Below are 71,072 nucleotides of genomic sequence, written 5' to 3'. Positions count from 1 at the left end.
TTTTCGTCAACTTTGAACAGAAAATACTGATGTGTCAGGTTCAGAAATGGACAGGGATCTAATTGTCTCTAAATTAGTTAGGGGTTTATTTGTCCTTATAATTTTTTAAACAATATTTTTTTAGATTATTTTTTATTTATTATATTAATATTTTTTTTCAATAAATTATTAAATATATGGTATAATAAGTACAAACTAATTAATAAATTATTTAAATTTAAAAATATTATTTATTATCAAAATAAATAAATCATTCTCAAATATAATTTTTAAATACATAAATAATAAACACTAAAATTCAATTAATACATTAATAATAATAACCATATGATATACTATTAGTATTATGATCTAAATAATTTTTCACAATAAAGTAAAAACTAATGAACACATTACTTGATATATAGTAAAATAATATTTTTGAGTAATAACAAATTTAATTTTTTATCTCTTTAAACTAAATTAATAATTCTATTTGATATCTGTTACGGCCTGGCCCAAAATCCCTGCGGGTCGGCCCGACCCGGACGCCACCCGATCCGGATACACGCCCCACAACCGACCCGGACACGCGTCCAAGACAGCTCATGTACAGCTACGGGACAACGTCCCTGGAAACATGGGCCTACCCTCATCAGGCCCACCTCTGACAGGTATATAAGGGGAAGACTTGCTCTTCCCCCGAGGTACGTCACATGCCACACTACCCTTTCTGCCTGCACATTTACTGACAAGAGCGTCGGAGTGTCTTTGCAGGTGGCACCCCCCTTTTTTCACACGAAGTACTCGGGACCTCGCGTATCGTTGACCGGCAGTCCACGACTTGACGAGCCCCTACCATCATCCCGGATCACAACCCGAACCGTCCGGTAACCGACCTACCGAACATTGGCGCCGTCTGTGGGGAGACTCGTCCATGAACTTCGTGCTAATCGAAACGGAGACAGGACACGAGGCCGCACCCGGAGGCGATGCCGCCGGGACCGGAGCCCGGATACATCCGAGATCACCCCCGAGGGACGCGACCCAATCGCACGAGAAACGCCCCTTTGGGGGGACCGGGGACAATCACGCTAGAATAATGCAAGAATTACGCCATAGAATGCAAGACTTAGAGCGCCGTCTAGCGGACAGAGAACGCGACCAACGCACCCCAGAGCAGAGTCACTCCCGCTCTCGCTCCAGGAGCCGCTCCAGGCGCACGCCTAGTCCCCAGGCTGAGTCCGAGAGCACCGGGGAAAGAGGGCGTGCGAGAAGACGTCATGGCCCCGTCATCTACGCCAGACGTGAGAGGCGGCGTACCACAAACCGGGGAAACGAAAACGTTCATCGGGAGAACGACGAGGGGAGAACGAGTACTCGCGGATCCGTAATAATAGGAGCCACCCCATTCCACCGCTCCATACTCGAGGTCCGGCTGTCAAAATACTTTGACAAGTCAACGGATATGAGGTACGATGGAACGCAAGACCCCCTGGAACATCTAACGGCCTTCGAGGCCAGGATGAACTTAGAAGGAGTGGGAGACGAGGTAAGGTGTCGCGCCTTCCCGGTCACCCTGGCGGGACCTGCAATACGGTGGTTCAATAACCTCCCGCAGGGCTCAGTGACCCAGTTCTCCGACATCAGCCACGCCTTCCTGGCTCAATTCACAACCAGGATTGCCAAAGCCAAGCACCCGATCAATTTGCTAGGGGTGACGCAAAGAGCCAGGGAGCCGACCAGGAAATACTTGGACCGCTTCAATGACGAATGCTTGGAAATTTACGGTCTGACGGACTCAGTGGCAAGCTTATGTCTGACAAACGGGCTCCTGAACGAGGACTTCAGGAAGCACCTTACCACAAAGCCCGTCTGGACAATGCAGGAGATCCAGTGCGTGGCTAAGGAGTATATCAATGACGAGGAAGTAAGCCGGGTCGTAACTGCCAATAAACGGCAGCCCGCCTACAACCAAACCCAGCACTACGAAAGCAGAGAAAGACCAAAGGAACACGCCAGGGATGGCGGTCCAAGTAAAGTGCCAAAGCCATTCCCTCGAGTCGGGAAATTCACCAATTACACCCCTCTCGCGGCACTGATCACGGAAGTCTACCAACAGATAGCAGAGAAGGGGGATACTGTCGAAACCCCGACCTCTGAAGGACAGGACGGGAGAAAACAAGAGCCTCTCCTGCGAATATCACAAGGGATACGGGCACCAAACCCAAGACTGCTTCGACCTGAAAGACGCCCTGGAGCAGGCAATCAGGGATGGAAAACTTGCCAACTTCTCCCATCTTATAAGGGAGCCGAGGAGACGCAATCGGGATCAAGAAAGCAAAAATAGGTCCCGGACAACAAGACGACGCCAAGAACCAGAGGGGGACGACCACGGTCTCACGGTGGTGAACGTAGTAACAGCGAGGAACTCCGCCCCAAGATCGAAATCGGCACATAAAAAATATGCCAAGGTCCTCGCGGTCTCCTCCTCGTCTGCCAGAAATCCCCGAGGACTCCCATTCATCTCCTTCGGCCCCGAAGACCAATGGTTCGACGAGGTGCCGGAAAGTCCCCCATGGTAATCACGGCCAGGGTCGGAACCGGCCTTGTCAAGCGGATCCTGGTGGATACGGGAGCAGACTCGAACATCATGTTTCGAAATGTTTTTGATGCCCTGGGACTACGAGATGCCGATCTGTCGACCCACCAGCACGGTGTGGTAGGGTTGGGAGACCACTTCATCAAGTCGGATGGAATCATCTCACTCCCGACCTCCGTGGGGCAAGGGCAAAGGCGAAGGACAGTGATGGCCGATTTTGTAATCTTACGAGATTCCACAGCTTACAACATCATCTTGGGGAGAAAAACCATCAACGACCTGGGGCTGCTATTAGTACAAAGCTGCTCGTGATGAAGTTTGTTGCTGATGACGGATCCGCAGGATCCATCAGAGGAGACTTGGAAACGGCGGTCGCCTGCGACCACGCCAGCCTCTCTCTCAGGAAAAAGTCCAAAGAAGCATCGGGGGTCTTCCTCGCCGACCTGGACGCCAGGATAGATGACAAGCCCAGACCTGAGCCGGAAGGGGATTTGGAAAAATTTAGGGTCGGTGATGGGGACGAGAAGTTCACGTTCATAAACAGAAACCTTCCCCATGAATTAAAGGAGCCTTTGATGGAAATGATCAGAGCCAACGCCAACCTCTTCGCTTGGACGCCAACCGATATGCCAGGGATAGATCCCCAGCTCATGTCACACCATCTGGCCGTCAAACCAGAAGCCAAGCTAGTGGCCCAGAGGAAGAGAAAGATGTCACAGGAAAGGGCAGAGGAGGTGGCCAGGCAGGCGGCCAGCCTCCTTGAAGCAGGGTTCATCCGGGAACTGGACTACTCGACCTGGCTGTCGAACGTAATTTTGGTGAAGAAACACAATGGGAGGTAGAGAATATGTGTAGACTACTCTGACCTCAATAAGGCATGTCCTAAGGACTGCTATCCCCTGCCCAACATCGACGCACTCGTCGACGCAGCGGCGGGGTACCGGTATCTGAGCTTCATGGACGCCTACTCTGGGTACAACCAGATACCGATGTACCGACCCGACGAGGAAAAAACGGCGTTCATAACGCCAGGAGGGACCTATTGCTACAAAGTAATGCCATTTGGTCTGAAAAATGCTGGCGCCACGTACCAGAGATTGATGAACAAGATATTTAGTGAGCTTATAGGCAAGACAGTGGAAGTCTATGTGGACGACATCCTCGCAAAAACCACACGACCCGACGATCTCCTGAGCGACCTGGGGGGCGTATTTGCGTCCCTCCGGCAACACGGCATGAGGCTTAACCCGCTCAAGTGCGCCTTTTCCATGGAGGCTGAAAAATTCCTAGGGTTCATGATCACCCAAAGAGGAGTAGAAGCCAACCCCGAGAAGTGCCAAGCGATTCTCCAGATGAAGAGCCCGGGTTGTCTCAAAGATGTCCAACGATTGGCGGGAAGACTGACGGCTTTATCCCGTTTCCTCGGTGCATCGGCAGCAAAAGCCCTACCCTTCTTCAATCTGATGAAAAAGGGAATAGCATTCGAATGGACCCCAGTGTGCGAAGAAGCATTCAACCACTTCAAGGAGATCCTAGTAGCACCTCCAGTGCTCGGGAAGCCCAAGGCCGGAGAATCACTCTACCTCTACCTGGCAGTAACAGAGGAAGCGCTTGCAGCAGTACTTGTAAGAGAAGAAGGGAAAGCTCAGCAGCCGGTCTACTTCGTGAGCAGGGCTCTACAAGGAGCCGAGCTGAGGTACAGCAAACTAGAAAAACTGGCGTTGACACTTCTAACTTCCTCCCGAAGGTTAAGGCAATACTTCCAGGGCCACCGTATAGTCGTGAGGACGGATCAGGCAATTCGCCAAGTACTCCAAAAACCCGATTTGGCTGGTAGGATGATGACTTGGGCCGTCGAGCTTTCCCAATATGACTTGCAGTATGAGCCCCGGCACGCAATCAAGGCCCAAGCAATGGCAGACTTTTTGGTTGAGGTAACAGGTGATCCCCCCGAGGAAACGGGCACACGGTGGAGGCTCCACGTGGACGGGGCCTCCAACCAAACGTCCGGGGGAGCCGGGGTCATCTTGGAAAGCCCGGAAGGAGTCATCTACGAGCAATCGACCAAGTTCGAGTTCCCTGTGTCGAACAATCAAGCGGAATATGAAGCTCTCTTAAGCGGACAAATACTAGCTCGGGAAGTCGGGGCAACGAAGGTCAAAGTATGCAGTGACTCACAGGTCGTCACCTCACAAGTAAACAGAAGCTACCAAGCCTGGGAACCCCTCCTGCAAAAATACTTGGAAAAGGTTAAAGAAACGACAAGTCAGTTCCAAGAGGTCACGATCCAACACGTCCCAAGAGAAAGGAACACATGGGTGGACCTCCTGTCCAAACTAGCGAGCACGAAGCCAGGAGCGGGTAACCGGTCTCTCATCCAAGGCATGGTGAACGAGCCAACGGTTTCCCTCCATTTGACGGAGTCAAGCCCCTCGTGGTTGGACCCCATCACAAACTTCCTGGAACTCGGCAAGTTGCCCGACGAGGAGAAAGCGGCCAAAACATTGAGAAGGGAGGCGGCCAGATATGCAATCATACAAGGGCAACTGTTCAGAAAGGGGCTCAGCCAGCCCCTATTGAAGTGCTTGCACCCAGACCAGACCGACTATGTACTTAGAGAAGTCCACGAGGGATGTTGCGGCCACCACATCGGGGGCAAAGCCCTAGCGAGGATGCTCATCCGAGCTGGATACTACTGGCCATCAATGATGAAGGACTCCAGGGAATTTGTTAGAAAGTGCGTAAAGTGTCAACAAAACGCCAATTTCCACAAAGCGCTGGCCTCCGAGCTGAGCCTTCTGACGACTACACGACCTTTCGCTCAATGAGGAGTCGACCTTCTAGGACCTTTCCCGGTTGGCCCAGGACAGGTCAAATATCTCATAGTGGCCATCGACTACTACACCAAATGGATAGAGGCTGAGCCACTGGCCAGCATATCTTCCTCTAATTGCAGGAAGTTCATGTGGAGACAGGTGATAACCCGGTTCGGCATCTCGGAGGTCGTCATCTCGGATAATGGAACACAATTCACTGACAAGAAGTTCACGGAGTTCCTCACCGGCCTAGGGGTAAAACAAAAGTTTTCCTCAGTTGAACACCCCCAGACAAATGGACAAGTAGAGTCCGCAAACAAGGTCATCTTACTTGGCCTCAAGAAACGCCTAGACAACAAGAAAGGCGCATGGGCCGACGAGCTCGCTTCGGTCCTGTGGTCCTACCGAACAACCGAGCAAAGCGCTACGGAGGAAACCCCTTTTCACCTAACATACGGGGTCGACGCCGTGATACCCGTCGAAATCGGCAAACCAAGCCCGCGGCTACTGCTCGCAGGATTGGACAAAGCGGTAGAAAAGGACCTGGTGGAGGAGACGAGGGAGATGGCCCATTTGTCAGAAACAGTGTTGAAACAAAGAATAGCCCTGCGCTACAACGCTAAAGTCCTCCGGAGGGATTTTGGGGAAAGAGCCTTGTTCTGCGACGCAACGACATCGGTCTGCCGACCCTTGGAGAAGGAAAGCTGGCGGCAAATTAGGAAGGTCCCTACAGAATTAGAGAAGTGCTTGGAAAGGGTGCCTACAAGCTCGAGAGACTCGACGGCAAAGAAATCCCTAGAACATGGAATGCAGGTAACTTGAGAAGGTTCTACTCCTGACTCGGGCAAGCTGACCAGGAGGCCTAACGGACTCATGTATGCTTGCTCGGTTCACATGTTAATTTTTAGTCAATTTTTAGCTATTTACTCTTATCGAATACTTGCCATATTAACAAGCTTGCCCAGCTGACGATTAATTCCCACTTGTCAAAATATTCTCCTACTTATCTGTTGCTTCCCAATACGCGTTTCACACGATTGCGTCCTAAAACGGCAGCCCGGGACTGATCACCTCGGGAGCCAGACGGACCATAGCCATAATTAACACGGCAACAACACGACCAAATCGGTCCAAATCGTTACCAACGTAAAAACGACAAAACGGGCACAAGCAATGAGCCCACCCTGAAAAGGCGGTAACAAAAATAATACGACGAGCAAGGCGAAAGATAGTAACGGCCACTCGGTCAAACGACCAACTTAACATAAATGTCACGAAGTATCAAATTACAAAACATGCAACAAATGTTCAACAAATCTACATCAAAATGTTCAAGTTATAAGAAGTCACTTCCTAGGCATGTCGACAATCTTGCCGTCTTGGATCATTTTGAAGACCCCAATAGCCGATGTGTCGAAGTCGGGAGCCACGATCTTCACTTGGGCTTTCAGATCATCTTCAGTCATAGAAATCGCGCTCTTCCCTTGCTCTTTGGTCGCTTTCAACTTCTTCCGGAGCTCCTCGACCTCGACTTTAGCGGCTTTTGCCGACGACACGGCTTGGTCACGCTCTTTCTCCAAGACCGCTACCCGACCCTGAGCGGCGTTCAGCTGGCTCTCCAAGGTCATCTCCCGCTCAGCTAAACGGGCCACCGTCTCGTCGGAAGCCTTCAATTTTTTCTCGACGGATGTCGTCTTTTCCTCGGATGCCTTGAGCCTCTCCCCCATCTCAGACAACTGGCTTTGGAACAGCTCAACCTGCATTTTGAAGTCATTGTTTGCCTTGGCAGAGGACTCGAGCTTCCTCCGGAGGGTCTGCATTCCCGACAACTCGAACTCAGCCTTTCGAGCTATCACGACCCCCCGGAGCAAAGTCCGGTACATCCATCTCGCCTGCCCGGCCAGGTCGGTTCCATGAAAATGCTCCTCCGTCCCAGGGATCAGTTGCGAGTCGATAAAGGTTGTGGCATCAAAATTTCTCTCCATGATGGTGAGAGTCCCCTCCGGGCTCGCAGACGCCCTCCGCCTCTTAGGGGTATGTATGAGTTCCACATCGTCATCTTTCTGATGGGCAGAGGACGAGTGCCCGCCAACGATGACCTCGGGAGAGGGAGAAGCCTGCGCCCCTTCTGGGTTCTTGCCCGACATGTCGGTATCCTGGGGAGGGGGCACAGTCTGGTCCTCTTTCTCCCTAGAAGGACCACTCGAGTTCTCGGTGTCTTTCTCCTCGGCCTTCTCTTCATCACTTTCCTCGAAGAAGGTCTTCATCAGGTTCTCAAGACCCGTCACTGTAGCAGACATCTCCACTGCAGCAAACAAACAAACACATCAGCCGTTAGATCACGTAAAGCAAACAGTAATAAACAACAAAAAAATACAAAACAAGACGACTCACGGATATAGCTCCTGGCGGCCTCCCGTTCACCCATGAGAAGATGGGGATTCACGGGGTTCTTTTCAAAAAGAGCAAATAGCACATCGGCTATTTTCTTATCTACCGAGGACATCCTCTTATACGTTACCTTAATAAAAGGATTCGACCCCGCCCCCAAAACTCCAATAAGTGGGGATGAGGCGTTTCCCCTCTAAAGACAACCAAAAGGGGTGGCAATCTTTAACGGGGTGGACTTTGAAGAATTTATCTTTAAACCCATGGTAGGAGTCCTCGAACAGACCAAATATTCTCCTACCCTGGGCAGACCGGAAAGAGAGGAACCCTTTCCTCGCTTTCCCTTGTTTGGAAGGGTTGGTAAGGTTGAAGAAGAAAAGGAAGACATCCACCGACACCGGCAACTCGAGATACTCGCAAACCATCTCGAAACAGCGGATAGAAGCCCAGCTGTTCGGATGGAGCTGTGACGGCGACACAGATATCCGATTCAAGAGCGACATCTGGAACTCAGAAAACGGAAGGCGAACCCCGACCTGGGTGAACATGGCTTTGTAAAACCAAATCCAGTCGGCGATACAGGGAGAGCGAAGATTGATCTCGTACAGCCTCTCATGGGGGGCAGGCACGGAGGTCTTATAATTGGCCTTTTCGTCTGTTCCCCCGCATAAGTACCCGGCTTGCCGGAACTCCGTCAACTCCGCCAGATCCATCTGGTTTGGCGAGTCCTTTACATCCGAGGTTACCCAAGCGTACGGATCATAGCTCGCCGCGGAAGGGGAAGCTCGGGAGACGACACATGGCATACCTACAGCGGGGTACCATTCCGTTAGTCTACGAGGTCGGGAGTCCGAGGAAAACCCAGAAACTATACCCTTTCCACTCAATCATGACCAAATACGGCTAAGAACTATACCAATCGCACAAATCACCTAGAAACCTACCCAAGAATGGTACCCCTCCCCCAACACATCTACCTAGCATCAAATGGTCATATGGCAACAAATCCCAAAAAAGCAAATACAAGCAGGAACGAGCGAATACAAGCAGCAAGCACGCAACAATAAAAATTAACAAAGCGCAAGAAAATAGGGATGGAGAGTCACCTGAATTGGTTGCAGGAACTTGAAAGTAAAGGAAGAGGCACCGAGACGCTCGAACAAGAAGCTTTGGATATCAGGGAGAGAAAAAGAGGGAAATAGCAAGAATGGGAGCAAAGAAAACAAGAAACTGTTTAAAAACCGCTACACGAAGCGCGAAAAGGCCAGGGGTAAAAGGGTCTTTGCGCGCGGGATTTTTTGTGACCCATTATGAGCATTTAATGTTCAGCGCGAAGAACGAAGCAACGAACGCCTTGGCAACCAAGAGACACGCGCGCAGGGGGCACGTCATCCCCACGGTCAGCCGACCCGACGACAACATACGAACGATGAAATCATGCGCCACCGATGTCCCTCACGACCATCACTGGCGCGTCGGGGGAACTGTTACAGCCTGGCCCAAAATTTCTGCGGGTCGGCCCGACCCGGACGCCACCCGATCCGGATACACGCCCCACAACCAACCCGGACACGCGTCCAAGACAGCTCATATACAGCTACGGGACAACGTCCCTAGAAACATGGGCATGCCTTCTTCAGGCCCACCTCTGACAGGTATATAAGGGGAAGACTTGCTCTTCCCCCGAGGTACGTCACATGCCACACTACCCTTTCCGCCTGCACATTTACTGACAAGAGCGTCGGAGTGTCTTTGCAGGTGGCACCCCCTTTTTCCACACGAAGTACTCGGGACCTCGCGTATCGTTGACCGGCAGTCCACGACTTGACGAGCCCCTACCATCATCCCAGATCACAACCCGAACCGTCCGGTAACCGACCTACCGAACAATATCTTTATACTAAAATACACTATGAGTAAACTACTAATACTAAATGAAATAATATATATATGATGGAGACCATTTATAAACTCAACAAATTTAAAGTATCAATAATATTATTAATCTATTAATAATACATATGATCATAAGATTATAGATTGATAAAGATTTATCAATATAAGAATAATATAGATTAATTAAAATTTTAAGTATATTAAAATTCAATTAAAGAGATAAAAAATAGAATTATTTCAATTAGTATTTAATTATTTCATTAAAGGTTATATATTTTAATTACTTCATTTAGTATTAGTAGCTTGTTCATAGTGTATTTTAGTACAAAGATATTAAATAGAATTGTTAATTTAGTTTAAAGAGATAAAAAATTAAATTTGTTATTACTCAAAAATATTATTTTACTATATATCAAGTAATGTGTTCATTGGTTTTTACTTTATTATGAAAAATTATCTAGATCATAATACTAATAGTATATCATAGGGTTATTATTATTCATGTATTAACTGAATTTTAATGTTTATTATTTATGTATTTAAAAATTATATTTGAGAATGATTCATTTAGTTTGATCATAAATGATATTTTTAAATTTGAATAATTTATTAATTAATTTGTACTTATTATACCATATATTTAATAATTTATTGGAAAAAGAATATTAATATAATAAATAAAAAAATCTAAAAAAATATTGTTTAAAAAATTATAAGGACAAATAAACCCCTAACCAATTTAAATTTAGAGACAATTAGATCCCTGTCCATTTCTGAACCTAACACGTCAGCATTTTCCGTTCAGAGTTGACGGAAAAATACCCACAGGGACCGCGTTGTGTGACGGAATCAGAGGACAAGGACCGAAGTGGATCGATTTTATTTTGAGGGGTCGCGTTGTCATTCTTGAAAATGGACAGGGGCCGGGTTGGTACTTCACTCTTCCCTTTCTGCCACTTCCCACATTATAAAATCATCAATAGAAATGGCTACTAATACATCATAGGAAAAGCAAGTTAGGAATAAAGGGAATATATACGATAAATTGTTTCCGGTTACGTTGGGTAATCAGAGATTAATGGGCTGGACTCGCTGGGTTGGTCCAATCGTTTGAGGAAGAAAACCTCCGAGCAGGTTCACGCCTTGGGGCCTCCGTCCGACTTATGTGTATGAGAGAATGGGGGGTGGTACCTGCAAAGACATTCCGATGCTTAAGTTAGCAAGGGTGTAAGCAGGTCTGGAGAGTATTGGGACTTAGAGATACCTGAGGGATGTCAGTGTATTTATAGTGGTGAACCAATAACTACCATTGAAGTAGTTCCACCTTTTGAGGAGGATAACCGTCCCTTTATCTTAGGGAGGTTGAGATATGGCTCCTGAAAGTGGGTTGAGAGATTTTAGGGGCAGTTACCTATTTGAATGAGTGTTATCTGCCAGCTAATCTTCATCCCCGACTTCTTTGGACCAAGTCGTTGTTTAGACCGACTTCTTGAGAGAAGGTCGGTGTCGAATGAGATCCAATCCTTTGGATTGGATCTTTTATTTGGGCCTGGACTTTATCGTTGGGACAGGGCATGAACAGTGCCCCTACTCGAGCAAAGTCTTAGTGTAGAGTTGGGCTCGAGTATTTTGACTTGGGCTTATAACCGACCTGTTGAGCAACTGATGTGATTTTTTGGAACTGACGTGCTTCAAAGTTTCCCAACAGTCGTGTCTAATCAAACGTCGCGTCGATTAGGGATTTGTGTATTTACACGTGGGGAGCGGTTACATTGGTAACGGCGCGTCTCATTAATGACTGGCTCCGTTTTTACTATTATGCCCCTAATGTGTTTTATAAATATTTTCCATCTTTTCCTTGTTCCGTTTCTGAAAACTGTTGTATTTTCATTCTCTATCCAAAAGAAACCTCTGTTCGAAGGGACTCCTCCTTTCTCCAAGCCACTACCGCCTCTACCCTTTTTCCAAGCAAAGGTTAGTTCTTTTTTCTACTCTCTTTTTTACAAATGCTTTTATTTGCATGCTTTTTCTTCGAGAGGAGTGTTGACCATAGGCTTTAGTGACTCTGTTCTGTTGAGGTTTTGATCCCAGGCCCTTTAGAGACCTTGTTTTTTATCCTTTTTTCTTTTTCCTTTGTAGGTTTCGTTATCTTCTTTTATATAAGGAGAAATGTCTTCTCTAGAGTTCCTCGCTCAGGGGTGGATGTTACGGTTCTTGGAAAAGAATCTTTGGTAGATACTGACTACATCACTGATCTTCGCACGCATCATAGGATTTATGCTTTTGATGAGGACGAGCCAAAATATGAGCTGGTTGCCCCGGGTCCTGAAGACCGGGTTTGTTTTGGGAGGGCTTCTGAGGAGGACCCTCATTTCTTTTTCATGTATGAGAGTCTTTTCACTCGACTGGGAGTGTTCTTGCCTTTTTCTGACTTTGAGATTTCTGTTCTGCACTATTGTCGTGTCGCTCCTACTCAACTTCATCCCAACTCTTGGGGTTTCTTGAAGGTTTACCAACTTATCAGTCAGGCCTTAGATTTTTCGACCTCTTTGAGGATTTTCTTTTATCTTTTTCATATGACCATGCCCTTTAGTGGGCAAAACAATAAACAACAGTGGGTATCTTTCTGAGCTATCCAAGGTCGGAGAGTTTTCAATCTTTTTTATGAATCATTCCATGATTTCAAAAATTTCTTCTTTAAAGTTCAAGCTGTAGAAGGTCACCACCCCTTTTTTCTGGATGAAAATTCTGTTCTCCATTTTCCTTTATACTGGTCAGAGGTTTCTCCTGTGGAGAAGTATGGTTTGGATGATTTGGATGAGGTCGAAGAGGCTGTTGTGGGGTTTCTCCGAGAAGTTTGGGGGAGAGCCCCTTATCTTGATACAAAAAGGTTCCTCCAGGGGTCTCCGACCTTTGTTCAGACTCAACTAGGTAGATATGGTTTTTTCTGATTTTGCTCCGATTTGTTTGATTTTTCTCTGACTTCTTTTAATTATTTCTGATTCTGGGATTCCGACTTCCTTGTAACTTGATTTTTCTTTCCTTTTTCAGAAATGGTGAAGAAAGCTTCTGCCTCCTCTTATCAAAAAGTTCAAGATGCCAAGAAGAGATCTCGGGCGAGGGCCACTGGCAATCTTCCTCCTCCTCCTCCTCCCCCTCCTTCTCCTCCTCATAATTTGGGGACTTACTCTCGTCCCCTTGTGGTATCCTCTTCCTCTACTTCTTCTCTTCCTTCTCCTCATTTGCCCCGATCTTCTCCTGAACCCGAGAAGAAGAAGCGAAAGACTTCTGGCTCTTCTTTCAGGGCTACATTCAATGGTCCCCAATTTGTCCGAAACTATATTTTTCCACATTCGTCCATTAATATAGATGATTCTATGGTTTGGAACCATCTGAATGTGATAGTTCAGGAGAGCATCTGGGCGGCTGGGGTGTGTACGAGACTCTTGGATATTTTTGAACATACTTTTCTTAGTTCTTTGGGTTCAGTCCCAAAGGTTGAGGAACTTGAGGGGATAATTTCTTTATATCAGGAGGAGGAGAAGAGGTTGAAGGAGGAGGTTGCCAAGTTGAAGGAGGAAAAAGATTGGGTTCGAGAGAGGGAGAAGAAATTGATGGGCCAGTGTGCCATGGCGGAGGGCCTTAAGGAGAAGGCGGAGCAGAATTATATCAGGCTGTTTACGGAGAACTTAGACCTAAAGAAGGAGCTCTCTGGGTGTCGGGATTCTTTTCAGGATTTGGAGGATTCAATTGCTGAGGGGGTAGAGGAGGCATGGAGGATCTTTAAGAAACAAGTCGGAGTTATCGCCCCCGACTTGGACCTTTCTCCCTTGGATCCTGACAAGATCGTGGTGAATGGCGCAATTGTCTCCCCTCCCCGAACTGAAACGGATTCTGAGTTGAAGACCCAGGGGCAAAGGATAATTGATTCTCCTCCTCGGAGTGATGCTCCGAGTTCTTCGAAGGTTCCTTCTGAAGGTCCCGACCAGCCTGCTCCGACTCCTTTCGATGCTGTTCCGACTTCTATTCCCAGTCCTGGTGGTGATGGCCCTTTCTCCTCCTGGTGGTGGTCTGCCTTTTTCCAACTAAATTATGATGGCTATATGGGGGCCCGGCCTGTGGGTCCCCTGTTTTTAAACAATTTTTATTTAATGTTTATTCTGTTGTGGTAACTTGCTGATAATTTTTCGGGCCTTTTTTGGCCATAAACAAAATATTTAAAAATACCTTTTTTGGATAAGAGTTTAGGACACTTTTTGTTGCGCGCATGCTTTTCTGTTTGTGTTATTCATGCGAAAAAACCCTTTGAGAATATCGTTTTCTTGAAAATCTTTTTATCTTGGCTTGGCTGTCTCTTGTTCTAAGTCAATTTTGAACTTGTAGAAACCTGGGACAGTCTGTGTCTTTGGTTTTTGATGAATTTTCTTATCTCTTTTGGTTGTCCTTATACTCAATTTTGGAGTTTCTGTAACTTAGGTTATTTTTGTGATGCATTTCATTCGTCCTCGGTTTTTCCGACTTGTAAGTCGATTAGTTTCCGAGTTTTTGATGATCTACTTTTATAACCTCTTTACACCGACTTGTACCTCGTCGTTTTATCCTGACGACCATCTAGGTCGATTCATGGGATTTTCACGCTTTGTCGAGCTTAAGTTGGCGCGTTTCGTAGAAAGGGTAACATAAGAAGGAATTTCATAAAGAGATATTTTGAAAAAAGATCTTTATTTATTTGCAAAGGTACTTTATTGCTACTAATGTTTTTTTGACAATTTGCAGTCCCTTAGCCTCCAATTTGATGCCTCGTTAAAAACCCCCATTCAGAAAAACCCTTTGGAAAAAACTATGAAGTTGGGAAAAGAGTACATCAGGGAATAGAGTTCGCTCTAACTATAGTACCTTTTCATATTACAAGCATGCCACGATCTAGGTAACTCGGTGCCATTTAAGTCGGTCACCTTATAGTAACCTTTGCCTAAGACCTTACTAATTTTGTATGGTCCTTTCCAATTAGTAGCTAGCTTTTCCTCCCCCGGCTTATTGACTCCGATGTCATTTCTAATTAAAACTAAGTCGTCTGGGGTGAAGCTTCTTCGAATGACTTTTTTATTGTACCTTGTAGTCATCCTTTGATTTAGTGCCGCTTCTTTTATTTGGGCTTGTTCTCGGACTTCAGGGATCAATTCAAGTTCCTCTTTGTGCCCCTATATGTTCCCGACCTCGTCGTAGAAGATCACCCTTGGACTTTGCTCGTTGATTTATATTGGTATCATGGCTTCCACGCCATAGGCAAGTTGAAAGGGTGTTTCCCCTGTGGCAGACTGAGGTGTCGTCTGATAAGCCCATAGTACTTGGGGGAGTTCTTCGACCCAAGCTCCTTTTTGCATCCTGCAACCTTTTCTTTAGTCCTACCAGTATAACTTTGTTGGCTGCCTCGGCTTGTCCATTTGCTTGTGGATGTTCTACCGAGGTGAACTGGTGCTTGATCTTCATATTGGCTACCAGGTTTCTAAAGGTTGAGTCGGTGAACTGAGTGCCATTATCCGAGGTGATGGAGTGAGGTACCCCATACCTTGTGATAATGTTTTTGTAGAGAAACTTCCGACTTCTCTGGGCAGTGATGGTGGCCAATGGTTCTGTTTCTATCCATTTTGTGAAGTAGTCTACTCCCACAATTAAGTATTTTACTTGTCCTGAGGCTTGGGAAAAGGGTCCTAATAGGTCCAATCCCCATTTAGCAAAAGGCCATGGAGAAGTTATACTTATGAGCTCCTCAGGGGGAGCGACATGGAAGTTTGCATGCATTTGACATGGTTGACACCTCTTTACGAACTCGGTGGCATCTTTCTGCAGAATCGGCCAGTAGAACCTGGCTCGGATGACTTTCCTAGTCAGGGATCTTGCCCCGAGATGATTTTCGCACATACCATTGTGGACCTTTTCCAAGACTTCAGTCGTCCTTAAGGTCGGGACACACTTCAACAATGGTGTTGATACCCCTCTTTTGTAAAGGATATTTCTCACCAGAGTATAGTTTTGTGCTTCCTTCCGGATCTTCTTTGCTTCTTTTTCCTCTTTGGGTAGGATGTCGAATTTTAGATATTCAATCAAGGGGTTCATCCATCCGAGGTCTAATCCGGAAACTTCGAGGACGTCTTGCTTGGTCTCTGTTTTTGCTACAGAGGGCTCTTGGAGGGTTTCTTGGATCAGGCTTCTATTATTTCCCCTTGGCTTGGTACTTGCTAGTTTGGAGAGGGCGTCTGCTCTGGTGTTGAGATCCCGAGTTATATGCTTGATCTCGGTTTCTGTAAAGTGCCTAAGATGCTCCAATATTTTGTCCAAGTACCTTCTCATGTTGGGGTCTTTAGCCTGGTACTCTCCACTTATCTGAGAGGTCACTACCTGAGAGTCGCTGTATACTACTACTTTTGTTGCACCGACTTCTTCTGCCAACTTTAACCTTGCAATTAAGGCTTCATATTCTGCTTGGTTGTTGGAAGCTGGGAATTCAAATTTGATGGAGACTTCTATTTGGGTTCCCCTTCGTTGACCAGTATTATGCCTACCCCACTTCCCACTTTGTTAGAGGATCCATCCACGTATAACTCCCACGTGGTGGATTCTTCCTCTTGGTCTCCTGCATATTCGGCCATGAAGTCGATGAGGCACTGGGCTTTTATTGCTGTCCAAGTTTCATATTTTAAGTCAAACTCAGATAACTCTATTTCCCATTGAACCATTATACCCGCAATATCCATCTTCTGGAGGATTTGCTTCATGGGTTGGTTCGTTCTGACTCTTATTGTGTGAGCTTGAAAGTAAGGCCGTAACCTTCGACAAGCTACGATTAAGGCGTACGCAAATTTCTCGAGTTTTTGATACCTTAATTCAGGGCCCTGTAGAACTTTGCTGGTGAAGTATACAGGATGTTGCCCGACCTCGTCTTCCCGTATCAGGGCTGATGCTACAGCCTTGTCCGCTACAGACAAATAAAGGACGAGTTCTTCCCCGACTTTAAGTCGGGTCAAAATGGGAGGTCGGCTTAAAAATCTTTTGAACTCCTGAAATGCTTCTTCGCATTCTGGAGTCCATTCAAATTTGCATCCTTTTCTTAGTAGGGAGAAGAGTGGTAAGGATCTTAATGCTGATCCTGCCAAAAACCTGGAGAGGGCGGCAAGTTGGCCGTTCAGCTGTTGGACCTCTTTTAGGCAAGTCGGGCTTTTCATTTCTAGGACTGCTTTACACTTATCGGGATTGGCTTCGATTCCTCTTTGTGTAAGCATAAACCCTAGAAATTTTCCAGTCTCTACTGCGAAGGTACATTTCGCGGGATTTAACCTCATCCCATGCAACCTTATGGTGTTGAATACTTGTGTGAGGTCTGCCAAGAGGTCGGTTTCATCCTTCGTTTTTACTAGCCTGTTATCTACATAGACTTCCATCAGCCCTCCAAGGTGAGATGCAAACACCCTATTCATCAACCTTTGGTATGTGGCACCCGCATTTTTTAAGCCAAACGGCATAACCACATAGCAATAGTTTGCTCTGGGTGTGATGAATGATGTTTTTTCTTGATCCAACTTGTACATCGGGATTTGATTGTATCCCGAGTATGCATCCATAAACGACAAGTATCGATATCCTGAGCTGGAGTCTACTAGAGTATCAATGCTTGGAAGTGGATATGGGTCTTTGGGACACGCCTTGTTCAGGTCAGTGTAATCGACGCACATCCTCCACTTGCCATTTTGTTTTTTGACCAGCACCACGTTTGCTAGCCAGGCCGGATATTTGACCTCTTTGATGAATCCGGCTTCTAAGAGTGCTTGTATTTGTTCTTCCACCACTTGAGCCCTTTTCGGGTCCGAACTTCCGCCTTCTTTGTTGAACAGGTCGCGATCCGGGATAAACTAACAGTTTGTGTGACATGAGTTCGGGATCTATCCCGGGCATGTCTGAAGCTTTCCAGGCAAAGAGGTCGGAATTTTCTCGTAGGAGCTTTATGAGCTTCTCTTTCAATTCTTCTTTCAAGTCGGCTCCTATGTTGGTATTTTTTCCTCCCTCTTTTCCGACCTGTACCTCCTCAGTTTTTCCCCCTGGTTGTGGTTGCATTTCTTCCTTAGCTTTGATTCCTCCGAGCTCGATAGTGTGCACTTCTTTTCCTTTTTCTCTTAGGTTTAGGCTTTCATTGTAGCATTTCCTTGCTAGTTTCTGGTCTCCCCTGATTGTTGTTATTCCCTCTGGTGTTAGGAATTTCTTGTAAAGGTGAGGGGTGAATACTACTGCTCCGAGCCGGTTTAGGATAGTTCTGCCTATTAAGGCATTATAAGCTTACCCTACGTTGATGACTATGAAGTCGATACTCAGAGTTTTGGATTTTCCCCCTTTTCCAAAAGTGGTGTGAAGGGGTATGTATCCTAGTGGTTTTATTGGTGCGTCCCCTAGTCCATACAAGGTGTCAGGGTAGGCTTTCAATTCCTTCTCATCCAACCCTAACTTATCAAATGCTGGTTTGAAGAGGATGTCGGCGAAGCTTCCCTGATCCACCAGAGTCCTATGAAGATTGGCATTGGCAAGGATCATGGTTATTACTACTGGATCGTCATGTCCAGGTATGACTCCTTGTCCATCTTCTTTGGTAAACGAGATAGTGGGAAAGTCGGGAATCTGGCTCCCGACCTGGTAGACCTCCTTCAAATATCTTTTGCGAGCCGACTTTGTGAGGCCACCTCCCCCGAACCCCCCCTCCCCCCCCTGCGAAATCATATGTATGTGTCTTTTGGGGTTTGTGAGGGTGGATCTCTTCGGTCCTCGTCGTCTCGCTTCCTTTTTCCCTGATGGTCCGACCTTTCCATGAGATATTTATCGAGCCGACCTTCTCTGGCCAACTTTTCTATCACATTTTTAAGGTCGTAACAATCATTTGTTGAGTGACCATATAGCTTATGGTACTCACAGTAATCGCCACGACTTCCTCTCTTTTTGTTTTTGATGGGTTTAGGGGGAGGTAATCTTTCAGTATGGCAGATTTTCCTATAAACATCAACTAGGGAAACTCTCAGAGGAGTATAAGAGTGATATCTCCTAGGCCTTTCAGAACCGACTTCCTCCTTTTTCTTGGGCTCTCTTTCTTTCTCTTTTGACGAGTTAGAGTGCCCAGGTCGCCAACTCGGTTCTCGCAATCTGGCATTTTCCTCCATGTTGATGTACTTTTCAGCTCTTTCTTGTACATTGCTCAAGGAGGTGGGGTGCCTTTTAGATATGGACTGGGATAAGGGGCCTTCTCGAAGTCCATTTACTAGCCCCATGATAACTGCTTCTGTGGGAAGGTCTTGAATCTTCACGCATGCTTTGTTGAATCTTTCCATGTAGTCCCGTAAAGATTATCCGACCTCCTGTTTTACCCCCAGGAGGCTAGGTGCGTGCTTTACTTTATCTTTCTGGATGGAGAACTGCATTAAGAACTTCCGCAAGAGGTCTTCAAAGCTAGTGACCGATCTTGGAGGGAGGCTGTCGAACCACTTCATTGCTATTTTCGACAAGGTGGTCGGGAAAGCTTTACAACGAGTAGGATCAGAAGCGTCAGCCAGATACATCCGACTTTTGAAGTTACTTAAATGATGTTTCGGATCAATGGTTCCATTGTAGAGGTTCATATCAAGGCTTTTGAAGTTTCTTGAAACTTTTGCCCTCATTATGTCCTCGCTGAACGGATCTTCTCCTCCCAGGGGGGAATCTTCTCGATCGTTGCGGGAGTTCCGACTTTTGAGAGCGGCTTCCAGCCTTAAGAGCTTTTCTTCTAGCTCTTTTCGTCGTGCTATTTCACTCCTTAAGTTTTTCTCCGCCTCTCGCTGTCGTTCCAATTCCTGCTCCAGTTGTTCCAAACGCCCTTGGTGGCCGTGGAATAGCCCCATGAAGTCGGTTGCATGGGGTTGTCCGTCCTTTCCGGACTCGCACCCATCAGAAGAGTTTGCCTTTGGGTCCTTCAATCCTGAAGTACCTTCTCTGTTCTGATCAGTGCCACCTTGGTGGGTGGTCATGTTCGCATCATTGTTTCCAGCGTCCAGATTCTCTTGCTTAGAATCGGACGCCGTATGACCATCTTCTGGTGAATTGTCCGTCATTACTGGTTGATCTCTTGGGTCCCCGGCAACGGTGCCAATGTTACGTTGGGTAACTGGAGATTAATGGGTTAGACTCGCTGGGTTGGCTCAATCGTCTGAGGAAGGAAACCTCCGAGCAGGTTCACACCTTGGGGCCTCCGTCCGACTTATGTGTATGAGAGAATGGGGGGTGGTACCTGCAAAGACACTCCGATGCTTAAGTTAGCAAGGGTGTAAGCAGGTCTGGAGAGTATTGGGACTTAGAGATACTTGAGAGATGTCAGTGTATTTATAGTGGTGAACCAATAACCACCGTTGAAGTAGTTCCACCTTTTAAGGAGAATAACCGTCCATTTATCTTAGAGAGGTTGAGATATGGCTCTTGGAAGTGGGTTGAGAGATTTTAGGGGCAGTTACCTATTTAAATGAGTGTTATCTGCCAGCTAATCTTCATCCCCGACTTCTTTAGACCAAGTCGTTGTTTAGACCGACTTCTTGAGAGAAGGTCGGTGTCGAATGAGATCCAATCCTTTGGATTGGATCTTTTATTTGGACCTGGACCTTATCGTTGGGTCAGGGCATGAACAGTTTCCATCTGTTATTACGATTGAGTATGTGTTTTTGGATTGTAGTTTACAAATAGAAGTTTGCATAAAATTGATTTTGTAAATTTGATTTTAATGAAAAATAAGTTTGTGTTAAAGTGATTTATATTTGGCAATTTTTATATTAAAATAGATTATAGTAAAATAAATATTGTTTAGATTATACTACTTAAAATCACTTTTAGATAAAAAATTATTAAAATAGACATCAATTTAAATAATTTTTAAAAAAATTTTCAAATGTGACAGCCACTTTATTAGCACACCAGTATAATTTAAATAATTTTTAGGAAAATTTTCAAATGTGGCAGCCACTTTATTAGCACACCAGTATAACAAGTACGGTCCGGTGGAAATTAAAACTTTTGTCGTGTTGTGTGAGGTGAATTACCTAAACCATCCATGGAGTTTCGCTTGAAGAATGAAATGGGACCTTTTAGTGCGGCAATTGTTGAATAATTAGGACGAGCTGAAAGGTAGCTATAGCCGAATTTCATATAATATAGAATGAAGGGCTTGACTTGAACATCATGGGAAAAGGTGAGTGGGCCTGGCTATGTCGTGAATAATAGAATTCGATCCTTTGATGAAGTTCCATTTGGTTTGAGGAGCTAATTTTGTTTATGTCGTTTTTGGACTTTGTTGTTGCCTTGTAACCTTGTTGGGATGATCTATAATAATTAATAATTATTTTTACATAATATTAATCTAACTATTTATATAATAACAATCTTGTTAAAGAATAATTAAAATCACTTTAAATCAATTAGTATCATTTATATTTATATAGAATATATATATATATATATTAATTATAAAATTATATACTTGTATTACTTTAATTTTTTTAACACTTATATATACTTCTATGTATTATATATCTTTAGTAACACTCAATAATATACCATTCTTTTTTTAGTTTAATCTTTTATTTTTAACAAATTTAACTATTCACATATAATACTAATCTAACTAGTTCTAATATTTACTTTTATAACAATTAATAAATTACTCTAATTATTCAATTAATAATATTATTATAATATTATATAAACTGAATAAATAAATAAATATAACATAAATAGTAAATAAAATTAAGAACAAAGATAAAAACACTTATCTGTTGATGGAATTGAAAGATGGAGAGTTGGAGAGATGTTGAGTTGAGAGAGAAGTTAGAGAGAGAACCACGATGATAGTGAAATGAGAAATAAGGAGCTTTTTATAATTGGGTGAACTCCTTCGTAGTTCATCGCTGTTAGCACAAAAGTTCAACAAAAATAATGATATCGACTATAGATATAAATTGACAAATGATTTGGTAAGGTAGGATGAAACTCGATGAAGAAGTCTGAGTTGAAACAACAAGAAAACATGTGAAAAATAAGAACTTTTGTTAGAAGAGTACGTGAGAGTGATTATTTGATTTGATGATCAATGTATAGCAAAAACGCAGGGTGAATTATATAATAAAGATGTAAGTTTACATATTTTTTTTTTAATAGAATGAAAGAGAGATTAATAAAGGTAGGATCCATATTTTGAATAATAATAAAATAATAAAAAATAACTATAAAAGGAATTATATTCTCCCTCTATACCACTTTAATCTGTATAGTAAAGTGTCCTAAAATGCAGATGGTTGAACTTGGAGAATAAAGTAAAGTTAGATCATGAGAGAGAAAATTATTCGACACAGCTTAGATTTTCTATAAAAGGAGAGTCAATAGATTTTAAAGGAACTTCAATTTTCAACATCTCAAGAACTAAAACTTTCTAAAAATTTTCAAGTCACACTCACGTCAGAAAAAGTTATGAAATGCAAGTGCATATGAGTGTTTAAAGTGGATTTATTTTATTTAATTCTTTTATTTATTACTTTAATTTATTTGTTTACTTACTAAACTTTATTTATTATTTCTGTTATTTTAAACAATTTCTTTTAATTTATTAAATTCATTTACAATAATTATTCTTTTTCAAGTTTCATTTAGTTACATTTTCATCATATATTTATTCGAATGTCATATATAAATCCCGTAATTATAAGCTAGTTTCAATTGACACTAAATTAATAAAGCTTAATCGATATCTATTGTCTATGTTGAACAAAAAATCAAGAAAAACAATCAAATTATTAGACGAACTGGTACAAATCTAAAAAAAAAAATTAATACTAGTATTTAAAATATGAATAATTTTTTTTGAAAAAAATAAAAATTTTAAATTTTTCTAAAAAAAATTCTAATTATGTATTATTTTAATTCTCCATTCCCCTTTAATACCTCCAAGTTATGCTATTTATTATTTGCCATTTTAAACTCTATACATTTATAATTAATACCAACATTCATTTCACTACTTTTATCGAATAAACCGATTAACTAACCACACCCACCATCATCATGTGAATCGCCTTCAAATTAATTCAATTTAAACTTAATCTAAACCACAACCAACACATTCATTAAATCACTTATGTGTTTCTTCCAATGTTGAGTAAATTAGATATTTTTTTGGCACTTCTTCGCTAATTAGTTTTCTGAATAATCAATAAAATCTTATTCTTATTGATCATCACTGATATCACCACTAATGCATTTTAATATCAATATGTTTGATCAAATACATATTTGGAAGTATCATTCCACTATTGCAACTAGCTAAATCACTACTCAACTTACTACATTTTGAACGAGCCAGCTCAACATATCCATATCTTTCTTTCTTGTTTTTTTCTCTCATCAACATATCCATATTTCACTCCAAGCTATTTAGTTGTTTTCGGGTATAAACTCCAAGCTAATTTATACCTTAAGTAATAGAATTAAACTTTTTGTCCACTCATCCACTAAACCAACCTACTCATTCCTAACTCTTTTTCTGTTAACTTTACTAAAAAAATACAAACCTAGTAAAACATTCCATTGTTTTAATTGGAGTCCAATCATTCTGGCCCACCTTATACACTGTATTCTATGTTGGCCCATTCAACATTTTTACTAAAGCCAAAACATGAGCCGTTTAGCAGCCGCGCTCAAGATAATACTACCTAGGGACAAACTAAGAAATTTCATTCTTTTTTCTACGGATAACGCCACAGCAGGTCAACTACTCACCATGATCTGCATACTCAGATGTTCACGTGAATAATTTCTATTCAAATCTATGCGGTCAGTATATTTAAATTAATATATCAACGCTATACAATTACTATATACCGGTATGTCATTGACATACCTGAAAATCTTTCTAATTTTTATATATTATCTTATTATTTTAATTTAAATATTTGAATAGATCTTATTAATTAATTTTATAATAAAATTAATATTTATATACTAAAATAAAAATAACATATAAAAATTGATAAAATATATTTTTAATTAAAACTAATAAAATATAAATTTTAGAAAGTACTAAGAGTAATAAAAAAAATAAATATTTATTTTGATAGTGATTGAAATAAATAAAAAAAAAAATTGATGATATTTTTTATATAATATATTTTTAGTACTCTTAGTATTCTTTTTTAGTATGTTATAATTTTTTTATTATTATTATTTACGATTAATATTTTATTTAATTTACTTTACCTAATAGGATCAATAAATTATATTATAAAAAGATAATAATAAAATAATATAAAAAAATTACAATTATAAAAATGTATAATGTCAAACAAATAATTAACAAAAAATAAAAATAATAAATAATAAAAAAGAGAGTTCATATAAACAAAAATAATAAGAATTTTATAAATAATATAATAACATGCATAAAAGATAAAATTGGTAAAATATAAATAAAGATTGAATGTTGATGGTTAAAAGTGGTGAAATGCAGAAACTTAAAATTGTTGCTTCTTATAAACATAATTTTGAATGCAAAATCATTTTTAGGTTTACGAAAGAAAAAATTTGCCATTCAAAAAATCTCTTTCAACATGTTTTCCAAACACAACCTATATTATAGGGCCTAAGCAGTAGCACTAAATAGGATTGTCTCAATGGAGGAGAAATAATGACCTAATCACATACTAATCACTTCATATTCGGTTTTATTTATTCTCTATTCCAATAGTTTTTCAAGACTGATCCATTTTGTTACTTGACACATTCCAATTGTATTTTTGAACAGGCAAATTCCATTAGTAATTTTTGAATATGTGAAAATATTATTGCATAATTCGATACTTAGATACAAATTTTATTTTGGGTTGATAACATAATTTAAAGCATTATTTTGAAGATTAAGCATAACACAATTAACCCGCTAAGTCAACGTATTTAACCTACGGAAAAAAAGGGGCTAGACGAGAATAGAAGTATCCGCTGATGGCCGAATTAGTGTTGCAACAAAAATAAAATGCATTCACAAGTTCTACTAAGATTGAGGATCACATTACCAGCTAATTTGACAACCATAAAAAAGACCAATTCCAAAGACACCATTTCCTGTTCTAATCCAGCTGAAACAGCAGCAAAACCTCAAGGTTGGTGACTGCAATTTTCAACGGATTGCTTATCTAGGAAAAAAATCCTACAACTAAATCTTATAGAAAAAAGAGGAAACGGGAAATTATGCCGCGCGCGTAGAGCCTATCTCCGGAATATAGTTTTCATTCACTCCGCATTCAGAGCTCATCCTGCAAATACATGGCAAGAAGAGAATTATAAAATGTAATATTAGCTTTCAAACTTGATATCGTGTGAAGATTAATGAGGTGAGAATCATACATGTTTGTCCTCTTCGTTGTCTTCCCCAGATTCTTTTGATTCGGAATCAGACTCATGGCTAGCTTCAGAATCTTCCTCGTCTTCCTCGGCCTAGACAACGTATGAAGTTAATTTCATTGTAATCGGGTAACATGATATCAGGAATCAGTGGTTAGTTATACTTACATCAGAGTCAGCAGGATCATCCTTTGATTCCTGGTAAAAAAAGTAATATTGCAAGATCAATTTAACAGAATGAAATATCATCTCAAAAATGAATAATGAAGCAGGTAAGGACAAAAGCTCACCTCCTCTGCTTTCTTCTTCTCAGCCTCCTCAAATGCTGCCTTCTCAGCCTGCAAATATTTTTCATTTAAGAAATCAGATACATTATTTAGCATAAAAAATACAATACATGTAAGGCAAAATACACAGTGAACCGAAACTACTTACATCCTTTTGCTTGCCCCATGTTTCTTCGGCCAGTTGCTTAGCGTATTCAGGATCATCGGTAAGCAAGACATTGTCAAACAAGGTTCCAGATTTGACCTGACAAATAAATAGCTTGCTTTTCACTTTGGATCCAAAAGGATCAAGATAATGCAATGTAATTAAGCATAGAAAATGAAAAGTTTACCTGCCAAAGTTCAATGCCGACATACTTCAACTTGGGGAAAACATAGAGGTCGGGGTCATCCTTGAAATCTGATAAAATTATTTTTCAGATGACAAGTCAATGGATGGACAACACTTCATTGGCTATTTATCTTTTACTATATTGTATTATTGTCTTAGTTGATATTTGTCTATTCTAATTTTTTTGTCAAGGAAGAAACAGCATTGATGAATTAAATTAAATCCATGAAATTGAAAAACTACTTTGTGGTTCTGTAATTTCTAGCATACACTATTTGCTACCTAGTAACATTTTTATTATTGAAAATATTAAATATATAAATCTAGATTCTAACTTTTTTAGTGTGTGTATAAAAATTTTCATAAAAATATTATAATTATTCTAATATTATTTTAATTAACTTTAATATTCAAATTTCAAATCAAATCTTTATATAATAAAATTAGAGTTTCATTTAAAATTAGAATGCATGTTTTATTCTTTAAAAGACCCAAACATAAAAGTTAATATTTTAAGCTAATCCTCTCTTCTAGGAAAAAATATATTATATACTACAATTTTAACTCCAATGTCCAAATCATGTATAAAAGAATTTATTTTAACAAGTATTGCAAAATAAAGCTGACAATATACCAGGGTTGTCAATCATAGGTGCCTTCCACTTTCCTTTGTAGTTGGGGTTCTTAATTTTCTGCAAAGATTATAGCATGCAAAGTCAGAAACCAATCCATTCCCAAACAAATGTCATGGCATACAATCTCCACGCACCTTTGCTTTCCATGGGCCCTTGTACTCAGGGTTGGCAATGGTAGGTGCTGTCCACTCACCATCTTCTTCATCATCCCAATCTTCGGGCTAAAGCAAGCAAGCAAAAGTTAGTCTCACTAGTGGTTGAGATAACATGTGAAATAAGCAGAAATGGGAAACAGCAAATTCATGAATACCTTCTTGGCATCAGGATCCGGGATCTCCTTTGGGATGTCATCATACCCCTATAAGTATACAATATCAGTAAATATACTACATAGTACAACACAGCAAGAGAAGATGTTTTGAGAAAGTCAGTACCTCTGGCTTCTTATCCTCGGGATCAGGAATGTACTCTTTGTCATCCCAGTCTTCGGGCTGCAGTTATATATATATTTTTGTAATTAGAAATCATCAATACTCAAAACCTATATGGCGATTACAATAAAACAGCAAAGCAGTGGGAAGAAGAGTACCTTTTTGGCCTCAGGATCCTTGATTTTCTTTGGAGGGAGAAGATCCCAATCAGTATAGAGACTGCCAACTTGCTTCTCCACATTATCAATCAGGATGCTGTAGGTTGCATCTGGACGGAGGATAAATGTGTACACGTGAGTTAGTTGGTCAGTCTCGCATGGAACTTCCTTCTTTATCAAGTGGTTTGTGTCATTGTAGGTCAAAATAGCATGTACTTTCTTGGTACTGTAACCACAGATGTCTGGTCCAAACATGATACTGCAACAGAACAACAAAAAGTCAGGAAAATAAGCCATCTTAACATGTCTAAGGGATTCTGTAGTGAAAAGGCTGTGAAAAAAAAGGGAATCGTTTAAATTACCTGTAAGGAGTTTCCCCACCAAATTTCTTCTGATCAACATCACCGCTAAGCAACTTCATGTAACCACCACCACAGTCAAGCTTCTGTTCATGCTTGACAGAAAATTGGAAGACTAGGGTCTTATCTTTATTGCTGAATTCAGGGAACTCAGCAGAAATAGCATAGAATCTGTAGTCCTCGCTTGTTTGAATACCTGTGGAGATATCAAACATTCAAACGAACCTAAATCAATACCCTTTTTTAAGCAAATGTAAACGCTAGGAAGCATATACATGGATGTAAACAAAGTAATTCAGTTTACCTTTGTCATTAGCATCTCCATTCCATTGACCAGATGTGTAGTTCCACTCCCCGGCCAAGTTCTCATCTCTCTTCCAATCAGATTTAACCCAACGGCTCTCCCACCCATCTTTAAATTCAGAAAATGCGTATAAACACACACAAGTTAGATAAAACAGAAAAGTAAATAAAAGAAAAAAAGAAAGGGAAAGAAAGACTGAGTAAATATTCGGGAATCAGGATGAATCATGAACATGGATTAGTGGGGCACAGGGACAGAAACCCAATTCAAAAATAGAAAATAAGGTTTTTCCTAACAAGGGTTTAGGCATTGGAAAAACCAAAATTGTCCACTTTCACACTCTTAACCAATGCCATTCGAGCGGGCACTCACTTAACCAATGCTTCTTTTGGACACTCTTTAGCTAAATCCCAGAAAATAAAGTAGTTACAGTAGGTTTACTTTAAAAAAAAAGTACTCTCGAGTCTCAAGATAAATAATAGCAAATATTTGCAGCCTAAAAAAGCTCAGTAACACCAGCAGCACTTTTTAGAAGTAGATTCCCGACTTTAAACAGGGAGGAGGAAAAAGGCACCTCAGAGAATGCGCATTCAACTCCAGAAATTTTTGACAAAATGATATTAGTTTTTAACAAATAAAATTAAGCTAATCCTTTGGGAAACACGATAAACTCTAAACAAAATCAAATCAGCACGACTGCAAAATGGCAATAAAGAAAATCATGATGGTTAGAAGCAAATCCGAGCACAGTTTTTCAGATCTAATCCAGACGATGACATTTCAAAAGTCGAACTATCGAAGCCATCAGATCGAGGCTCAAACACCTAAAACGAAACTTTGATCGGAACAAAAGGGCGCCAATTCGACAAAACGATAATGCACACAGAAAAATAAAGAGCAAAAGAAAATCCTCAAACAACCGAAAACGGAAGCTGACGATCTAGAAATAGAAAATTGTACCATCGAAGCGTTCTTCGAAGAAGACCTTGGCGGAAGCGAAGACCAAGAGGGAGAGAAGAACGAGGGAGAGAAGGTTAGGGTGCCGCACCCTAAGCGCCATTGCTATCGAAGGGGGAAGCTATTAGAGAGAGAAAGCGATGAGAGAGAAAGAAAAGGTTCCTGCAGCTCCCCTGAGCTCTCCTGGTTTCTATATAGTGTAGTGAGTAGTGATTTGCCTTTTTCCGCTTTGGTTATTCAGCGGGGTGGGTAGAATTGGAAATGGACGTGGTTTCTTCACACGTGGCAAAAGAAAGCCACTGAACGAGTACCACGTTTTTACATCTTGTCACGGGAGTGACGTGGCGACATGTCATTGGTTAACTGGGGAGCGTATTACCATTGTACACGTCAGCGGAAACGTTTAGCGGCTCCGGCGAGATTTTGGTTCGTAGCTTAACTTCCATTCCGTTATATTCCCTGCCTGAGGTTATGTTGCAAGCTCATTAGCTCAAGATTCAATTTCATCCCCTTAAAAATAAGTAATAACGATTAATTTTTACAATAATATGGATTTGGATATGAATTTTAGCTGTACGAAATCTTTTTTGATAGGTCATTTATAATAATCATTATTAGAATTTGTTCGAAATAATGTCTTAAATTTGAGGATAAAACACTTATATAAACCAAAAGCTAATCTAATATTATTTAAATCACCTAAAATAAAAAATATTACTTAAATATTTTTATGTAAATTAAATTTATTGATTCAATTTATATATTTTAATAGTAAATCGAATAAATGTGTATCGAATTATATGAAATATTATATCTAAACATAAATCGAAGTTTTATAATTTGAATTAGCTATTGTAACACTAGTAGATTCAATTTATTATTGTATAATATATATATAATAAATCGAATCGGCTTGATTCGATTTGCTATCTGTATAGATTATTAAAATATTTATTTATTCTATATTAAATTTTAAAACATAAATGTCAATAAGAAAATACCCATTTGAATCCAAATAAAATATAAAAAAAAATAAAAACGAATAAGAATAGAAATTCAACTTTTGTGTTTTAGTTCAAATTTCAGAAAATTTACATTTCTATAAACTTATAAATTTAAAACGAAATAATAAACGATTTCTAAAAATTTATTAAAAATAATCATTTGACTCATTAGCATCTAAAAAATCATTATCGAGCCTTTTAATGGTAAAAAATTAATATAAATTATAGCCTTTTAAAGTGGCATAAGAGTTAAAACTTGAATTTTTTCAAGTCAGAAATAATAAATAGTTATACATTATAAAATAACCAACTATATTTATAAAATATGTAAATTGAGAAATAATTAAAATGACTAATTATATTATAAAATGACCAACTATATATATTTACATATTGATAAATCAATATTATATCAATATGTAAATTGATATAATATTTTAATTATAATTTAATTGATATAATATTTTAAAATGACCAGCTACATTATAATAATTAAAATATTATATCAATTATTGATATAATATTTTAATTATAATCTAATTGATATAATATTTTAAAAATTAAAATATTATATTAATTAGATTATAATTAAAATAGTATATCAATTTACATATTGATATAATATTATATATATATAGTTGGTCATTTTAATAATTTTTCAATTTACATATTGTATAAATATAGTTTGTCATTTATAATGTATAATTATCTGTTATTTCTGATTCTGAAAAAATTCAAATTTTAACTCCTATACTATCTTAGAGGGCTATACTTAGGGATGGCAATACCACCCGAACCGCGGATACCCACCCCGCCCTTACCCGTTCGGGCACGGGTAATTACCTGTCCCGCACCGGGTCGAATTTTTAGCGGAGCGGATTCTTGGGAGGGGCGGGGGCGGGATCGGGTTTTGGTAATACCTGCCCCGCTATATATATAATATATATAATTTAAATATATAATATGTATAATATATATAAAATAATTAGTAAATGATTAATAATATTGTATCATATTTAAATTTTTACTTTAATTTATATTATGTATGTGATGATGGTTATATAAATTTTGAAATTTAATTTTATTTATTGGATTTTAATAATTATAGGGGCGGGGCAGGTACTCGTAAGGGCGTGTTAGGGTTCAACGTTTTACTACCCGCGGGTAGAAGCGGGACGGGTTCTATGCGGCTTGTTGTATGGCGGGGTTCTACATATATAACTTCTTTACACTAACTTAAACCTCGTCGCTTTATCTCGTCGACCATCTATGTCAGGCAATGGTTTTTGCATTTTTTCAAGGTTAAGTTAGTGCGTGTCGTGGAATAAATAATGGAATAAAAGATGGATTATCATTAAGTAATAGTGAAATAATTTATCAGAGCTTTGGCTACTAAGAGTTTTGGACATCCTACTCTTAGCCCTTATTATGATGCCTCGTTAAAATCTCCTTCAGAAAATCCTTCTTGAAAAAAAATCACGAAGTCGAAAAAAAGAGTACACCAGAGAGCAAGATACGCTTTTTAGCTGTAGTACTTCTTCAAGTTGTATGCGTACCACGACCTTGGGAGTTCACTTCCTTGCAAGTTGGACACTTTGAAGTAACCCTTTCATGAGACTTTAATGATCTCGTAGGGCCTTTTTCAATTCGTAGTCAGCTTTCCTTCACCCGACCTTTGCATTCCGATGTCATTTTAAATTAGTATGAGGTCGTTTGTGGTGAAGTTTCTCTGATGACTCTCTTGTTGTATCTTATGGATACTCTTTACTTCAATGTTTCCTCCTTTATCCGAGTTTGTTGTCGAACTTCTGGTAGGAGATTGAGTTCTTTCTTTTGAGCTCGGACATTTTCTACTTCGTCGTAGAATCTAACCCTTGGAGATTCTTCATTGACTTCTATAGGAATCATGGCTTCTATGCCATAAGCAAGTCAAAAAGGAGATTCTCCAGTTGTTGTGTGAGGAGTTGTCCGGTATGTCCAAAAAACTTGAGGGAGTTCTTCGGCCTATGCTCCCTTTGCGTCTTGTAGTCGGCGCTTTAGCTTAGCTAATATGATTTTATTTGTAACCTCTGCTTGTCCATTGGCTTGGTGATGTTCTATCGACGTGAACTGGTGCTTTATTTTGAGGCTTGCCACTAAACTTTTGAAGGATGAGTCAGTAAATTGAGTTTCATTGTCTATGGTGATGGAGTGTGGAACTCCAAATTGGATGTTTATGTTCTTGTAGAGAAATTTCTAACTTCTTTGAGCTGTGATGGTTGCTAGAGATTTTGTCTCGATCCACTTAGTGAAATAATCAATCCCCACTATGAGGTATTTTACTTGCCCGGACGCTTGGGGAATGGACCAAGGAGATCTAAGTCTCATTTTGCAAATGGTCAAAGTAAAGTGATGCTAATGAGCTCTTCTAAAAGGTGCCACATGGAAGTTAGCATGCTTCTGGCAAGGCGGACATTTTTTGACGAAGTCGGCTGCCTTTTTATGTAAGATTAGCCAAAAGAAACCAGCTCGGATCACTTTTTTAGCTAGTGATCATGCTCCTAGATGGTTTTCGCATATGCCGTTGTGAACTTCCTCTAAGACTTCATTAGTCTTGGAGGTCGGGACACACTTTAGTGAAGGTGTAAATATTCCTCTTTTATAGAGGACGTTGTGAACCAAAGTGTAGTTTTGTGCTTCCTTTATAGGCCTCCTTGCTTTCTTCTTTAGAGATGATATCAAATTTGAGATATTCAATAATAGGGTTCATCCAGCCAAAGTTTAGATTGGTGCTAGATGATTTAGAGAGGGCATCAGCTCGGGTATTATATTTTCGGGTTATATGTTGGTCCTCTACTTCCTGGAATTGAGCTAATTGTTCCAGTGTTTCTTCCAATTACTTATTCATGTTGAGATCTTTAACTTGGTAAGTTTCATTTATTTGAGAAGTTATTAATTGAGAGTCACTAAATACTGTTAATTTTACTGGCCCAACCTCTTTGCCTAGCTTCAAGCCAGTAAGCATGGCCTTGTACTCTGCTTGATTGTTGGAGGCTGAGAACTCAAATTTCAATAAAAGCTCTATCCGAGTTCCTTATTCACTTTCAAGGATGATTCTTGCTCCATTTTCAGCTTTGTTGGATGATCCATCTACATACAAACTCCAGGCTGTAAGACTTCCTTGGGCTTTTGTGTACTCTGCTAAGAAGTTGGTCAGGTATTGAGATTTGATTGTTGTTTGAGTTTCATACTTTAAGTCGAACTTGGATAGTTCTATTACCCACTGTATTATTCAACCTGCAATATCTGTCTTCTGGAAGATGTGATTCATAGGTTGATTAGTTCAAACCTCTATGGTATGGATCTGGAAATAAGGTTGGAGCCTTTTAAAGGTGAGGACAAGGGCATACGTGAACTTCTCTATCTTTTGATAGTTTAGCTCTGCCTCCTGTAGGAATTTGCTGACAAAATAAATTGATTGTTGTCTGTTCCCATCTTCTCAGACAAGAGCAAAGGCTATAGCCTTACTTTTGAAGTCTTGAAAGGCTTGCTCACATTCTAGAGTCCATTGGAATTGACAACCTTTCTTGAGTATTGAGAATATGGGTAGAGACTTTAGGGCCAACCCTGCCAAGAACTTGGATAAGGCTGCTAACCTTTCATTTAATTATTGAACTTCTTTTAGACAAGTTGGGCTTTTCATCTCAAGTATTGCTTTGTATTTGATCGGGTTGGCCTCAATGCTCCTTTGGGTGAGCATGAAACCTAAGAACTTCCCGGTTTCTACTGAAAATATACACTTTGAGGGATTCAATCTCATCATGTGCTCTCTGATTGTGTTGAATACCTCAACTAAGTCGGACAAGAGACTGGTGTCTTCCTTTGTTTTGATGAGCATGTGATCAACGTAGACTTCCATCAACTTTCCAAGGTGGAATGAAAACACTTTGTTCATTAGTCATTGATATGTGATTCCGGCATTTTTTAGTCCAAAAAGCATTACCACATAACAATAATTAGCTCTTGGAGTAATGAAGGAAGTTTTCTCTTGGTCTGACTTTAGATCAGAAATTGGTTGTATCCCGAGCATGCATCCATAAAGGACAAATATCTATAACCCAAAGTTGAATCTACCAGGGCATTAATGCAAGGAAGCAGATATGGGTCTTTAGGACAAGCTTTGTTGAGGTCAGTGTAGTCGACACACATTCTCCACTTTCCATTCTATTTCTTCACCAGTACCACATTGGCTTACCACAAAGGGTATTTGACTTCCCTGATGAACCGGCTTCTAACAAAGCTTGGACCTGCTCTTCAACGACTTGTGTTCTCTCAAAGCTGAGCTTTCATCATTTTTGTTGCACAGGTTGTGAGCCTGGGTAAATGGCAAGCCTCTGACTCATGAGATCAGGGTGTATTCCTGGCATGCTTTCCAGGTGAATAGATCGGAGATTTATTGTTGGAGCTTAACGAGATCTACCTTCAATTCTTTGTTCAAGCTGGCTCCTATGCTTGTTGTTTTTTTTACTTGATCTCCGATTTGGACCTCTTCAGTCTTTCTGTCAGATTGGGGCCTTAGTTCTTCTTGTACTTGGATACCATCGAGCTCAATGGTGTTGGCTTCCTTTCCCTTAATGCTTCCACGTAGATTCAAGCTTTCATTATAACACTTTCATTCCAACTTCTAATCTCCTCTTATAGTAGTGATTTTCTCTAAAGTTGGGAAATACATGTAGAGATGAGGAGTGAAAACAACCACCGCTAGTCAGTTCAAGGTTGTTTGACCTATCACTGCATTATAGGCTGATGCTACGTCAATTACAATGTAGTCTATACTTGAAGTTCTGGACTTCATTCCTTTACCGAAAGTGGTGTGTAATGGGATGAAGCCAAGAGGTCGAATGGAGGTGTCTACCAACCAAAAAGGGTATCGGGATAGGCTTTCACATCTTTCTCTTCTAACCCGAGCTTAGCGAAGACGGGCTTGAATAGTATGTCAGCCGAGCTTCCTTGGTCCACCAGAGTTCTGTATAGATTTGCATTGGCGAGTATCATTGTAATCACCACCGGATCATTGTGGTCGGGAGTTCTCCCTTGAGCATCTTCTTTTGTGAAGGAGATGGTGGGTAGGTCTGGTATTTCGAGTTCGTCCCCGACTTGGTAGATTTTCTTCAAATGCCTTTTTGGAGAAAACTTAGTTACTCGACCTTCTATAAATCCTCCAGCTATCATATGGATGTGTCTATCAGAGGTGTGTGGTGGCCAATTTCGTCGACTCTTGTTTTCCTCATCTCTCTTCCTTTTTCCTGGATCATCCGACCTTTCTGCAAGGTATCTTTTTAATTGACCTTCTCTGACCAGTTTTTCTATCATAATTTTCAAGTCGTAGCAATCACTGGTGGAAGCCCATACAAATTGTGATATTCACAGTATTCTGTTCAGCTTTCACTTTTCTTGTTCTTGATAGGGCGAGGAGGTGAAAGCTTTTCGATATGGCAAATCTTCCTGTAGATGTCGACAAGAGAAACCCCTAGAGGGGTGTAGTTATAGTACCTTCGAGACTTATCTGAGCTGTACTCCTCCTTTTTCTTTGCATGTCCCGAGTCTGATGAGAAGGATTTTGTCTTGGAACTGGTAGGGGTGTTCATGGTCCGGCCCGGCCCGAAGACCCGACCCGGTCCAGAACTTTTTAGGGGCTAATTTTATGTGATTTTATCGGGTCTAGAGCCGGGTAAGGATCTCAAAAATAAACCCGGTCATTATTTCGAGTCGGGTCCGGGCCATAGTTCGGGTCACCCGAACTCGGTCTGGTGGCCCGGTCATCATACACAATTAATATTTTGTGTTATTAGTGATAGATGATGGCTATTCTTATGTGAAATTTAAGTATTATAAACCTTAATATTTTGTGTTATTAGTCATTATAAGACTATAAGTTAATGTTTTATATTTAAAATGCATAAGACTTTAGACTAATGCATAATATTGTGTTATTTGTATTGATTTAAATATTTAGTGTTATTAGACAATATTAGTATTGATTGTGGTTATACTTTAATTTTAGGGAAGGGTTGGTTCTTGTTATATTTTTCTAAATGAATTTTACCATGTCAAATAATGGTTGGAGTTTTGGAAATTTGGATATTTTCACATGCTAACTTACAAGAAGGTAATGTTAACGGCCTGGTTTTTACCCGGTATAATCATGGCCCGAAAGTGTGTAGGTTTCATCAGGTCTAGGGCCAGGTTCAGGTCTAATAAATAGGTCCGGTATATATTTCAGGTCGGGTTTAGGTCACATCAAACCCGGTTTCACCCGACCCATGAACAGCCGTAGGAACTAGTTCTCTAAGTCGGGAGTTTTCTTCCATGTTGATATATTTTTCTCATCGTTTTTGGACCTCGTACAAAAGGTCAGGTGTCGCTTTGATATGGTTTAATAAAATGACCCTTCTTTAAAGCCATTAACTAGCCCCACCATTACTCCCTCTGGAGGTAAAATTTGAATTTCCAAGCAACCTTTGTTGAATCACTCCGTATAAGCTCGGAGAGTTTCTCCGACCTCTTGTTTGACCCCAAGGAGACTTGGAGCGTGCTTGACTTTATCTTTCTGAATGAAAAATCATGTGAGAAGCTTCTTCTCAAGATCATCGAAACAAGTCATCAACTTAGGTGGTAAGCTATCGAACCACTTCATTGCCGCTTTAGTTAACGTTGTCGGAAAAACTTTGCAATGGGTTGCATCAGATGTGTCGGCTAAATACATCCGACTTTTGAAGTTACTGAGGTGATGTCTTGGGTCGGTCGTCCTATCATAGAGGTCTAAGTCGGAGTTTTTAAAGTTCCTGGGAATCTTAGTCCGCATGATCTCTTCTATTAATAGATCTCTTCCTCCAAAAGGACTTTCCTCTTGATCTGCACGGTTGCTCCGATTTCGAAAGTCGGCTTCTAATTTTTGCAATTTTTCTTTCAATTCTCTTCGTCGTCGCACCTCCCTTCGTAAGTCTTTTTCAACATCTTTGTTGCTCTATTTCCTGTTCGAGTTGCTCTAATCATTCGTGATGCCCATGTGCGACACCCATGACTTTCGTTAGGTGTGGGAGTTTCTCATTCTTGGGTGGATATATTTCTGAATTGATTCTCCGTGGTTGAGAGTTTTCCGACATCCCCATCCCATGAGAACCAGTTGCTCTATCATGTCGTGGAGGCATCATGAGTGATCGATCATCGTTGTGAGGTTCTGGTTCTGATTCAGACGTCGTGTGTCTGTCTTCAAATTGATTGTCTGCCGTCATTGGATGTAGACTTCCAGGTCCCTGGTAATGGCGCCAATGTTCCGAGGGTTACCTGAAATGGAGTTGCTTTTGGGCTTGGACATGAGGTCCAGACTCCTTTTGAGGCAACGTCCAACTTTCGTTGATATCGAGGTGCCGCCGTCCAAGTTTCTCGTGAGGAGGTGGGGGGATGGTACTTGTAAGGGACTTTGATTCTTAAGTTAGTAAGGATTTAAAGTAGATTTTTTGTAGATTGGGTCTTGAATATACCTGAGGGTGATAGTGTATTTACAGTAGAATATATAACCACCTTTTAGAGTAGTTCCACTTTTGATGGTGGATGACCGTTCCCTTTTTATAGGAAAGTTGTTGAGATCTCCCTTATAGATGAGTGGGAGATATCTTAGGAGTCGGTTACTTATTCGGATAAGTAGGACCAGACTCTTGTCGCTGTGTCCAACCTCTATAAAGTTGGGTATGGGGTGGATCAAATATCTTAAATGGGCTTTATCCATTTTGGGTCAGGCTATATTTTTGGGCCAAGGAATGAACAACATTTAAAGAAGTACAAAATCTTCACTCTTATTTTTCTTAGAGGTATAATGGATCGGATTGGTTCCGTTTAGAAAAAAGTAAGAGTCGAATCGATTAAATTTGATCAATTGGTATTGGATCATTTTAAAGGTTTTTTTTGTGACTAGATCCGAACTAATCAAAATTGATTAAATTCAGATTTTAAAAAAATATTACATGAATAAGTATTTTAGTAATCAAGTCTCAGCTATATCTCTAAAAAGTTAAAATTTTTAAAGAGTTTAATATTGATCTGTGAATAGCGTAAACAGTTTTATATGATAATCTAATTAAATTAAATTATTTTGTCTATATTATTTTTTAAATAATAAATTTAAAAGTTAATTACTTTTGATTATATGAAAATATATAATTAGATGCATGCTCTTTGACACTGTTAGTATATTAAAATTATTTTTATAATAGCATAAATTCATAAATTTTTTGAAATAAATACAAAAATTTATTATAAAAAACACATAAAATTTTTGAAAAACTCATTTTTTAAATGAAAAAAAGCTCTTTTTTTTAAGAAAATGCATAAATAATATACATAACAAAATATGAATAATAGAACAAAAAATGGTATTTAGAGAAAAAATGTAACATAACAAAATGAAGAAAAATAAAACTAAAAAAAAAATTAGCAAAGGGAAAAAGAAAGAGAATAAGGTAGATAATAGTAATAATGGTTAATGGAACTTTGTGAGAATGATATCATTTTCCATCATCTCCTATTTCTATTTTAAAAAAAAAAGTCCTCCGTCTCCTCCTTATTTTTGTCACAAGTTCTCGTTTATTTATTTTTGTAGAGAAGACGAATATCTATATTATCCATAGATATTATTTTTGTAAATTAAAAAAATAACAAAAACACTAATATAACATAATAATTATAAAATAAAACAATCTAACATAATTAAATTTACAAGCTAAAACTCATAATATATTGATTATATTCATTATAAAAATAACATAGTTTAAAATGGAGGGTGAGAATGTGAGATTTAGAAAAAGAAAGTTGAGGTTGATGGCAAAATCTATATCACTATGTGCGAAAGAATGTAGACTAAAAAAGAAAAATAATATTAATTTTTCTTTAGTATATCCTCATTATCTTTATTCTTTTAGATATTTAGTTGAAAACTTAGTTGAAAAACAATTTATTCATCTTATGATATTGGATGAGATATATTTAAATTTGCAAAGTTAGCACAAATTAATTTTGTTATAACTGCACACTCTTGGGTGAAGTGCAAGGGGACTCATGTACGAGGGTAAATAAGAAATCACACTATGTGAATTTTTTTAGGAAAAACAATATAATTCAACAACAATCACACCTGCGATTTCTTTTATATAAAATATAAGTTGAGTGTGGCAGAAATGAAGATGTTGAGATGGATGAGTGGTCATACGCGATTGGATAAAATAAGGAATGAAGATATAAGGGAGAGAGTTGGAGTAGCACCCATTGTGGAAAAGATGGTTGAATCGCGTCTCAAGTGGTTTGGACATATGAGAAGAAAACTGATAGAACATCCAGTCAGGAGGGTGGATGAGATAGAAGATGGACAAAGGGCGAAAGGCAGAGGAAGACATAAGAAGACCATCCATGAGGTGGTCAAACGAGATCTACATGTAAACGGTCTCTCTGTAGACATGATACATGACAGAGCACAATGGCATCGTTTGATTCATGTGGCCGACCCCACTTAGTGGGACAAAGCTTTGTTGTTGTTGTAGGGTATGGTTTTTTTTCAAAAATTTAAAAAATGAAATCACACCTTTTGATTTCTATATTTGAAAAATTTTAAAGTAGAAAATGTGAAATTGTGATTTTTTAATTTTGAAATGAGTATAAGAATTGTCTATCACAATATTATTAGAAAGTATGGTATTTAACGCCATTGTGATGTCAGAGGAGAATAAATCGGATGGTTCAAATTGATTGAAGAGTAATCAGACGATCCGAGTGTTAATCTTATTCAAGAAGTGAGTCATCTTTGGTTGACCTTTGGTAACTCGTCTGAGGAACGGATTTGATACGAATAGAGGTTCGTGGTAAGTAGGCTAAGTTGTGGGATTCTCTAGTGGCCTAAACCTAGCTCTGTATACCCTTCGAACTTGGTCCATTTTGTAAAAGTTATGAATGTACACTTGCCAATCTAGCCATGATTTGCACAACAAGTAAATACTGTTGATATGGAATCAGGTCCACTTGGAATTCACCACAATCACAACTTGTCGATGTAGGCCAACTGCATACTCCACTCTACTAGACATCTCACACACTTCAAAGACCTCAATCTACCGGTCGAAATAATTAAATTGGATGTTTCTCAATGCACACTGATTTGCATGCAATTTAGAGATCATAAATTCAGAGAAAACATATCCATCATTAATGTGAGCCTCAACTTTGGCTCTTTTTTTGGTAAACAACTCATTAAACCATAAAATGTTGCCTTGACAAGTGTAGTGACTGGATATTGCGCGTCCCCTTCAAGATCAAATTGATGCACTCCACTAGATTCATAGTTATACGACCTCATCAGTATCTACTATCGAATGACAAAGCATACTGTTCACATGGGATCCAGTTCAGCAGTTAGTGTAAGCTTCACATCACATAAATGCTGATAACGCAACTCGTATTTGCGAACCGTCCTCAAATATCCTACAATAAAAAAAGTTCAATAACAATAACAATAACAAACTTCAATATATTCAAATTTATCTATGTTGACGATAAACTTTTGCAGGTATGGTGCCTTGAACTTTCTCAAAAAGTTTGACTCTATATGCTTGATGCAAAACATGTGGAAAGCTCTATGAGGCGACCAAGCTCCGCAATAACTGAACTAATGGAGTCGTGTTGATTAGAGATAAGGCCCCTATCATCTCGTGTAACCACATGTTGGCGCAAGTTACTAAGAAAAAAGTGTCACACATCAGAAGCCTCTCCCTCCACAATGATAAATGCAATAGGCACAATATTATTGTTACCATCCTGTGAAACTACAACTAATAGACAATCCTAATATTTTCTATACAAGTGAGTCTCATCTACCTGACAACTGATTTACAATGTCTTAGTGCTCTAATATAAGGGTAATAACTCCAGAAGACTTGATGTAATACTCGGATATCAATTACCAAGTCATCCCCCTAGTACGCACGCATGGTTTCAAAAAGGACGACTATTGATGGCTCCTTGTGACACATGGCCTTAAACCATATGGACAAAGTTTTATACGAAGCTTTCCAACTTCTGAAGATTTTTTCACTGACTTTTGCTTTACTAATCATACTTTGTGATAACTTATGGTTTAATGAACTTTGCTTGTACTTCTACAATGACTGATTTCAACTTTATAGAGGGGTTAGCCTCTACCAACGGCTTTATTACTTTTGCAATTTTATTAGAATCCAGCTTCGAATGGTCTTAAGAAATGGTGGCTCTAGTACAGGTGTGACTACCATCGTACCTTCTTATCTTCTTGTTGGAAAAACTCAACAAAGGTTCAAACAAGAACCTGTCTAACAACGGAAGCACCAAAAAATAATTTTCTCACAACTTGTGTGATTAAATAGGCAATACCAAAAGATACTCCAAGCAGCAAATATAATGGTAGAAATTAAATAATTAGACACCATAATTTTAATGTGAAAAAACCCCTAAAGAGGGACAAAAACCCACGGGACTTAGTCTCGAAAAATCTTTCACTATCAAAATAATGGGTACAAAATCAGTCTTCCTAGTGACACTAGGGCATCTCAACAATCAACAAAATACATCATCAAAACTGATGGAATCAACATAAACCCTCTACAAAGTGGGTATCTCAAATCAGACAAAGGATAAAGCAATACAACTTGCAAGTTATATCCTAATATTCATCTCTACACCAGGAATAACATACTAAATTTTCATAAGAAATGGAGCAAGTTTACCGGTTCAATTGGATAAAAAATGGCTTGCCCTTTTCCCCCAAATTCTTCTTCTCCTTCAACGCCGAAGCAGGGCTTCATTTTTCTTTTCATTCAAAATGAATGGATCTACTCTCTCTCTCTCTCTCTCTCTCTCTCTCTCTCTCTCTCTCTCTCTCTCTCTCTCTCTGCCTGTGCCGCTTTTTTTCTTTCTTTATTTTTTTGTTTTTAATATATGTGTGGGCCCACTTGAGATTGGGGACCCACCAACAAATCTCCCCCTCACGAATTCAAGTGAGGATAGACTGCTCCATCAAGCCCGCCTTCTCTTTGCAGGAATCAAACTTCACTGCAGGTAAACTCTTAGTCATCATATTTGAACCATTATCATCAGTATGGATCTTCTCAAGTGCATATGACTTCATCTCAAGTGCTTGATGTATCTATTGATACCTCACCTCTATGTGCTTCGATCTGGAATGAAACGTCGGATTCTTGCTGAGATGGATAGCACTCTAACTGTCACAAAATAACACAAACTTCTTTTAATTGATGCCTAACTCTTGTAGAAATTTCTTCATCCACAAGAGTTCCTTAAAAGCTTCAACAACAGCAATGTATTCTACTTCTGTAGTAGACAAAGCAACACATTTCTGAAGTCGAGATTGCCACGACACAGCTCCCCCTGCAAAAGTCATCATATAACTAGAAGTAGACTTTCTTGAATCAAGATCCCCAGCCATATCTGCATCTGTGTAACCATCCAACACAGGTTGGCCACCTCCAAAGCATAAACAAACTCTAGAAGTATCATTAAGGTATCTGAGAATCTACTTCACTGCTTGCCAGTATTTCTTGCCAGGATTAGAGAGAAACTGACTAACAACTCTAACGGCATGAGCAATATCCGGCCTGGTGCAAACCATAGCATACATCAAACTGCCAACTGCAAATGCATATGGAATCTTCTTCATTTCTGCTTTCTCTTTCTCACTTGTAGGACATTGCTGTGAACTCAGCTTGAAATGACTAGCAAGTGGAGTACTAACAGGTTTGGAATTACTCATGCTAAACCTCTCTAAAACATTCTCAATGTACTTCTGCTGTGACAACCACAGTTTCCCATTTTCCCTGTCACGAGTCATACTCATGTCAAGGACTTTTTTACAGGACCCAAATCCTTCATAGCAAAGGATCTGTTCAAGTCTTTCTTAAGACTTTCAATCTTCTTAGTGTCATGACCAATAATCAATGTCATCAACATAAAGCAAGAGAATTAAAAAATTACCATCAGAGAATTTCTTAACATACACACAATGATAAGAAGTCTTACTATACCCATGACCTTCCATGAAGGAATCAAACTTTGTGTACCACTGCCTTGGCGCTTGCTTCAGCCCATATAAGATCTTCTTCAACTTGTATACAAGGTGCTCCTTTCCTTTAACCTCGAAACCCTCTAGTTGCTCCATATAAATTTCTTTATCTATGTCCCCGTGAAGGAATGCAGTCTTCACATCAAGCTGCTCAACATATAAATTCAAGCTAGCTGCCAATCCAAGCACAATTCGAATAGAGGACATCTTCACAACTGGAGAGAAAATCTCCTCAAAATCAATACCTTTCTTTTGCTCAAAGCCTTTCATAACCAATCGAGCTTTATACCTTGGCCGTGAGACATTTTCATCCGCTTTCAATTTGAACACCCATTTATTCTTGAATGCTCTCTCACCCTTCGGTAGCATCACCAATTTAAAAGTATGATTCTCATGCAAGGATTTCATTTCTTCTTGCATGGCTTTCAACCAATCTTCCTTACGCTCATCAGACATAGCTTCCTGGTAGCTCTCTGACTCCCCAGTCTCAGTGTTCATCAGATACTCATGAGGAGAGTATTTCTGAGAAGGATGACGCTCTCTAGTAGATCTTCTCAATTTAGGCTCAACTGGCGGTTCAGGTGGAACTTCAACATCTGGCACCTCAGGTTGAGGTGTAGGTTCATCATGCAAATCATCACCATCATTATCAACTTATACATCTCTCCCATCAACAGGAGGTCTAGTGGAAGGACCAGGTTCATCATCAGCAGAACGTCTAATAGTTATTGTTGGCTTATTTGTCTTCTCCAAATCTTCAATAGTTTGATCTTCATGAAAAATCACATCTCGCCTTCTAATTATCTTCTTACTCACCAGATCCCATAATCTGTAACTAAAGTCTTTGTGACCATAACCCATGAAGATACAGTGCTTTGAGTTTCCATCAAATTTAGACCTTTCATCTCTTGGAATGTGAACAAAAGCCCTGCAGCCAAACACTCGCAAGTGACTATAGGAGACATCTTTCCCTCTCCAAACTTTCTCTGGAACATTACCATTTAGTGGAACTGAAGGAGAAAGGTTGATCAAATCTACTGCAGTCCTTATTGCTTCACCCCAAAAGGATTTAGGCAACTTTGCATGAGAGAAAGCATACACCTGACTCTATCATTGATAGTGTGATTCATTCTCTTTGCAACTCTATTATGTTGAGGAGTCTTAGGAACCGTATTCTCAAGCTTGATCCCATGTCCTTTGCAATACTCTTCAAATAGACCCCTGTATTCACCACCATTATCTGCTCGAACACATTTCAATTTCCTTCCTATTTCTCTTTCAACACTTGCATGAAAGTGTTTGAAGATACCGAGTACCTGGTCTTTAGATTTCAAAATAAAAGCCCACACTTTTAACAAAAATAATCATAAATAAAAGTAACAAATTATGATGCACTACCTAGTGTATTAGCATCTATAGTGCAAACATCAGTGTGAACTAAATCTAGAATATATGATATCCTATGAGGTCCAGAACTATGAAATGATACTCTAGCATGCTTCCCAATAAAACAATGAGTACAAGTATTTAAAGTTGTACCTTTCACAGAAAGTGAGTGCTTCTTGGCTAAGACCCTTAGTCCTTTCTCGCTCAAGTGACCAAGACGTATATGTCACAAATCAGAAGAGAAATTATCAGCTAGATTCACCTTTTCTTTGCACAATTTTCCTTGCAACCGGTAGATAGTAGTGAAACTATTGTCTTCTTTAGCAACAATGAGAGCCTCTTTGGTAATCTTACATTTTTCACTACCAAAGGAAGTGCAATACCCCTTTTGATCCAATGCCTTCACTGAAATGAGATTGAACCGCATATCTAGCGCATGCCTAATATTCTTCAACTGCAACTTGCATCCCATGTTGGTTTCAAGCCACATATCACCCATACCAATGATATCACACACTCCTTTATCTCCCAATTTGATCTTGCCAAAATTTCAAACAGTATAAGAAGTGAAAAATTCACGCCTCAAAGTGACATGACATGAGGCACCAGAGTCCGTAATTCAAGTGGAATCATCACAGACAAGATTCACATAATTTTCATCATATGTGATAAGAACATCTTCATAAATAATAGCAGTAGTTTCTTTATCACTATCTTTACCTTTGTCTTCGTTTCTTCCCCTTGATTGTTCTCTTTTCAAGAACCTACAATACCTCTTGATATGCCTCGGCTTGCCACAATGGTGAAAAATGAACTCCTTTCTTCGCTTGTACTTTTCTCTTGGCTTGCTTCAACTCTCTGACTTGTCAGAACTGTGCAGTTTTCTACTTTGAGTTGTCCTCTATGACTCTGAAATAAGTGCTTCTGACTGGGAGGAGGCATTAGTCAAATCTTGTTCTCTTCTTCTGGCTTCTTCATTCAACATGCTCTCTTTAACTATTGCTATCGTCAACTTTCCATTTAGATATGAGTTAGTTAGTGTTACAAACAGAACTTCCTAACTATTAGACAAATAGCTCAATAACAACAAGGCTCGCAACTCATCATTCAAAGTGATTTCATTATTTGTCAGTTGGTTCACCTTCTCCTGAAAGGTGCTTAAGTGTTCCGGCATTGATTTACCTTCAATATACTTCATATTAATAAGCTTCCTAATCAAGAATGCTTTGTTTTGCACATTCTTCCTCTTATATAACTCCTTCAATTTCTTTCACATATTTCTGGCATTCTTTTTGGTGTCAACATGTGGATACACACTGAGATCAAGCCATTGCCTAATCAAAGCAAATGCCTTTTGATTCAGCTTCTTACATTCAGTATCGGATTTGGTACCTTTGGATTTATCCCCCTCCACATGATCATATAAGTCCTTGATATACAACATATCTTCCATGAGGGTCTTCTAAATTGAATAATTTTGTGAATTCAATTTAACCATATTTTGCCCATGAGTATTTTTCTCCATTTAATCAGCACAGAAATAAACAACCAGGACTCTGATACCACTTTGTTGGGAAGACTCAACAAAGATTCAAACAAGAACCTGTCTAATAGCAGAAGCACCAAAAAATAATTTTTTCACAACCTGTGCGATTAAATAGGCAATACCAAAAGATACTCCAAGCAGCAAATATAATGCTAGAAATTAAATAACCAGACACCAGAATTTTAACGTGGCCCAAAGAGGGACAAAAAATCCATGGGACCTAGTCTAGAAAAATCTTCCACTATCAAAATAATGGGTACACAATTAGTCTTCCTAGTGACACTAGGGCATCTCAACAATAAAAAAAATACATCATCAAAACTGATGGAATCAACATAAATCCTCTACAAAGTGGTTATCTCAAATCAGATAAAAGAGAAGGTAATACAACTAGCAAGTTATATTCTAATGTTCATCTCTATACCAGGAATAACATACTAAAATTTTATAAGAAATTGAGCAAGTTTACCGGTTCAATCAGATAAAAAATGGCTTGTCTTTTTCTCCCAAATTCTTTTTCTTCTCCTAAACCCTAAACTCTCTCTCTCTCTTGTAGCCTGTGCCACTTTCTTTATTTATTTTTTTTATTTTTAATATGTGTGTAGGTCCCACTTGAGATTGGGGACCTACCAACACTTCTAACAGTACTTCCTACGGATCAAGCTAACCTTGATAAACCAATTACAACTTGTGCCGTATTGTGTATATTTAGCATATAATGTCATTTGTTCTGATTCAAATACCCGATAATCTACACCTTTGTGGTGGTGTAATCTTTGATTGCCCTAATAACAACCTCTCCATTGTGCTGAATTTCATTCCCATGGCGACCGTCTGTCACAGTAGGAGGCTCTACGACAATAACACTATGAAATAAATATTTAATAAATAAGTATTAAATAAATAAAATTAAAATTAAAATTAAAATCTATCTATAAATTATAAATCATAAATAAATATTTATGAATTTATATTTCTAAAATCAATTAAAATTATACATTATAAATAAGTATTTAATAAATTAATATAAATATATATTTATTCCTAATCAAGTAATTATGTAAAATTTAACTAAAAGTTAGCTAAACCTAATAAGGCAATTATCTTAAATTCAACAACTCAGACGATGGCTGTACCGCCTAGGCTAAGTCGAAAATTACCTCTCTAAAAAGTTTGGACCTCACGTTAAAGGCCAAACTCGACCCAGTTTCAGGTAATCTTCGGAATACTAATTAATTATAGTCTACAGATCACAAGTAATTAATCGAACTACAATATAAAAACTGACAAAATTTTAATCTATCATACAAATATCCAAATTACATACCTACATTCATATATTTAGGAAACTCCGGTGCATGCATGGCCTCCAAATCCAACACACATGAAAGATGACTCCTCAAATGAATGATGGTTTCCTAGTGCATTTGTCACCTTCGCAACATTTGCTTTCATAGTGGCGTCAGTATGATCTTCATCTTCATTTGGATCAACGACATTATAGTTGCTTTCAAACTCTTCCTCGTTATAACTATTTTAATCTTCCCATTCGATATGTCAGTCAGTTTCAGATTGTTTGAACTCAATATACAATTAGATGAATGACTTCTGTGAGCGAGTTTCAATATACACTGAAAACATCTCTTGCATGCTCATTTCATCAGTTACATACTTGATTTGAAATTGAACTAACCTACCAAATACTAATATAGGATACCTGTACAAAATACATGAGACTCTCTTTGATATTTGAAAATCTATCTTATCACAAAACATACTTTTTAGTTCTTCAAATGAAAGTGTAAAAGGAATAACAATATTGAATGGATTCTCACATACAAATTTTATTCATTCAGATATTTTTAACAAAATCTGATCATGATAATATACTTTTAACATAACTCTATCATCTATTTTATTTTTTCTACTCACATTAATAAAACTTAACCTCACTATTGTAATTTCTAGAAACAAAGAAGAGAGTATGAGGAGGTGAGAGACGAAGAAGGAAAAGAAGAGAGTTCTGGCAATTGGCAAAGGGTGTGTATATATATATACACAGACAAATCGAACCGTCCAATTTGTCATTATCCATTTAAAATTTTTTTATAGTCACAAATCGGACCTATTAATTGGAGTACTTCCAATCAAAATTTTTTTCGCCCAAAGTCGGACCCTATAATTTCGCTTCTTTTATTTTTAAAAACAGCCACTACATTATAGGACAACATACTGCGATTTCATATCAATGCATAACACACGTACACTTTTCATATAAAAAAAATGAGTCTAAAATTGTACTCTTTGATTTCTCTTTTTTAAGTATAATTTTTATATTTTTGAAAAATCACAAAAATGACAATATTTACACATGTTAAATCTATATTAAAATTTTTTAGTTCAAAATCTGCAAAAAATTCAACAACATAAGATTTAATTATTATATTAGTCACTATAATTTTACTAAATTTTTTATTAAATCCTTAAGCATAAAAGCTTGCAATTGGATTTTTATACAAAATAAAAATTTGTAAATAAATCATTCTAATTGTCATCTCTAAAAAAAATAATTATAATATAATTTTTCACAATTAATTCTAAATTAAATACAAAAAGCAAATATTTAAAAAATTATACTTTTAACAAAAAATTATAATTAATTTTTTTATCTAATACAAAGATTGAATCATAGACTTTTAAATAAGTAAACTACTAGTTGTATCATGAAAGTTGAAAACGCTGACACATCTACCTATAAAAAAAAATTACCATTTGTACCCATAAAACATGAATTTCATATAACAAAATTATCCAAACACTAAAAAATCACATAAACCCCAAATTACCCTTATCTGCATCATCTTTTCCCCTCCACCACCACCACCACTAACCTCATCCTCTCTCTCTCTCTCTCCTTCCATTTTTTGAGCTCGCCACCACTGCCAGAGTCAGTCAACTCTGTCAACTCCTTCCTCTCTCTCTTTCCCTCTCTTTCTTTCTGTGATTTGCTTCTCTCTCTCTTCTACTTTTTCGAATGGTTGCGTGATGTAAGTTCGGTGGTCTCTGGGTTTGCAGATTGGGGAAGAACGGGTGAAATCGCAGACTAGACATGGGCTAGATCAGAGCTCTGTATTAGCGAGAGATGGAGGGCTAGTTGGAACGGGTTGGGACATCGGTAGCAATCAGGCAGCGGCCGCAGCTCTAGGGTTGTGAAAGGCGGCAAAAACAGAAGGCGACGGTGGTCCTAGGCTCGCGGAGGTGAGGCGAGGGGGAGAAGAAGAAAGAGAGAGAGAAAGGGTGGAGGAGGAAAGAAAGGGGAAAAGGACGCGGTGGCAGCGAGTGGAGGTTGGGTGGGACTTGACGGTGCCAACGACTGTTGAGTGCCGCGGTGGTGGTTACGCAGATTAGCAAAGAAGGGAACAAGGGTGAGAAGGGGCGAGAGAGTGGAAGAAGAGAGAAAATCGGGTGAGGGGGCGGCAACTTGGTGGTCGCCGGTGGTGGTGCGATGGTCTGAGACAATTTGCTTTTTCTATTGTTGTTGTTGCTTTATGTGAAGAAGATGATAATGGAGATATAGTGGTGGTGGTGGTGATGGTAGTGATGAAGGAAATGAGGTGGTGGTGCCTTTGAACTCAAAGTTTGGAGACAGGGAAGGAGAGAAGGAGGGGTGGATGATGCGGATGATGATAAGAGTAATTTGGGGTTTTTATGTGATTTTTTAGTGTTTGAATAATTTTGTTATATGAAATTCATGTTTTATGAGTACAAATGGTAATTTTCTTTTTTTATGAGTAGATATGTCAGCATTTTCAACTTTCGTAGATAAAAATGGTAGTTTACTCCTTTTAAATTATAAAGATTTAACTAAAAATTTAGTAAAAATATAAGGATTTACAAAATAATTAAAAAGCGCCTTGGATTGTTAGTCTTCCGATAATGACAATGGCACCGTGTCGTTATTCGGCTCGGAAGGCTTAATTCTTAAACGTCAGGATTCGCCACAAAAGAAAAACAAAAAGCCCTACAACTTCCAGCTATGAAAAAAGGTTTAGGAAATTTTCTTGTAACGTAGAGTTGGGGATAAGTCATCACTCATCACTGTTCATTTTAAAATGACGTTTTAATAATGATATCCACGCCCCATTCATGGACATTCAGGGGGCAAAAATGGGTAAACCGCCGGCATTCATATCTTAAGACTTTGTTTTGAAATGCTTAAATTAGAAGCGATTTACATATTGACAAATATTAAAGGGGTCATGATTATTTATTGGTTGTTCTAGAGTATTCCACACGACGGCGTTAGGTACCGAGACGGTTTTGAGCGTTTAGTTTCATACTTTCATTATACTCGCACACGTCACGCGTAATCCATATACCATAAATACTAACTAATATTTTCATAAATTAACAATGACATCTAAATTTCATGACACTCAAGTTACATCATGTAAATTTTATTGCTGATTTACTGGAATAAAATTGGCCTAATGAAAGTTACATAATGTAATACTATACTGTACTAACGAAGGCAAAACACTATCAATCTCATAGCTCCACTGCACTACATGATGCTGAACAAATATGCACAAACCGGGTTTAGTTGACTGCAAGAAGAGAGAAATCAGAATAACTTGAAAATTAAGCCTCCATGAGCTGCGAAGAATGGAGCAAATACCAATGATTCCACTGCCATCAACTTTATCAAGATGTTGAGTGAGGGACCCGAAGTGTCTTTGAGAGGGTCTCCAACAGTGTCACCTATAACCGCAGCCTTGTGAGCATCTGATCCCTTTGGCCCCAGTGACACAGCATGCTCGGTAATACCAGCCTATAGGCACCAAAACAATGTATAAGATTACATTTGGAGTTCAATGAAAAGTAAATTACATTTGGAGTAATGTATTTGAACATCTTAAAGAGCGGCAAAATGGGTGTCATATAGTATGTAGACAATATATATTTGGATGTTAATAGAAAAATATTTTTTAGTTACATTTCTAAATGCCAAAAGAAGTGGTCAAAACTCAAATGCAGGGGCGGAGCTTATTGTAGATGAAGAGCCCCAAATTAATAAATTTTATTTATGAAGTCCTCTATTTTTATGGTTTGATCCCCCTAATTTTTTCTTTTGTTTCCTATCTAGTTAGGTCTTTCATGTTGACCTCCTCCTATAAACGGTTCTAGCTCCACCCCTGCTCAAAAAGATAAAATGCATTGTGTTCCTTTAGAATGCTAGAATTCTTCGCTGGCAAGTTATACATCAGTAAAGCGCTAAAAACCAACCAAATTTGAATGGTAACATGAAACCTTTGTCCCTTACCTCGATGTACTTCTTAGCATTATCCCATGCCCCACCAGTGTTTGAAGCTGAAATTGCCACCTAGGAAAATGAAAATCATTTTGTCAAGAAGTTAAATTTTCAAAGCTAATTTTCAAGAAAGCACAATCTTAAAGGCGAAAAAATAGCATCAGTGTTGAGATAGTACAAGTTCAAGGCCATATTATACCTGCACTCCGGAAACAAGAGAGCCAGCAAGTACCCCAGCAAGTGTTTCCACTCCGAACAATGTTCCGGCAATAAGTGGAGCAAGCAAAACCAGTGCACCGGGTGGGATCATCTCCCTCAATGAGGCATCGGTAGAAATCTTTACACAATTTGCGTAATCTGGTTTTCCTGTTCCTTCTAGGAGACCAGGAATAGTATTGAATTGCCTGCGAACTTCTTCAACCATTTTGAGAGCCGCACTCCCAACACTCTTCATTGTCATCGCTGAAAACCAATAAGGAAGCATTGCTCCCACAATCAAACCAATAAATACTTTTGGGGTCATAACGTTCACTGTTTTTATGCCTGCCCTGCTCACATAAGCACCAAATAATGCAAGAGACACAAGTGCAGCTGATCCAATAGCAAAACCCTATTACAAAGGCACGCACAAAAAAATTTAAAAAAATAAAATAAAATAGAAAATCAGATTCTCGTAGATAATTCAATAACAAGAGTCGAATTCATAATTTCTTTCCTAGTCTTTCCAAGCAAGCTATTAAATTTAAGCATTTTACAAACAGTTACCTTGCCTATGGCAGCAGTGGTGTTTCCTGCAGCATCCAGAGCATCTGTTCTTTCTCGTATCTCATGTCTCAATCCAGCCATTTCCGCAATGCCTCCAGCATTATCACTGATGGGGCCATACGCATCAATGGCAAGACCAGTGGCAATAGTACTCAGCATTCCAAGTGCTGCAACAGCAATTCCATACATGGCTGCAAGGCTGAAGCTTACATAAATAGCAACTGCAATAGCAAATATGGGAATTATGACCGACTTATATCCCAGCGCCAATCCAAAAATAACATTTGTTGCAGCTCCTGTCCTGCAGGAATCTGCTACGTCTTGCACCGGACTGCAACATGCAAATGAAATATGAACAGATAGTCAGCAAATTAGCATCCAAGCACCAAATTTGAACATCAATTTTTGTCAAATAGACAGTCATTGAGTATCTATGAGGGCGTTTAAAGGGAATGGTTATGAAAAACTTTATGCCATTCACAATATCCAACTTTCTGAAAATATTGAATAATGCCAAACTCTCAGGGACTTTTTAACATCGGGGGAATGGGATTCCATGTGACAGGACAGGAGCCAGGGGATTAGAAGAAATTTTAAGCAATATGAATTCCAACACAAGAATAAATGAAGGTTGCTCACCTGTAAGCATTGCTAGTGAAATACTCAGTAATGTACCCGATTACAAGTCCAGCCCACAAGCCAATGGCAACACAGAAGAAAAGGTGCCTGTAATTATGTAGTTGATGATATTTAATTTGAATAACATAAAGATGAAGAAATCTGTACATGCTGACAAAAGTAGGCTGGCACATGAAAATTGGTCATACCAGTTCTTGACAACCTTGCTGCCGCCAAAGTTATAAAGAGTGAACTCTGATGGCAAAGCAAAGAAGCTGACTATGGCAATACCAACGGTCATTAATACAGTAGAGATAAGAAGTTGACGTTTCAAGGATGGTTCTATTTGGTTCTCGTATTTTATTTCGAATATATCAGTTGCAAAAAGAGTTGTAATCATGCAAACCACAATTCCCATTGAGCTTATGATGAGAGGATATGACATGGCTGTGTAGTCATGATTCAGTCCAAAAGATGATATGGATGCAACAAATAGAGCTGCACAGGATGATTCTGCATAGGACCCGAATAAGTCAGAACCCATACCTGCGATATCTCCAACATTGTCTCCCACATTGTCAGCAATAACCTGAAAATATTCAAAAAATTCAGTGACCAGAAATATAAACATGTAAGCATAATAGTTTAAAATGATATATAGTAACTTCAGTTTTCCACAAATCATGCATTGGAGAATGTTTTAATTTGATAGATTATAATGAAGTTGGCTTGGATTTGAATGATAGTAATCAACCATGAAAATGTTTACAAAAACTTCAACAACAAATAGCATTTTCAGAAAATAAATTGAGATGATTAACAAAAAAGGTGAACAACAAATTACAGCTGGGTTGCGTGGATCATCTTCAGGGATATTCTGTTCAACTTTTCCCACAAGGTCAGCACCAACATCAGCTGCCTTGGTGTATATGCCTCCTCCAACTCTTCCAAAGAGCGCCATTGATGAACCTCCAAGCCCGTAGCCAGTAATAGACTCGTAAAGTCCCTCCCAGTCATCCCCATAATACAGTTTGAATAAATTGATGGCAACATATAGCACCAACAGGCCATTTGCAGCAAGAAGAAACCCCATCACCGCACCAGAGCGGAAAGCAATAACAAAGGCCTTTCCTATTCCCTTTCTTGCTTCAAGAGTTGTTCTAGCATTGGCATAGGTAGCAATCTTCATCCCAAGAAAGCCAGAAAGGACAGAGGTAATGGCACCAAGCAAGAAAGCTATAGTGCTAAACACAGCATTGGCAAGTGCTGGTTTACAAAGATTGCCTTCATTGTAGGTGCAAGGTTCGCTTTTGGTACTAAAGCCCTTCACAGAGCCCAGAAACAGAAAAATTATTACACCAAATACTCCCATGAAGATAGTCAGGTACCTATACTCAGTAAAGAGAAACGAAGTAGCACCTGCAAATGTATCAAATTGAGATGATCACGTTTCAGTTCTCCATTATTGTAACTCAATCCAATCACAAGCTTATAAGAGGGAAAAAGAAATCTCACCAACAGAAATGGCATGCTGAATTTCGGCACACTTAGCAGTAACTTCAGGAACCCGGACACCATTCTCCAACTCTGCATCTCCTAGTAAGCTGCTTTTGTGCCCATTGTCCCTGCCATTGTGATCAGCAACAGCAGACACTCTGACCTTTGAGACCAAGAACCATTGAAGCAAAGCAAATCCAATTCCAATTAATGCTGCCACAGGTATCAGAACTTGTGTAAGGCCCTCACTCAACTCCCCCATTTTCCAAATACCGCAGTTGAAATTTTGTTGTAAACTTCTTTAGCTAAAATAGCATAATCAACCACCGAGTTTTATAGCCTGGGAGACCAATCTTAAAATCTAGAAAGTGCACAATATAACAAGATAAGAAAACTATGGGAGCTTGCATGGCCCTTAGAATCTAAAAAATTGGTTGTTTAGAATGACGGATTTGGACTTCAACAGTTTTTCCATGACACTGATTTAGTAAACTGGCGCTTTTGATTAATGGGGTAGGACATGTCTGTTCAATTCTAATCATATTCCTATGGGCCGAGAACTATAAGACTGCAACCAATTTTCAAAATATGATGTTGATGTGTACAAGTAGAGATATCAACTTCACTTTTAATAAGCACCAACTGACAAACTGTTCACTCAAAATAAGTATTTCATTCACACCAAAAAATGTAAATATATTATATGGCACCAATTGGTAGAAGCCTGAAAGTTCTAAATAAGTTAAATAAACACAAGTCTTATCCTTCAACTGCTAAAGAAAACTTGCTTCCGTGTGATCAAATGGAACATGGATAGGAATAATGCTACTTTGCGCAAGATGATGAGGTCATTAAAAGCATGCCAATAGACCAATACCAACCAGTCTAGAAGATTATGTGATAAGAAACAACGGCTCAATTTCAAGGGACTAATCAAAACCGAATTACTTTTCTAATTCTTTATTGATGCTCTTCAAAAGTAAAAACAGTGTGGGCAGAGTCATTGGAACTAATTATTTAAATATAAAGGTCCATATCTCCGTTCTACAAGTTGCCTAGTCATACAAATGACTTGATCGAAAGAATTACCAAGGTGCATGTGTACTATTAATCTATTATTCTTTCAGAACAATAATGCCAGATCAATATTTTCTTTTTTTACACCACCAGGAACATCACAAATGGTTGAGACTGAGTCTCAAAATACTCCAATATAAATCACATATTTGTATATATTGCTTTTTGAGAAACTATTTTTTGATTACCAACTATATAAAGTTTGATACACTAAAGATTAAAAAAAAATTCGTTCCAAACAAAGCCAAGAATGATATCAAACATAAATTATATTCTTTGAAGAAACAGAGCTAGGATTTAGTATAATCAAACTCTCAAAGCTAAAGCAAACTTGTTGACATGAGAAATAGCAAGAACCTCCAAATTAGCAAATTTCTCAGGCGCCCACTGCATGCGGCCGAGGAGCAACCAAACTCTGAATGTACTGTTACTCCGTTAGTATTTGACAGTTTGGAGAGAGCACTGAAGCAGGTTTCAAAAATAACGACCCTGATCTTCATCGCAACAAGGACATGACAATGATTCCTTCAAATTAAAGGTCTCTTTTGCAAAACACACACAATTTCCTCAGTGCTGCAACTGCAAGGCCTTATTGGCCCAAGATGGAAGCGGCGCGTGCAGTGAAATGCGATCGCCAGTAATGGGGTGCTTGAACGATAAGCTCTCGGCATGAAGCGCGTGGCCCTCACGCGCCACCTCTTTCCATTCACAGACCCCTTCATACTTCACGTCCCCTACAATCGAAATCCCAAGGTACTGACAATGCAACCGAATCTGATGCGTTCGTCCACTCCTAGGATACGCCCTAACTATTATCTCACTCTCTGCATCGCCACCACTACCTTCTCTCACAGCTCTCTCCTCAACAACCACCACATCACCACCGTCGTTAATTTCCGACTCGTCTCTGAACGTTCCGCTTCCGTTTACCGATAAAACCTCGAACGAAGTCTCCATGTCACGGACTACCGAACCGCCTGGTAGCTTCCGCCCGACATCGGAGGCAGCGTAAACGCGCCACGCGCCAAACTTGGACCTCCCGTGCCCGGACCTAACGGTAATCCTGTTCCACTTCGGGGCCACGCCACTGCAGAGAGCGATGTAGGTTTTACGAACCTCGTGGTCGGTGAATGCCTTCACGAACTTCGATGCTACTTTGTGTGACTTCGTAATAATCGTCACGCCGCTCGTGTCGCGGTCGAGACGGTTAGCAAGGTGCAGCTCAGGCACGCTGACGTGGACACCTGAACAGAAAAATATGATAACTAACCCTGAAATAAAGGCTATAAAATGTGTAACAATTTTGTTTCAATGTAGATTTAGTTTGACCTTGAGGTGGTTTGAGAAGGGTTGGAACGGAAGAGAGGATGGTTTCGCAGTAGATTCCTTGGGGCTTGTTGATTGCGATGAGCCATTGGTCTTCGTAGATGACGTGGCACGTTGAGAGAGAGAAGAGGCTCGATTTCGAAGATGCGGTCATGGCTCGGCTTAGCTCGATTTGCTTGGAGATTGCGGGGAGTGGAGGGGACAGTGGCACGGGGTAATTATCGAGGGAAGTAAGGCCATTTTGGGACGAGTCGGTTGGCGGTTGGGATTCATCTGAGTCTGCCATGCTACCACAGTTTTGGAGAGGGAGGGTATGGAGATTCTGGTAGCGATGATGGTTGAGAAGGGTTTTGGGATGAAACTTGAAAGAGAGAATGCCAGAATGGTGTGAACGGAGACGGTGAGTGAGAGAATGATTCATGAAGGCCGAAGGGTAGTTTCGTCATAACAAAATTTATCTAATAAAAACGGTTATATAACTTTTCCTCTTCGCCTCACCCTCATCTTCATCTGTATTCCCCTCTCCATCGTATTTTTAGGGTTTTTCTGAGTTCCCCTTTTTCTCAAACTGACACTGCGCTCCACCCTCTTTTACCCATTAATACGACAACGTTTTCTGGAAGGTGTATATATTTATCTATACTGAACCCCAGACATTCGCAATTGTAGTATAAGCATCGATCAACGCGAGACTCGAAATACATCATCCAGGGTTACGGTTTTCTGCAATTTTGACTCTCATGGCTTCTTCCTCTATCATCACTCCAGAGGATGTGCTTGAGTCCCTCATGAACGACGGCACAATCGATGCCCTCAGATTGAAGATCATCAACCAGCTCAAGGCCAATGTAATTTCCCTTTCTCTTTTTCCTTTTCTGTTTTCTTTTAAATCTTGGTCTTTTTAATTATGGAAGCCATGAGATATTACTGAAAACTTGGCTGAATTTTAATAAGTGTCTGATTCCATTGCACTAGATAGTTAATTTCCATGAGGTCTCGTTGGTTTGCAGTTTTTCATGGTCTAAGTTGATTTTTTTTTTTTAATTTTTTTTTTTTAAAGGAGGAATTGAAGAGCACTACTATAAAGATGGCTGAACAGAGTAGGGTTCTGAACACCCCTGGAGCTGAGAAACAGACCAAAAGAGAGCTGTTTGATGCGCTTCGGCAAGAACTCGAGTAAGTTATAGATTTGACCACAAGCACCAGTTTTTATGTGCTAACTCTTCCAAAGGGTTCTACCTTGAAAGTTTCATTCCTGATATTGCACATAATTGATGCAAAATGTGATGCAGGGTAGAAGTTATCGAACTGTATTTGTTTAACATATTTGGTGGGGAAGGGATGGGTAAAACCTGTTCTATATATAGTCATTGAATTCCTTTCAAATAGTAAGCATGAACTTAGCTTTACCTACATATGATTATAACTCACCCGAAGAGAAGACCCCATCTCAACTGGTATTAAAGTATTCTGCTCCAGACAAAAGTATTGGGTCTGTTAAATATATAAATTATTCATATGCTTTCACATAATAACATATACACTATGCTGAGATACTCCTTGTCATATTACCAAAGTCTATGACTAAATGGTTTAGAATTTAATTTTTGTTATCCCTATTATTCTAATTGAGAGTTGAACTTTAGCATATGATAGGCCCATGTAGTGTCGATGCTTCAAGGCGAACAGGCTCTTGCATTGTTGGGGGGAGGGGGCATTATGCTATTAGCAAAACTCATTAATGTGCTTCATCTGTGGGATAGATTTAGGCACTTGGTGTCTTTTCGGTATCAAGTAGATGGACTATTTAGAGGACTATTTAGGCCCTACCGAGAGATTGGAATATTATGCTCCTTTGGTAGTTTTTGTATATTTTGGTTTATGTATATAGGATCTCTTGTCTTGGGAATTCTTCCTTTCTTATATGTATAATTTTATCTTCCAATGAAATAAAAAGGTCATTTATGTGCCTTTTTTCCTAACAGCTTATGATTTTAAGACAGTTGGTCCTTGATAGTCTAGAATTTTTACGAAATTGAAATTCTTGCATAGCTTTTAACTTGCTTTCGAAGTTGCGTATATAAAGGTTGCATTCTATTAGCAGCGTTAAGTGGTTTTCTGCAAAGAAGTATGAATAAATGAGTGCAAACACGATGAATTCAAATTCGCTACTTCACTTCAAATCGTTTTTGCACAAACATTACAGAATATCAGTAGGCTGTGATGACAGACAACATTTCTCGATTCTGATCAGTGACCAGGACCAAAGCAAACGTGTTTGCTCTTTGATGACAGTCTTTGTGCGTGTCTGAGCCTATTATTTTTTGTTATCAAATGAAACATTACACAAAGCATATTAAGCAGCCCTCCCTGGTCAATATATCACCTACTTGTTAAATTTTTTTTGGGCTTACGTGGTCTGCTTAATGTTAATATATTGTTTTCTTGACTTTCTCATGTTGAGTGTCTATTTTGTTGTGCTTCCATCTGGTCGCTATATGTAGTGGTCTTGGAAGATTGGTTTGTAGTCATTATTCCTTATTAGATTTTATATTCATTATTGATCTTCTCTTACATCCGTGTTTATTTCATGCAGAGCTTCTGTACTTGAAAAAGCCTCCAAATCAGTTTGGGAGTTAATTTTAGATAATAATGGCCTGGGAAAGGAGATAAGTGAAACAGTTGAGAAAGTGTTTTGTCGATTGAGTGGCCAAGAGCCTCCTTTATTTCCACTTCCAAATGGGGAACCACAACCTGATAAGGAGGCTGACAGCAGAAAAGATAAAGGCAAAGGAAAGCAAAAAGAAAACGAGAATGTAAATTTAAACACGCCACCAAAGAAAAGAAGCTTTGCCGAAATAAATTCAGAAGGAGCAGAAGAAACTACAACCAGGTCTTTTGATCCTGCAGCGATGTCAGAAGGCTCTGGCAAATCGCCTCTTTCAATCTCAAAAACTTGATTTGTGAGTTAAACTAGTTATTTAATTTGTAATGGAAGTGATTACATCTAGTACATATATCATTAACACCACTTGTAGGATTTCACTGGAGTTTAGAAATATCATGCCATTACCACGTTTTGTATGATATACCTATAAAATTGATGAAATTGATTTATGAATGTTCACTAATTGTGTTGTTGATTCACAGATGCTTCATCTTTAAACTATTTTAAGGTTGTTACAGGACACATTAGGAATATAATTTGAACATCATGATTTATGCAATGGTTGAAGTCCACTGGTTGACATGCTATTATATCAGTCTGCTTGCCCCAAAGCAATTAAATCCCTCAGGGTAAAATTGTTTCCATCTTGCATATAGTTTTCAAAAATTGTAATTGCCGAGAGTTCTGTTTTATTTGCAGAAAAATCTTCAGCCATTTTTTATAATGTCAAATGTCTGTTTAGCCTGACGCTATGTTAATATGAATGAACAAAGGGTGGTGGAGATCGATTGTGTCTATGTACTGTAACTTTTATTGTTACATTATCATTGCCCAGTGATAATTATCTTTCAATTTGGTTTTTATAAAAAAAGATTGACTATTTTTGGTGATGTTCTTTACAGTTCTTTAATTCTTTTCTTTGGGTCTATTTTATTCTTATTAAGTATAAAGGTTTGAGGTGGAAATAATGGACATATAAAAAAGTCATTAACTAAAGTTTATAGTATACTTGATTAAATAAAACCGTTTCGTTATTTACACAATTATGATTTGTTGATCAGAATGAGAGTCCTTCTTTAAGATGCAAATTAAAAAAATTTTACTTTCACAGCTGATAGATCAATAAATTTTGATGTTTGGAGTGTTAAATTTTAACAAAACAAAATTCTGGACATTTATACTCGCTGGACTTGGTTCATAAGAGTTATTTCAAAATTTAATGAGATTCAGGGTCATCATTCCTACGTTTCTTTGTCATTAGAAACTCAAATAAAAAAGTAAGGCATCTGAACGAATCATAGTATTGCAAATTTGCTCTGGCTAATGGGTGTTTCAGCAGGCTATATATATATAATCTATTTCTTGAAGTTTCAAGCTATTCTAACGCCTGAAAATTTATTACGCAGGCACATTATTCTTTCTCTTAACTTTTAATCCAGAAGGGGTGGTTTTGTGATGGCAATACACAATCAAGGAAACTGGAAACCTTGGACTCCTTTTTAAGTCAATGGTTGTGAGTGGCTCCTTTGCTCAGAAGTGATGTTTCATCCAGCTTTGAAGTCCATGAACCAGCGTCTGCTTATAGCTCCTTCAGGTGGTTCTCTTGCTGCCCCAGGCTACCCTACCAATAAAAATAAAAAATAAATAAATAAGAAGACATAGGATATTCTCTTGGCCACTCACTGTCCATTTGCTGTTTATTTCTCTTGAAATAATTTTTTAAAGAATGATCCTAGAATTTTTCAGAGATCTGATTTATGTTTGAGAATGATGTTAAACAGTGAGCGCTTAAATAAGTTTGTTATTGAAAATAGTATTATTACTATTATATGTTTCATGGTTTAGGTCCAAATTTTTCTAAAGGTATTAAGTTCAAGTTTCTAGATCAACGTATCAATCTGCCTAGTTAATTCATAAAATCGTCCAGTTTATTAGTCTAGGTCCTCAAGTCGAGTTTACAAGTTGAGTTTTACCATCCAACTTTATTTAAATTTCCTAAGTTTATGTGAACTATTGAGTTTGAAAACCTTAATTTCTATACCAAAGTACTATGTCCTTGAAGTCTCTAAAACTTTACGATAATTTGCTTCGACTCTTTTCAAATAATAGTTTAAGCTTCCTGAAAATCGATATATCATAATCTTCTGGGAATCAAAACTAAATATTTTTTTGAAATATTTGGATCTTGAATATAGTGATAAAATGGTTTACTAAATACTTAGTTAAGCCAAAAGTGAGTCTGAAATAATTATTATTGCTTAAAAATGATGAAGTTACCAAGAAAGACACATTACATTTTAAATGGGGATAGCAAAGTGAGATGTAAATAAATAGGGGGTAGTTTGCTTTTGGCTTTGTAAAATGCAAAAGCTTTTTACAAGTTAGGAAAAACTCCATTCATAGCTGTGGGTGAAATTGCATTTGACCAACACATTCTCGTAGCTAGGAGCAGGGTGCAATAGTTTGTTAGCCTCTTAGGGTATATGAGTCTATGAGCAAGCTCTTGTTGTTTTGAAGAGATGCAATGAGTTACGTTGTTGGTAGAACGAAAAATGTTGAACGTCAAGAGGGTCATACATGCCATGATCTACTTGTAGCAGTTGATTCTTGATTTCCTCATTTGTAGGAGAGCAATTGCCTGTGAACAAGTACCATTTATTTATTACTATTATTTTTTAGGGTTATCTACACTAATATAGTAATAGCAATCGTCTTTGGCGTTGCTCTTAGATCTTATAGGTTTTGACATTTTTTTATTCTGTAAAATATGATTCTAATATTTGAAAGAGAGTATTGGAATAACATTTGTGTTGTCTCTGAGATCGCATATTCAAACCGTCGAATCTATCATTAATACTTTAATCAAATTAGGTTATCTATATTACACCTTATAGGTACAATTTTTTCTCTAAACTTTGTGTAATGCAGGATGCTTTGCATAAGATGATGTTTACCATACTAATTTTCTTATAAATATGACATTGCCAATTGCCCTCCATAATATCCTCAGAAGAGTCCAGAGTGTAATTTTTGCCATGTTTATGGTGAGTACATATTATGCAAGAATGAATAGAAATGGTGGTTACCAGAAGAAAGTGGAGTAGATGATTCAGTAATGGCACATGTGGTCAATGGCATTGTATTGTGATATAGCTGAACTTGTTGAGGGAGATCAAAAGTAGATGCTGATGAAGGAAATGAAGTTGGTTCTTCAAAGGCACTGAAATATAGTTTCTCACTTTCCATAGCTTGGTTGGTGGTTGTTGACCCATGTGCATATAGATCATGATGATGACCAAAACGAATGTGTGTTGCTGCTGTCTCTTCATCTTCTAGGTATGAATCAAAATAACAAGATTTTAATCTAGGAAAAGGTGTCCCACTCAACTCCAACAATCTTCTGTCCAATTGTAGAAGCTTAACATAGTGCTGGTCAAGAACTCCAGGAGGAAATTGAAGGGAGTGTCTCCTGAATAAATAAACAACAAAAGGAAAAGAAGGAATGCACACCCACTTCAGTTGATGAATTTAATTATAATTTAGTAAAATATTCTATTTAAATATCTATTATTTAGAAGTGTCATAAAAAAAATTATGTGAAACTCTTGTAGATTATCGGGATAATAACATGAAGAGTAATTAGTTGAGAATTATTTTTATCGGATAAACTGGTCTATTTATCGCTTTTAATCAAATTTTTAATATGCGTGTTAGATACATAGATCTAATCTTTTAGATTCGTCAAAATAGTTAAGGGGTCAAAACAAGCTAGTCTATTTAATCCATTAAACTGACCATAAATAGTCCAAACTGAAAAATGATGTATAATAAAAAAAAGCGAATTTAAATGGATTAACCCGTTTAACCTACGAAATTGTGCAGGCTAGGCTTAAATGGATCGAGTTGGTCCATTTGACAGTCCTACACAAGTTCTTAAAAACTAATTATAATCCAATTTGATTTGCAAAATACATTTTAAGACATTAATTCTTTAAAGAGTTATGCTATGTATATACTAAAATCACACACCAAAGTCAACTATCAGTATAAAATATATGTTGGAATATAAATACATATTGAAAATAAATTAAACCACACATGTATTTATACACAAATACATTGGTAGCTGATTTTAGTGATTGATTTTGGTGTACAAATAATATTTTTGTTCTTTAAAATAATAGAAAGACGATGCGTCTGAAATCAATAATTTTTTAAAACTTTTAGAATATAAAAATTTATTGAGGATCAAAGTATTTAATAATCTGAAATTTTTTGAGGATGAATTTTGAGTGTTTATTCTAGAATTAAGATTACACACACCTGTATTTGGAAGCATAACCTCCAGTGAAGTCAGGGGATGCAGACCATACAGTATGCTTTTTAGGCTGTGGGGTAGTCTCGCCATAGAAAAATGGCACTCTATCAAGCTGTGTAAGAACAATTGTTTTTGAGAAGTTCATCATAAGTACTTTAGTTCAAGTGGCGTTATCTCCTTTTAAAAATTAAATCACCACTACTTGATAAATAAAATAAGTATTTAAACAATATTGTGTCACGTTTTTAATGAGAAATAAAATAAAAATTATTTGCGTAATATTTAAACGCACCTCAATTTCTAGATGGCCAGGTTTGTTTTCCTGAATGCTTGCTTGAATGGCTGAAATATTCTCCCATTGTATTTCAATCTTATGTTTCAAACCCTTATCTAATATCTCCCACACAAGTTTTCGCTTGCTAAAGTAAAACTTGGCCACCAAGTGTGCTGGATATTGAGCTTCTATCTGTACATCAAACTTATTATAGTCGCTTGTTTTATTCACAATCATGAACAATTTATTTTACCAATTAAAAAATTACTAAAGTTTAAGTGTGAATATTCACATAAAATATATATACGATGTTGTTAACGGTGAATAATATTCAAGAGAATTAAAATACAAAGGTTTGTTCTCATTTTCGAGAACAAAATGTTCTGTGTGACTTTCTGTTTCTCTCTTAAATATCTACTTATACTTTTTTTATATGTAAATAAACTTATTACTTGAATTAAATTCACACATTAATTATTAGTAATTCATTTCTTATAAAGTATATTAGAAAACATGGAAAGTTGTGAAAAGTGCAATAAGTAGTTAAGTACTAATGCTATATATATATATATATATATATATATATCTTAGACTGAAGAAACTAAATTCAGTTTAGAAGTCAAAATTAAAACTGAATAAAATTCAATCCAAAATTTATAATTTCAAAATAATATGTTAAGTATACACTGAAATTAATCATTACAATTAATTATTAATTTAGTTTAAAATATATATTAAAATATAAATACACATTAAAATGAATTAAATAATACATATATTTATATACAAATATATTAATGATAATTTTAGTATACAAATAGTATTTTTATCTACAAAATAAAAGAAATAGACTGGTTAATTTTTCTCATAAAGAAAAGTATATATTATTCGTATGAAATACTGGATGCATGAAAATTCAACATTCAATATATAATTGAACACTGTATAAATTGCATTATTATTATTATTATTAGTTTATTACCAAGTAACACCCAATTGCAAGGGAACAAACTGGCAAGTGCACAGCCTTCAACTTGTTCTCAACCTTGTTGATGAGTGGTTCTTGGCATGGAGAAGAAGGAGAAGGAGAAGAAGTTCTAATTTCTACTACATCATCATAAACACTACCACCGTTCACTTTTTCCTCTATTTCTTGCACCAGAGATGGTGTTATCGTTAGTGTTAACCTCAGTGATGGTGGAAGTTCTGCTAACTCTTTCAATTCATCGTGTTCATGTTCTTCCTGAAAAAAAGAATAAAACAAGATAACTAATTAAACTTAACAAATTAAACAATGAAAATAAAAGAAACTGAAAGGATATAGAAGAAAAATAAAATTAAGAAATAATTGGATAAATAAATAGTATACAGTATATATATAGTTAGTACGTATAAGTTGCATGACAAGAATTAATACGTACCCTTTCGCATGCTTGTCGTGTATCATAATCTTCAACAATAATATCATCCTCATCAACAAGGTATGAAAAATCCAAAAGATTCTCCAAGTCTGAAGGATTATTAGCTTCTGAAGCCATATAGTTCGTTCCTGTGTATGTTTTTTTTTTTTAATCGAAATGGCAACAAATTAAGAAGAGGGGAAGCCAATTATAGGAAGCTAAGTAGTGGCAATTGATTTTGTAGTGAAAGGACAAGTCACGTGTGTGGTGTGTTTATATATCCTTAATTCTGTTTGTTTTTCCTCAATGATTCAGTTATTCACCAAGAAGGTAGAGTATTATTTAGATTAAAGTAAACATTAGTTATTTTTATTAGTTATTTTTATATGAAATTAATAGTTAAAAATTATTAAATAATAATTTAATAAGGAGTGCTACACACACGCTGACCCAAAAACACGCTGACCCATATGTCCCATATATGATTTCCATGGCGTGCTCCTCCGTCTCCTTCTCCTTTTCCTTCTTCTTCTCCTTCTCCTTCTCCTTCTTCTTCTTCTTCTCCTCTTCCTTTTTCTTCTCCTTCTTCTTCTCCTACTCTTCTTCTTCTTCTTCCTCTTCTTCCATAAAAACGAATTTCTTGTCAAATTTGATCTCTTTTGTGCGTTCTCTCTTTGTCTTTTCATTCGTTGTTTTATCTGTGTTTATCATTGGTATTCTTGTTTCGTTTTTTTTTTCGATTTTCATTGTTTCTAAAATCAAGCTTTGAAATCGTTTTGAAGATAATAGAACTTCAGAAATACACCCAAACGATTACAGAAATACACCCGAATAATTACATAAATATTAATACACCCAAAGGATTATGAAAATACACCCAAAGGATTTAAGAAATACACCCAAAATTTGTTGAAGTACACCTTATGCAGAACTCTTTCTCTTTCTCCTCCTCATCTTCTGCTGCTTCTTCTTCTTCAAAAATGATTTCAGAGTTTGATGTCAAAAAACAATGGATATCGAGAATAACGAAGAAAGAAAACAGAGAAAAAAACACGTAAATGAAGAAGGAGAAAGAGAAGTTAAGAAAAGAAAGAAAAGAAGAAGAAGAAGAAGAAGAAGAGGAAGAAGAACGTGCAGAAACGAAGAAGAAGAAGATGAAGAAGAAGAAGAACGTGCAGAAACGAAGAAGAGGCACGGAAAAAGAAGAAGAATGAGAAGAAAAAGAGGAGACATGGAGAAAGAAAAAGAAGAAATAAATGACTTGTATGACTTGCATGTGAAAAGACTTATATGTGGAGAATTTCTCTAATTTAATAATATATAATACTAATCATTTTACATTTAAGATTGATTTTATAAAAAATATAGATCAACTACTTTTGTCTCTAACAAATTTTTGTTCTCTAAATATTTTGAAAATTATTCTTATTAGATAAATTAATTTTTTTTGTCGTTTTTAATCAAACTTTTAATATTCATATAGGACAAATAAATTTCTAATAAATTTTATTTATAATAATTTGATTTTATAATGAAGAAAGTTTAGGAAGCAAACACTTTTATAAAAATTTGGTCAGTACTTGACCATAAAAAAAGTGAATAATTCTATACCATTAAAAATACTATTAATAACTAATTGATGACTATAAATAACAAAACTTGTTGACATCTAGCACTCATCTTTATAAAATATTACTATAAGACAAGTTAATTTTCTTTTAAAATGATAAAAAACTAATTTATCTTATAGGAATAATTATCGAAAATTTTTAAAGAATAAAAAATTTATTAAATATTAGAATGTCTAATTAAAAATTTTTTAAAAATTAATTTGAGTATTTTCTCAAAGAATATAACTTGTATATTTAAGGAAGAAATTAAAATGATGTAATCTAATTTTTTTTTATAACGATGTAATCTAAAATTGAGACGACATAAATATATAGAAATAATGAAACAAGAATTTTATGCTTTTTTTACCAACTTTTCGGTAACAAAATATATGAAACTTATATTATGAGATAAACTATTATTATTATTATTATTACAATCCCGCTACGTTACCAACGGCGTTTCTGTCAACTTCTGCTAACTCTTGTTTATGACTGTGTTTAACGGAAGTATCTTTATGGATGTGTCTAACAAAATTGTCTTTTTTATGGCTGTGTCTAATAGAAATGTTTTTATATATATATTTTTTGGATGTGTCTCTTTATACATGTGTTTAAAATATAATAATTAATTATTATTGGCAATAAGTTGGCAGATAGTATATTGGTATCCTATACTTTTTCTTATTATTATTATGAATTTTAAATATTTTTTATTTAGAGCTTTATTTCGCAATATTTATCTCATATTTTACCTGTGCCAGCCGCCCTATCTAAATGTTTCAATCATACTTTTTTCGTCAAATATGGAAGGTTGGTTTCCCAAATTGCTACTGCTGCTTCTCAACTATTAGCTAGTCTCTATCACCTAATATAGGGATCCCACACACCAAAAATGTGGATGGCTTTGATTTTCTGGGGTTTTATTATTATTTGCCAGCTGGAAATCCACCACCACATACACTATGTTATCACAAGTAAGATTCTTTCTTACTATTATTATATCTTGCGCATACGTCTGCTTTGCACTGTAAATGGATGCTTGTGGATCTTTTATAGTTCTCTCATAATTAATAATGGCAGTAGTAGTCTTTGTGATGACTGCTTCAATGAAGATTATTGGTTTTCAATTTTATATTCAACATTCAACATAAAATAATGGATGCTCGCTCTGGATCTTATATATATGTATTTTTTTTTTTTGGTGACTCTTTTATATATATATATATACACTTATACAGCATCCCAAGTTTACCCTTTTCTTTAAGAGACAAACTTGTGTGCATGTAATAATAATAATAATAATAATAATAATAATAATAATAATAATAATAATAATAATAATAATAAATTTATAATAATTATTATTTTTAAAGTTTGAACAATGATTTTGTAATTTTCTTTAATTTCTTTAAATTGTTTTATTATTATACGAAGTTGAGAAAAAATTAGAGTGGGTCAAAAAATTTAAAACAGAGATTATATATCCGATAATCAATATTTATTTTCACATAATGATTTTGTGAAATTTTTTATTATAATTCTTAAAGAATGGAAAGAGTGGAGAAATATATAAAATAAATTAGCTTTTATTTGACGTAAAATAGAAAATGCATTCATGTTATAAGATTTTTTTATAAGTAAATCGCGACAAATATTTTCAAATTATTAAATCACTAACAAAAGTACCGCTTCAAATTTTTAACGACAAAAATATCTAGAGATCATTAGACCAAAATCTTGATACAGCCTACACTAAAATTATCGAATCTGGATTTAAAATCCGTTTCTTTTAAATTCGGAAACGATCTGCTCATTTACGGATTAGATTGAATATCAGATATATTCGCAAAATATAAAAATATTTTTAGTAAAAACTATTAATAATTTTATTTTATACTTTTAAAAATATTTACTCCTAAAATATTATTAAATATATTTTTTAAATAATAAAAATAAAATAATACAACACATATAATAGTTATTAATTGAAATAAAACAAAAAAATATTTATTTATTTATTTATTTATTATGAAATAAAGATATGCATGCGGATAGGTACCTAAAATTCTATTAGTTAGTGTGCAGATTGGATATGGTTCGTTCTGCAACCGATCCAATGGCCCTGCAGATCAGATTAATATACCGATATACGCAATTTTTAGATCGAATTCGAATAAATACCGCAGATATACGGATTGAATCCGATTCCTAAACACCCTTATAAATATCCTCAAATATTTTAAAACATGACAAAAGTACCTAACCATTAAATCTATATTATCAAAAAAGACTTTAAATATTGGACTTTAATGTAATTTTTTATAAGTATGATTTAAAAAATAAAATATTATATTTTTTATCTTTAAAATTTGATAATTATACCTTAAGTAGATATTTTTGTGATTCTTTTGTAAATGGCCAAAAATATTTTGAAAAGTATAAAAGAAATTCTAGAAATCAAATTTTTATTTGTTTTCGTTTTTTGTATGAATTTGCTAAAATTTCATATCAAATGCACAACTGGTTTGCAAAATACAAATGTCATCATTTTCACTTGTAATGGTAACGATTCTTTAAATGTCAATGAATTAAAGAATGGTTTTTAACAAATTTTAGAATATTAATTCTATTTTAAATTTATAAATTTGTGAAAATGTATTTCTGAATTTAAACTAAAACATAAATTTTCGGCTTGTAGTCTTTTTAGTTTTGATATTTTTGATATTTTATTTAAATTTAAATAAAAAAATATTTTTAACAGCATAAATAATTAACTTAAAAATAAAAAATATAAATTTGCTAATATGCTGATTTGCACATATTTCACTGGCTAATATGTGTAAATTAAATTTACACAAGTATCATAACCACTGTAATTATTGTAATCCCCATAAAATATATATAATATTTCGTTATCGTTATTACTTTAATTTATTATGTTTTTTTATTCAAGCTTAGTGCATTCATGACTTGGAATGTTGACATGGGAAGTCGGCCTGTGCGTGTGTGCCTTCAATTCAAAGACGTCATTTTCTCCAATCATTACCAGCTGCACATAAATCCCTTGCTTGCAAATCATTAAACACTTGGTTAAATAGTTCACTATATATCTATCCAAAATCTGTAGATATATCAGCATACCAATCAGGTACAAACACATAACAAATTCCACGAGTTAATCAACTTGGAACCAAAATCAATCTCTCTCTCTCTCTCTCTCTCTAAATTCCACGAGTTAATCAACTTGGAACCAAAATCAATCTCTCTCTCTCTCTCTCTCTCGTGTATACAAGATCCGTACAAAATTATTATATCTACTTTTCTAGTACAGTATAGATGGATAGATACTCAAAGTTGGCTTCCAATTTTCCAACACATAGCCTACATTTGTTTAAAAAACAGGAACATCAAGACAAAAAATTGTATTTAACAAAAAAATATAAACAAAAATAATATATTTAGAGATATTAAATTAGTATATTTTATATATATACTAATAAAAAAAATACGAAAGCACTAACAAAAAATATAATTTATTATTTTTATTAATTTTTTATAATTATATTTTTTATTATTATATTTTTTGTCTCAAATTTTTTAAATAAAAAAATAAAAATAAATTAAATTTTTATAATTTATTTTAATTTATTATCAAATAAAATACAAATATATAAAATTTTATATTTCTATTCTTTATATATTATTTTTAGTATTTTATTTTGTCCTATTTTCACAAATAAACACTGCCATAAGAAACGCTAGTCTAGTAGTTGGGACACATGAAACAAAATACTAGCATTAGTGTGATTGTGTTAAAGTTTGTAAAAAGATTTTGAGGGAACTTAAAGTTGATTTTGGTCAATTCAAGCTGATGATATCAATATCAATATAATTATAGTTGGTACTATGCATACTAAATTTAGCTAAATATATATAGAAGTATTATTTTGTATATTTTATTATCAGATGAATAGCATTTTTGCGCTTGATTCAATTCATAAATCAAAATGGATAACGTGATGAAGTAGCGTCACTTTGCGGGCGCATCAACCCACTCAAGCCTTTAATAACTGTCAACAAATGAAATGAGTAGTAGGATCTTACCAGAAACAAAGAAAAGATATAATATAACAAAGATGTGATGTTAGATTGAATAATAATTATTTGGTTTAATTATTCGGTTAATTTTTATATAATTTTATAAAATTTTTAATTAAATTTTTAATTTTAATTAAATTTTTATATAAATTTTTTAAATAATTTTTTTACAGTAATTAATTTAATTATATAAAAATTTATTTAAAAAATAAAAAATTAGTGTAAAAATTAAATTAAAAAAAATGTAAGAATTTAATTAAAAAAATTAATACAATAATTCAATTAAAAAAATATATAAAAATTTAATTAAAAATTTTATAAAATTATAAAGACCAACGAAATAATTAAATCTAATTATTTATATGATAAATAAAAGGATATCTCATAATCACAATAATGATATCATTGTTCATTCTTATCCAATTAATTATATATGGAAATGAAGAAAAGGA

General features: G+C 37.2%; 5 protein-coding genes and 1 non-coding gene across 9 annotated transcripts; 2 read left to right on the top strand and 4 right to left on the bottom strand.

Moving 5' to 3' along the window:
- Positions 1 to 24,698: 24,698 nt before the first annotated feature.
- Positions 24,699 to 28,927, bottom strand: LOC112775527 (calreticulin). Its single transcript, XM_025819200.3, has 14 exons — positions 28,588 to 28,927; positions 27,628 to 27,735; positions 27,327 to 27,519; positions 26,965 to 27,223; positions 26,810 to 26,866; positions 26,686 to 26,733; positions 26,510 to 26,596; positions 26,375 to 26,432; positions 25,742 to 25,809; positions 25,558 to 25,653; positions 25,413 to 25,460; positions 25,291 to 25,320; positions 25,126 to 25,215; positions 24,699 to 25,034 (listed from the first exon to the last, which is right to left on the bottom strand). Exons 1-14 carry the CDS (start codon positions 28,685 to 28,687, stop codon positions 25,023 to 25,025), a joined length of 1,254 nt encoding a protein of 417 aa, XP_025674985.1. The 5' UTR covers positions 28,688 to 28,927; the 3' UTR covers positions 24,699 to 25,022.
- A 21,104-nt stretch (positions 28,928 to 50,031) lies between these two features.
- Positions 50,032 to 55,417, bottom strand: LOC112776816 (pyrophosphate-energized vacuolar membrane proton pump). The gene is made up of 9 exons (XM_025821078.3): positions 55,281 to 55,417; positions 53,865 to 54,207; positions 53,194 to 53,768; positions 52,559 to 52,938; positions 52,371 to 52,457; positions 51,732 to 52,062; positions 51,166 to 51,576; positions 50,979 to 51,038; positions 50,032 to 50,486 (listed from the first exon to the last, which is right to left on the bottom strand). The coding sequence occupies exons 2-9, from the start codon at positions 54,106 to 54,108 to the stop codon at positions 50,280 to 50,282; spliced, it is 2,295 nt and encodes a 764-aa protein (XP_025676863.1). The 5' UTR covers positions 54,109 to 54,207; positions 55,281 to 55,417; the 3' UTR covers positions 50,032 to 50,279.
- On the bottom strand, positions 55,061 to 56,670 carry LOC112776819 (RNA pseudouridine synthase 1). The gene is made up of 2 exons (XM_025821081.3): positions 56,253 to 56,670; positions 55,061 to 56,167 (listed from the first exon to the last, which is right to left on the bottom strand). Exons 1-2 carry the CDS (start codon positions 56,668 to 56,670, stop codon positions 55,491 to 55,493), a joined length of 1,095 nt encoding a protein of 364 aa, XP_025676866.1. The 3' UTR covers positions 55,061 to 55,490.
- A 199-nt stretch (positions 56,671 to 56,869) lies between these two features.
- On the top strand, positions 56,870 to 60,745 carry LOC112776818 (uncharacterized). 4 transcript variants are annotated; one of them, XR_003190191.3, is made up of 5 exons: positions 56,870 to 57,097; positions 57,310 to 57,425; positions 58,846 to 59,212; positions 59,436 to 59,546; positions 60,324 to 60,745. XR_003190191.3 is itself a non-coding variant. In XM_025821080.3 (4 exons), exons 1-3 carry the CDS (start codon positions 56,990 to 56,992, stop codon positions 59,207 to 59,209), a joined length of 588 nt encoding a protein of 195 aa, XP_025676865.1. In that variant the 5' UTR covers positions 56,870 to 56,989; the 3' UTR covers positions 59,210 to 59,212; positions 60,324 to 60,745. The 4 variants fall into 4 exon arrangements, 1 of the variants encoding a protein (XP_025676865.1); XR_003190193.3 differs by having other exon boundaries at positions 59,426 to 59,546; XR_003190192.3 differs by having other exon boundaries at positions 59,400 to 59,546.
- On the top strand, positions 58,465 to 58,566 carry LOC112781821 (small nucleolar RNA snoR126). Its single transcript, XR_003192576.1, has one exon. It is a non-coding gene; the product is annotated as a small nucleolar RNA snoR126 (small nucleolar RNA).
- A 406-nt stretch (positions 60,746 to 61,151) lies between the features above and the next one.
- Positions 61,152 to 65,159, bottom strand: LOC112776817 (uncharacterized). The gene is made up of 6 exons (XM_025821079.3): positions 64,931 to 65,159; positions 64,492 to 64,752; positions 63,528 to 63,701; positions 63,241 to 63,347; positions 62,004 to 62,386; positions 61,152 to 61,555 (listed from the first exon to the last, which is right to left on the bottom strand). Exons 1-6 carry the CDS (start codon positions 65,045 to 65,047, stop codon positions 61,407 to 61,409), a joined length of 1,191 nt encoding a protein of 396 aa, XP_025676864.1. The 5' UTR covers positions 65,048 to 65,159; the 3' UTR covers positions 61,152 to 61,406.
- Positions 65,160 to 71,072: the final 5,913 nt, after the last annotated feature.

This window comes from Arachis hypogaea, chromosome 19, assembly GCF_003086295.3.
Source record: "Arachis hypogaea cultivar Tifrunner chromosome 19, arahy.Tifrunner.gnm2.J5K5, whole genome shotgun sequence".
In the NCBI taxonomy this organism is placed as follows: Eukaryota; Viridiplantae; Streptophyta; class Magnoliopsida; order Fabales; family Fabaceae; genus Arachis; species Arachis hypogaea.
Note: the sequence above shows the minus strand (reverse complement) of the source record. Positions and strands in the feature narration are given on the sequence as shown.

Bases quoted from the DNA above. Each gene is read 5' to 3' on its own strand.
- LOC112775527 (XM_025819200.3), bottom strand. From the start codon at position 28,687: ATGGCGCTTAGGGTGCGGCACCCTAACCTTCTCTCCCTCGTTCTTCTC. The intron at 26,433-26,509 runs GTGCGTGGAGAT...TAATCTTTGCAG, and splicing joins AGGGCCCATGGAAAGCAAAG to AAAATTAAGAACCCCAACTA. The intron at 25,461-25,557 runs GTAAGTAGTTTC...AAATATTTGCAG, and splicing joins CATGGGGCAAGCAAAAGGAT to GCTGAGAAGGCAGCATTTGA.
- LOC112776816 (XM_025821078.3), bottom strand. From the start codon at position 54,108: ATGGGGGAGTTGAGTGAGGGCCTTACACAAGTTCTGATACCTGTGGCA. The intron at 52,939-53,193 runs GTAATTTGTTGT...GAATATTTTCAG, and splicing joins ATGATCCACGCAACCCAGCT to GTTATTGCTGACAATGTGGG. The intron at 51,577-51,731 runs GTAACTGTTTGT...CCTTTGTAATAG, and splicing joins CCACTGCTGCCATAGGCAAG to GGTTTTGCTATTGGATCAGC.
- LOC112776819 (XM_025821081.3), bottom strand. From the start codon at position 56,670: ATGAATCATTCTCTCACTCACCGTCTCCGTTCACACCATTCTGGCATT. The intron at 56,168-56,252 runs GTCAAACTAAAT...TTTTCTGTTCAG, and splicing joins CCTTCTCAAACCACCTCAAG to GTGTCCACGTCAGCGTGCCT.
- LOC112776818 (XM_025821080.3), top strand. From the start codon at position 56,990: ATGGCTTCTTCCTCTATCATCACTCCAGAGGATGTGCTTGAGTCCCTC. The intron at 57,098-57,309 runs GTAATTTCCCTT...TTTTTTTTAAAG, and splicing joins TCAACCAGCTCAAGGCCAAT to GAGGAATTGAAGAGCACTAC. The intron at 57,426-58,845 runs GTAAGTTATAGA...TATTTCATGCAG, and splicing joins GCGCTTCGGCAAGAACTCGA to AGCTTCTGTACTTGAAAAAG.
- LOC112776817 (XM_025821079.3), bottom strand. From the start codon at position 65,047: ATGGCTTCAGAAGCTAATAATCCTTCAGACTTGGAGAATCTTTTGGAT. The intron at 64,753-64,930 runs GTACGTATTAAT...TCTTTTTTTCAG, and splicing joins CACGACAAGCATGCGAAAGG to GAAGAACATGAACACGATGA. The intron at 63,348-63,527 runs GTGCGTTTAAAT...GTTCTTACACAG, and splicing joins CTGGCCATCTAGAAATTGAG to CTTGATAGAGTGCCATTTTT.